General features: G+C 41.1%; 1 pseudogene; it reads right to left on the bottom strand.

Moving 5' to 3' along the window:
• Nucleotides 1-33,994: 33,994 nt before the first annotated feature.
• Nucleotides 33,995-34,768, bottom strand: LOC105818066 (annotated as a pseudogene).
• Between the last annotated feature and the right edge of the window lie 37,321 nt (nt 34,769-72,089).

The raw sequence follows: 72,089 nt of genomic DNA, 5'->3' as shown, positions 1-72,089 counted from the left end.
TTGGACTTACGTGGTAGCCTGGGACTTCCGGTGGGACAGTTCCAGAGAACAAGGTCGAAACAACGTTGCCTTTTATGACCCAGCTTCAGAATCACGTAATGTCGCTTCCACCACACTCTTTTGTAGCCACAAACCCACCCAGGATCAAGGGCTGCGGGACACAGACCCTACTTCTTGATGGCGCGGTGGCGAGATCATATTGCAGAAGAGGATCTGGGACGGGAGGTATTTCATTGCAGCTATCTTTAGAAAGTGGAGCTGCCACAGATTCTCATTCAAAACCTGATCTTGAGTCTTCTCAAGAGATTCTGATTCCAGGGTCTCAGTGCAAGATTACAAAAGCTTTTGGGGGTCCTGGAAATACAATATTTTAAACAAATATTTCAGATGTTTCTGATCCTGAGATGTACAACCCCACTGCCCCGGAACTCTGCTCGAGAGCTTGTTTAATGTCTCTTGGCAGCTGCATTCTGCAACTTAAATGCACAAGCCAGTTTGCTATAGCACTCACCCCAAGAAGGGAAAACATTGAGATATAATAAGCCAAAACGCCAGGGCTCCTAAATCTATAAAAATGAGCTATTACTATATAACGATATATACAGATAAGAAATGAATATACTTACATATACAATTTTAAAATAGTATTGGAGAAATATTAAAGAATAAGAAATCTTAGACCAAATTTTATGCTCCTACTAATGCAACAGTTCTCAATTTCTGCCTAATGAAATTGCTAGTATTCTCCTAGTCTAAATTATGAATTTATTTTAAATCCCTTCCCAGTGTCAGATTTTCTTGGGGTATACTTGAGCTATCTGTGATCACTGAGTAAGCTTTAAAAATCCCTCCAGTTGACATTTTTTAAGAGCTAGCAATCCCATCTCTCCTTTTAGATTTTGGGCTAACATTCGCTTTTCTCGCTCATTGTTTTCAGGTCTATATTCGCCCTCTTTCTTCCAGATAACGTCAAGACACCACACACTGATACGATCTTATCCATTAAAGGCACTAGGATTATCTTACTCCAGATTTGGGTTTTATTTCAACATTTTTACAAAGCCATCCCAAATCACTTGTAGGCCTTTGTGAGAAATTACAATGGTTTGCATCACTTTAAAAAAAAAAAAATTAAAAACCCTGTCACTCCCCTGAAAAGATTTCTTTCCAGAAATTGTCCTTGAATTGATTACATGCCCCCTCCACCATCAACCACCATTCTCAGTCTTGTAAACATAATCTAAATATAGCAGAGGAGTTTTTAAGTGAAGACCTAGAATGGTTTTCTCTCAGTTTGCTCAGGGCAGGGTGTTCTGGGCTGTGCTCAGACAAAAAACTGGATTGTTAAGGGACTCAGAGCTCGGCCCAAAGAGCTCCAAGACAAGATCTAAGACCAGCACAGCCCACAGGGCTCAGGCAAAAGGAGGAGCTGAGCTAATGGTTGTTAGGAGAGCCCAGGCAGAGACAGAAGAGAGTGACAACAAAACAGGGTAGCTGGGAAAGGCACAAGTGGGTCTTCTATGAGTAAGGTTTTAAGCTCAAGGCCTGCCACTCGGAAGGAAGTAGCTGGGAGTCCCCTGGGATGGTACAGAGTAACAAGCTTGCTGATGCTAGTGGTGCTTAGGGCGGTGTGAGTGGTGATGCTTGGGACCCGTTTCTGGAGGGCAACCTTGACCCAGGGCTCGCTGGGCCTCCCTGGGCTCCTCCACGCCTGCCGGCCAGACTCACGGCACAAGTGCTTCCTCTTCCTTCCCTTTGGCTGTCCAGAGTGCAGGAAAGGGAAGAAGCCATGAGCTCACAAGGGAGGGATCCCTCGTGTTCCGGAGAGTGGAGCACGGAGCCAGAGAGCATTCCCAAATCATCTGCAGGATCTGCCCTTTATGAAGTTAATTAGGATGTCAGTTGTTTATGATAATGATGGTAATCACGACTACTTTAGAGATTACTTAGAGCTCTGTGAGGAATACTTTCTGCAAACCTGTGTTGTTTTCCTTCTTATTGTTGCAGCCTTTCTCCTCGTTCCTCCCCCTCCTTGTCTAACAAAGTCGCATCCACCTGCTAGCCAGCTTCTCCTCTTCTTCCACTTCCTCCTTTCCTTCCCCTTTCCTGTTTAGAATCATTGAGTCCTAGAAAGTTAGGGTTGGAAGCTGACTCAAGACCACCTTGTCTAACCTCGCCATTTTACACCCGTATAAACTGCATCCAGAGAGAGGATGTGACAAACTATGGTCTCACAGTCGGCTTGTGACAGATCCAAGACAAATACCCAGGGCTCCTGGGGCCGCCTGATGTTCTATTTGTTGCTTCAAACAGCTGCGTCTTTTGTTTTTTGGTTTTGTTTTTGTTTTTTTCATTGCCTGCCTTCCTTCCTCCTCTTTCTGACTTCAGGAAAGATGAGTAGGCTCCTGAGAGCTCCCCAAACAAGAAAAGCTGTGTTTGTGGTGTGAAGAGCTTGCAAGTGTTGAGAACTAGGGGCCAGAAGCAGCCATCTGAAGCCCCCATAGACTCCCTGCCCAAACTTGTCCCAACAGGGACCCACACCTCCCCTCCCCTCCAGCACAGAGCACTGGAGGGGTCATTCTGACTTGAAAAGTGAAAATTGGTTGCTTGGTGGTGGCTCAGGCCAGGAGCCACTGAATCCCAACTGTCAGTTACTGACATTATTGCAAATAGCAACTTTGCGGCTGCAAATGAAGCTGCAAATGAAATGCTGGTTTCCAGGGGAGCGGCTCCAGCCGTGTGTGAATCGTCTGCAGGCATGCACACTGCAATGCTGGCACTTTCCTAATCATTTATTTTTCTTGGCTTTGCATAGGTCATGGTTAATGCTGAGGAGCTTCAGCGAACTCATCCCTACAGACTAAAATCAGAAATCCCAGCTTCTGCTGTTTCTTCTCTGCGTGGGGCATCATGTTATGATGATAGAATCCTAAAATGCTGGAACTGCAAGGAACCCCAGGGATCACCTTGTGCCCTATTTCGTTATATCACAGATGATGAAACTGAGACCCAGATAAATTACAGTCCACCCACAGTTAGTGACAAAGTTAGGAAGCAACCTAACTCAGGAAGCAGGAGGAGGGTGGGAAGGAGGAGATGGTATTTGTTGAGCTCCTACTGTGTGCCAGGTCGAAAACTTGCAATCCCTTTTCATTTTCAAGTGAGGGCTTTTAAAAGCAGGGGCGCTAGGGCTGCACGTGGTTGAAGCACTTGACCAGTGTCCCACGGTGCCAAGTGGAGGAGCCAGTGGGGAAGAGGCTCCAGCCAGCTCTTTTTGTTCCACAGCCTGGGGAAATCTTGGAAGTGCACTCTCGGAGGTCTGAAAACACTCAGAAATGGAAGAGAAAGTAAAACCTTCTGTGTGCGACATGAGCTTCACTCCACTTGCCCTGTCCAGCAACTACTTCTGTTTTCTTGCTCTGAATTGTCCTACACAACCTACTAAGGCATGTTTCCTGCACGCATTGCATAGAATGCTGGACAGAGCTTCCTGCAATCCCTTGTGTCTGTGCCTACTACCTCAGCGGTGCAATTCAACTCAGGGTTAGCATTACAGATGACTGTTTGCTTCTCCACCAGAAAGCTGCGCTGCTAAAGGAGGTGAGAAATTCACTCGGGCTTACCAAATAGGAAATGAGCCGGGAACTGTCTTTGTGGGCTGGGTCCACTCCAGAGACCTTTCCAAAGACATGAGAATTGTTACAACAGACATATTTTCATTTCTGCTGCCACTTCCTTGGCAAATAGGATTCTAAAAGTAATCCTATTTTTTAGGCCTTTTGACTCTATATTTATGGTTCAATATTAATTTTTGTTTATTCTAGTCATTATTACTCTTCAGCTTTCTGTGTCTCTATGTGTGTGTTGTATAGTTTATCAGAATCAACTAGTAATATTTGCTTATGTGATTATTTTGATAATTCTATCTTCCCCATCAAAACAGAAGCTGGGATAATGCCAAATTTTTTCACATTATACTCCAAGCCTCTAATACAATGCCTGATTACATAATAGATGCTCAGTAAATACAGAATGAATGAATGAAATAATGATTTTTTTTTACCTGTCAAAATGTGAAGACCAGAAAACTTTAAATTTTCCAATTGCTTTAGAATGATGAATACAATGTTTAGAACAAAGTGCTCTTATTTGGTGTTTAATTCCACAGTCTTCTTTTTAAAAGGTATATACCAGGCATCAGGGTTTAGTGGTGGAGGCCCTGGGTTCCAGATTCAGCGCTGCTGCTCTGGGTGTCCTGCGAAAAGCTGCTTTACCTCTCAGGCTCTCAGTTTCCCCACTTGTCAATGGAGGGTGTTGGAGTCAATGATCTCCTGATGCCCTTCTAGTCGCATACTCTTTGAATTTTATGAAAAACTATAAGCCATGTCAGATCAAGAGAGAATATCTGTATGACATAACTTCCTCAGACATAATGCACTTTTGTTTCTGGGTTGTACTGCCATGTGTGTGCCAAATGTGAAGAAAGACTTGGGGCCTTGCTTGTGTCTGAACTTCTTGACAGTGACTTCTTGTTACTGAGCGTGTTCCTGCCTTTAATCCTCATCCGTTGCCGTGGGTGGCAGGAAACACGGATTCCCCCACCATGTGTGCCATTCACAGCTGGTCCTGGCTCAGCCATCTCTGGGATGCTCCGGGTCTTTCTGGAGAGCCCCACGGAGTCAGGGGTGTTGTAACCAGCATGTCCTCTGACTCCCTTTCTCTGCACAGAAAGGCCGGAGTGAGCGAGAACGGGGATTGTGCACAAGTTAGGACATTGCTTCTCAAGGTGTCTTCCAGGCAGTGTTTGACCAGTGAGACGTCCATCAAAACGTCTGTCTTCAGTGAAGTCTTGGAAACGCTGCCTAATAAAGCCAGCCATTTCCTAGACATGCAGAATCCACTCAGCGTATTTGAGTATCTGAGTATTGACACAATAAACAAACCTCTTCGACTTTGTTTCCTAAGTATATTTGACCACAGACGCCGATTTTCCCCTCGTCATTCTCTTTTTTTTTTTTTTTTGAGACAGAGTCTCATTCTGTTGCCCTGGCTAGAGTGAGTGCCGTGGCGTCAGCCTAGCTCACAGCAACCTCAAACTCCTCGGCTCAAGTGATCCTACTGCCTCAACCTCCCAAGTAGCTGGGACTACAGGCATGAGCCACTGTGCCCAGCTGATTTTTTTTTTCTAGATATTTTTAGTTGTCCGGATAATTTCTTTCTATTTTTTTTGGTAGAGACGGGGTCTCACTCTTGCCCAGGCTGGTCTCGAACTCCTGAGCTCAAACAATCGCCCGCCTCGGCCTCCCAGAGTGCTAGGATTACAGGCGTTAGCCACTGCACCCGGACCCCTCATCATTCTTATTCACAGCTCACAAAATTTTTCCCTGTCACACATTTGTAGGAAACACAGATTCTGTAGGAAGGAAAATGGCCAATGCTAGCCAAGGGCAGATTTGCAAAGAAAATTAAGTGTGCTTAAAATGCACTGCTATTGTACTTTCTGTACTCCTCTCGGCTCTCCTTTTGGCTCCCTTTGAACATCAGACCCTTGGATTCTGCTCCTCACTGGCTCATTTCATTGGCATGAGAGTTGGATTAGGAGCGGTACATGTTAATTTATGCAGATAAATTTACATAAATTAGCATAATGTTCTGAGTTAACATACTGCTGATAAGTGAACAACACAGATCTGAGTGAGGGATTTTTGTTATCACCCAGGTGAACAGAATACCACATCAAGGGAAATTTAAGTCCCTATTTGTGAAAAATACTGCTGAAGAAGAGAAAGATAATACTAAACCAAAGACAAATAAGAACTTATATCTGAAAATGGTTTATTTTAGAATCAAGGATTAATTATTAGGAAACAATTTGGCATTTTCAATAGAGTACAAGAAGTCTTTATTTCTCTGACACATAATAAAAATTATTCTTAAGGAAAGACTAGTAAACAGTGAAATGAAAAGACAACAGGGTAGGATAAAAAAGGAGAGGGAAGAATATGGCAATGAAGCTAAAATCTTAACAGCAGATGAAGAAAAAAAATAGAAATGAACCTGCAGAAAAAATCATATAAGTGTCATAGAGAACAAATTGGAATTTTCCAAAAATATAGAGGCAAATGGCGTAAAATTACAATTAGAGAAATAATAAATAGTGAGAACAGAGAATATGAAATCAGCAAAGAGGTAATTATTATTCTTGAAGTAGAAAATAGAATAATTTAACTAGAAGCAATAATCAATGATATGTTAGAAGAAAATCTTCCTGAGATGAAGACGTGTGTATACACAGTGAAAGATTCAATGCACAATAAAAAATGTATATGCCTTATTTTTAAGAACCTAGAAAAAAATAATTAGTAAAATAACAACATATAGTCCTGCTTCTTAGATATAATCACTGTTAACATTTTGGTGTATGGTTTTAGCCTTTGCTGTTTTCACATTTTATAATACATGGCTATGCTTTTATTTAGAAAAGAATTTTTGAAAATTCTATTATGTGAAAAAGGATAAAAATAAAGGATTTTATTTATGCCTGGGCCACTGAAAAGGAGATTGGTGTTTTTCAGGGACGAGCATGGTGGTGATGGTGGTTGTGGGTTTAGGGTGGGAGATGCTTGAAAGACCAGGGGCCTCAGGGCTGGGAATCTTGGTCACCTGCCCCTCCTCACTTCAGATATTTCCTTTCTTCCTTCCAGCTTCCTTTGAAGTTTGGGGCTTTGTTTTAGAAAGTACTGATTCACAACCATTGCTCAGTTTTGATTATTAAAAAAAAAAAAAAAGAAAAAAAAAGAAAACACAAGGTAGTGGGATACTTGCCCAGTTGTGGGATTAAATTATTTATAGGCAGCTGTTGAAATGTCAGCATCCCGATTGTGCGTTTCCTTGGTTGTCTTCAGGAAAATCACTGATAACTCCATGTGTGGAGTGGTTCAGAAACCTACTTGTGTTAGGGTAGGAGGCAGAATAGACCCCAGGCTGCTTTCTATTCCACTAGCTTGTGTCTCTATGGTGCCGTTGGATGCACTTCTAGCCATTCCCTCCAGTGTTTTATCACAGCAATTAACATTGCTGTGTGGAAATAACAAGGCTGTAGGAAACCAAGGGAGAGAGGACTTAGGTACTAATGAGCATATCAATTACAATAACGATAAATTGGCTGTCATTCCAACCATTGATCTTTACATCACTCAGCTGTTAATTGCAAAGGAGAAGAAGGAAGGAAAAATCTCCTATAATCCCACCACCTGTTTAATTACCATTAACTTTCAGGTGTATGCCTTTTAGGCTTTATGCTGTGCATATTTTATACATGATTTTGATCATATGTTACAGTTTAAATTGTATATATTTATTGTATAACATTCCGCCTAGCTTTCTGATTTGAAAAGGAATAGGATGCTCATTGTAGACAAATTTGAAAAGAAAAAAAGCACAAAAAGAAGAAAATTTTAAACCTATCCAAATTCTCCTCATTTGGACATAGTATTAAAAACTTTTATCGCCTTTCCTGATTGTAGCAGTTTTTGAAACATATTGTAAAACTTCAAACAATACAAAAATACGTAAAGTAGAAAGTGAAATCCCTTGTTATCACACTCTCTCCAAAATAAGGGTTTTCTATATATTCATCCAGAATTTTTTTAAGCATAGACTATGTATGTATATATGTGTTTGTTTATTTCTTTTTACAAAATTGGATTATGGTATAGACAGTATCCTCTTCTCCCATCTTCTTTTTACATTGAACAACTTGATTTCTCAATACTATTATTATTTTAAAGTTTTCCAATTGATTCGTGTGTAGGTTCCTTTCCATTTTTCCCTTACAAACAAACGTGCAAGGAGTATCTTTTTACCTGTGTCTCTTCACTCTTGCATAAAAGTATCTCTGTAGGAACCACAGGGTCAATAGGCTCACCATTTTTAAAAGTTGGCAAAATTTACATATTAAATCTTAAATTTTATTGCCTTCTAAAGGGGATAGTCCAGTCCTACTCTCACCAACAGTGTATGAAATTTTCTGTTTGCAATATTGGATATTTTCGTTATGTGTTTTGAGATTTAAAAATCTTCATTTGAACTAATTGCCACATTCATCATCATTGGTCACTACTATACAATTAAACCCTTTCTTCTTGACTTCTGTGATATCATTCTCTTCTAATTTTTTCTTTCCCTTCGATCATTTATTGTCTTTTTCTTTTTTTATAGCTTTATTGAGGTATAAGTGATACACAAATAATTGCATATATTTAATATAGTATAAAATTGAATGAGTTTGGACATATGCATACACCCATGATATCGTCACTATAATTGAGTTAATGAACACATTCATCACCTCCCAAAGTTTCCTTGCAGCCCTTTGCTTTTGTATGTGTATGTGTGGTAAGAACATTTAACATGAGAACTACCTTCTTAACAAATTTCTAAGTGCACATTATGAATCCCACATTATCTGCTGGCACTGTGTTGTACGGCAGATCTGTAGAACTTACTCATCTTGCATAACTGTAGCTTTATACTCACTGAACTACAACACCCCACTTCTCCCTCCTCCCGTCTTCTGGCAACCACCATCCTATTTTCTGCTTCTATGAGTTTGACTATTTTAGATACCTCATAAAAAAAAAGGAATCTCATATTTGTCCTTGTGTAACTGACATTTTTCTTAGATTAATGTCTTCCAGATCCATCCATGTTGCCACAAGTAGTAGGATTTCCTTCTTTTTTTTAGGTCGAATAATATTCTATTGCTCGTATTTACCACATTGTCTTTATCTGTTTGTCTGTCCATGGCCACTTTAGTTGTTTCCAAATCTTGGCTATCGTGAATAATGTTGCAATGAACATGGGGGTGCAGATATTTCTTTGAGATCTGGATTTCAATTTTGGGGAGTAAATAGCCAGAAGTGGGATGGTTGTATTAAAAATCTAAAAACTGAAGAATCTTGCTATTATTTTAATTTTCATTTATTTGATGAACAGGAAGGCTATATATCTTTTATGATTATTGTCATTTTCACTTATTCTGTAAATTACTGTTGATACCCTCTTCCCATTTTCTTTTGGACTGTTTCTTATTTATTTATTTAGTTTTACTTACTCGTAGGAACATTTTATACATTGTAGATATCAACCTCAATATAAGTCTCAAACAGAAAATTTCCATTCAAGTTCCTTGACAATGAAAACACCAGCATATTGCTTTAGGAAGCATTTTATTTTGGTAGCAAAAAGACAGATATTTTTTATTTAGTAGGTCTCCCGGTGCAGTGTGCCAAATGTGTAAATAATTTAACCGTTGCTAACAAATGGCATAACAAAACAATACCAGATACCTTTTTAAATGATAAACAGACTTGACAAGAATTATGAGGTTGACAAATATGGCACAAGAAAACATATTTCCTGGAAAAATACATTTTCAAGAATGAACGTACTTTCCTGGAGAAAGCTCTGCAGAGCCCAATTTCCCCATAGCCACAGGACCCACCTGCATGTAGATGAACAACAGCATCCATAATTTAGGAATCATACCAAGTAAGAAGATACTTTCACTCTCCTTTTAAATTGTAACAAGATTAGTGATAGAAGGGGAAGAGAAGGCTCCCACGCTGCCTTCCCCCAGTTTCGAAGCATGAATGTGAGCTCAATTTTTTGTTAGGTGCAGATTTTGAGTTTCTAATTTAGAGCAAAAGTATTGGAAAAAAACTGAATGTATTATCTACCTATTTTCAAATGGACAAACTCACAGGTGGCATCACACGGGTAGTTTGTTAAGATCGTTTTCAACTCTATGTCAGCTGCCTTGAGGCACAGGAAACTTCCCTCCAGTGCTGGCAACAGGTTTGACTGCCAAACTTGGAAGCTGCAAATTCTTGTCTTTTATTTTGCCATCTTCATAGGCATTTTGGTGAGAGAGTTAGATTCATCCGGGGCTGCTGCGCAGAAGCCGTTTAAAGGGACAAGGGCAATGAAGCTTGCATGCGTGTCTGTGCATGGACTTTTCATTACAATCCAATACACATTCGTAAAAGCACACAAATACACAAATCAATTAATTTTCACAAACTGCATGTAGCCATTTAACCAGCACTTGGCTCAAGAAACAGAGCATTACCTGCAACCCAGAAATCTACCTTGTACCCCCCCACTCTCCTGACTTTTAACACCTCAAAGAGTTTTGTCTGTTTTTGATCTTTATGTAAGTAAAATTATATATCATATGTTCTTTTTTATGGCCTGACTTCTTTCACTCAAAGTTTAGTTTGTGAGATTCATCTATACTGCTGTATGTAATTACAGTTTGTTCATTCTCATTGCTTATAGTGTCCCATTGTATGAATGTACAACAATTTATTTATTCATTCTACTATTGTTAGGCATTTTATAAGTTTGCAGTTGTGAACTATTATGAATAGTGCTGCTATGAACATTCTGATAACTGTCTTTTGATGAAGTATTTATACCTAGGAGTGGAATCACTGGGTCATAGGAAATGCACATATTTCCCTTTAATATATAAAGCCAAAGAATGTTCCAAAGTGATTGTACAATTTTACACATCCACCAGCAGTGTATGAGAATTCTAGTTGCTCCATATCCTGTATTTTTTGTCTTTTTTATGTTAGGAATTCTGGTGGGTGTATAGCAGTGTGGCTTCAATTTGCATTCCCCTCATAATTAATGAAATTGAGAAACTGAAAATTTTTTTGGCTTATTGGGATATCCTTTTTATGAACTGTTGGTTCAAATATTTTGCCCTAGAAGTGATGTTTTAAGCAGAAGTTTTTCTACATAGTTCTTTGCCCTTTACAAAGAGCTTACACTGGTTTTCTAAACCAACCTCATAATAATCAAACATTTTGGTTACATATAATGCTTTGCCTCTCCCAAGCCAGAGCTGCAAGCATGCCCTTCCCCCATGCAGTGTGCTCCACAACCATCAGTTGTGAGTTTACCCACCCCCACCAGCCCCTCCCACCCAACCAGCACCTGATGAGTATTACTTCCATGCAAGCACCTCAGTGTTGATCAGTTAGTGCCAATTTGGTGGCAAGTGCATGTGGTGCTTGCTTTTCCATTCTTGTGATACTTCATTTTGAAGGATGGGCTCCAGCTCTCTCCAGGAGAATATAAGAGGTGCTAGTTCACCAGTGTCTTTTGTAGTTGAGTAGGCTTCTGTTTTGTATTATTTTTTTTTCTTCTTCTTCTCTTGGAACAAGGAAGTTTTGAGGTGGTAGTGGAACTTAAGTCTATGGGATGAAAATAGGAGATCTGGTCTACTTTGGGATGGTCCCTTTATTCTGCCCTTTCTGAACTTTCTGTTTGAACTTAATCTCTAGTCTGTGTGGAGCCATAGCCCCCCGCTGTACCTCTATTATAGCAATCCTCACTGTGCTGCTGAGCATGGGGGAGGGCGGTCCCTATTCCCCACTGTTCATGTCTCCACAGAAGAGGGAGTTCTCACCCCACTACACAGCAAAACGCATAGGAGGAATACACATAGTTTTTCTCCACCTATAGTTTTTCTCCACTCAGTCTTCAGCACAGGAGAAGGAGTCATGATAGACTGATTGATGTGTGTGCAAGAAGAAAATAGACATGCTTAGCTCAGCCCCTTCCTTTTATTTTGAGAGCCTGCCTGGCAGAGCGCACATTCTCTGCCTCTCCATGCCTTAAACTTAGGAGACCGTCCTCCATCCGGGCAGCCTCTGGTTGAAAATCTGTGGCTGTGGTTGGGTGTACTTGTGTCTAATTTAGAGGAGAAATATTGGGAAGATCATTGAAGACACAAATAGAAGCATTTCCCTTCAGCCTAGGCAACTAGACTTGGGGTTACCCTTTATCTTAAGGGAGGGCTGTCAAGGCAGAAACAGAAAAACAGAGCCAAATTTTTTACCTTTGTATTTCTAAAGCCAACATCCAGGATAGAAGACCAATATATTTGAAAGAATATGCAAAACTTTTCACACTCCCAGACTGGATAAAGGTGCTATGGGCTGGGTGAGGGACCAAACAGATAACAGCTGAGCCACTAATAAGAGACCATCCACCCTGTGTCCAAGTGAGCTCCACCTATCCCCGATAACGGAGTGGCGTGTGAGAGTTGCATAACGTGAAGATCTTCTCTTCCCATTCAGGTGAGAACTGCATATCCTGTATACCAGGGAACAGAAGGAATTTCCATCTTTTGCCATCCAGTGAGTAACTTTCACAGATAGCTGCCAGAACATTATCTATTGATCAGGAGTGACGTCCACCTACACCCTGACACTCTGTACAGCCATCGTCCACCTTGTAGTGTGGACAATCCTCCTAGAATGACCCAGAACTCTTGGAAGCTCTTTGGGATGGGGGCGATGGTGGTTTATACCAATAAAGGGATGATGATGGCGTAGAGGCAAAACTTTATATTCATAGTTAAAGTGGGGCTGAATTGGGCCAACCTAAGATTCACCCCTACTCATCCAAGGAATAAAATGTTCACCACACCTTGTTATGCATCTCTTGATCATCTAAGACAAGAGAATTGTGCACTTAGAAAGCTCTTGTTAAAATAAATCTTCGTTGGACTTAATAGAGTTTGTTTGAAATTTAATGATGTTCCGCCTATCTGGTCAACGGGCCACAACTTAGTACTGATCATGTTTCTGACACAGTTCTTAAGTCAACTCTGGCCAAGGCTAAAAGCAACAGATGTTTCTGTATCTTTGATTTTGGATACTGAGTTTTCAACATTACGGAAAACATAATTACTTTTTTAAAAGAAGAAACAAAACCAGGAAATCCTCCCCAAACACATCCGATATATTGATAGTTAGTGACATGTACTTTCAACTCCCAGATTAGGCACATTTTGAGAGGTTGAACGTTACGGACAGATCAGCATAGCCCAATAGGTAAGTTGTTAAGAACTCTGACTTTGATTTCGCAGATATAGACTGTGCTACTTAACTGCCTATAAGACCTTGAATAAGTTATTAACTTCTCTATCCCTCAGTGGGGATGATAAAGTTTCTATAACCTCGAGTTGTTCTGAAATTCAATGAGATAATGTCTGTTAAAGGGCTTAGAAAAGACTCTGGCACAGAAAAAGTAATCAATATATGTTAGTTACTATTTTGAATAGGTAAGCCTCGATATCACTAATTCAATTGAAGCTGTGATGGTTTTTTTGCTAGAAAGCTGGGAGAATTATCAACGATTAAATCATGTGGCTTCCTTTCAGAGGCTAGGAAAAAAGAGGGTGTGGTGAGCCCTTGGAAGACTGCCCTATGAACCAGAATCTCAGACTGCAAGACCAGGCTCCTCCCTCGAGGAGCACAGCTGGTCTGCACCGTGCCCGAGAGGCTCTGGCCAGGAGCAGCGGCCATTGCCCCAGAACCACCGCCATCTTGGGAAGCCCACCAGGAGAGGCGACATAGTCCATTGAGCACCCTGGCTGGTGACTGGAAAGAGATCAGTGACCTGTGGCCGAGAGGGAGCTTCTGGCAGGCAGCAGACTGCAGAAATAGCTTGAGTCATTTCAGGCTCATTAACACCATCTGCTGTGGCCATCTAGGTTTGATCAGCTGGAGAGGACTCCTAGGTTATTGACACCATGGGGATCTTTTAGGAAGTTATTTTCCTGCTGTTCAGTGATCACTGCTCTGTTGGAAGGACCTCCATGAAGTGATGCCCATTATTTTCCTCGGTTAGGAGCAGGTAGTCATTTATGTATTATGATTTGGGGCATTCCACAAGTATTCCCACCCCCAAAGCCCTCATTTTCCCCCCATTTCTTACTTACGGCCACTGTATCTGCTTCTACCTGCCCTGTATTTCATCACTTTAAGTGAAAGGATAAAAACTGGGACATAGTTCTCAGAGGTCACAGTCAAATACATTTCCATACTATTTCGTTACCTAGGAGTAAAGAAATACCTCTCATCTTCTTTCTTTATGCATGCTTTCTCTCTCCTAAGCCTTTGCTCATTTATTTATTCAAAAAAATACCACCTAGGTGCCCGCTATGGTTGGAATGTTTGTCTCCTCTGAAACTCATGTTAAAACCTAGTCCCCAGTGTAACAGTATTAAGTGGGACCTTTAGGATGTCATTGAGTCATGAGGATTCTGCATGAATGAATGAATTCATCTACTCATTAATTAATGGGTTAATGGGTTATCATGAAGTAGGTTAGTTATCATGAGAGTGGGTCCGTTATAAAAGCCAGTTTGGCTCTCGATGTGCTTCTCTTGCCCTGTGACGCCTCGCTCTATGTCATGACGCAGCAAGAAGGCCCTCACCAGAAGCCACGCAGATGTAGTCCACTGACTTTGGACTTCCCGGCCTCCAGAACTATAAGAAATAAATTTCTTTTTTTTTAAATAAATTATTCAGTCTAAAGTATTCTGTTATAGCAACAGAAAACAGATTAAGACAGTGACTACTACATGCTAGGCTCTGAGCTAGGTGTTGAAACTGTGGTGGTGAACAAGACAGACAAGGGCCCAGACTTTGAGAAAGGCAGTGTGAGTTAGTGGACACAAGTTGGGTCTGTAGGGCAAAACTGCATAGATTCAATCTTGGACGCTTCATTTGCTAGGTGATTGTCCTTGGGGTAAGTTATGTAACCATTGCAGAATGGTCCTGATTTGTGAAATGGGGATTATAATAGCATGCCTCTTATGAGACATTTTTTGAGTGAACACTTAAAAACCGGTATTGAGGCAGCCGCATGAAGAACTTGAAGAAGAACATTTTAATCAGAGGGAATAGCGAGTACAAATGTCACGTGATGAAAGCAAACTTAAAGGCCTCTGGTTACTGAAAGAAGGCCTTGTGTCTGCGTATACTGAAAAAGGGCAGAAGTAGTAGGGGGTAGGATTGGACGAGTAGGCAGGCGCCAGATCATGGTGACCTACAGGCCACATTGAGAACTTTGGATTTTATTCTATTTGATTAGGGTTCAACCTCTGCCTGCAGTGATTTATCCTCACCTGGCCCCTCACCTCTCACTTACTGAAATCCTAGTTATATTCAAACTCACTTGCAATATCTTTTACTTTCTAAAGTTTTTATTTCCCTACCCGTCAGCAAAGTTAGTTCCTACCTCCTTGATGCTCCGATGATCACATTAGTTGCATCCTTGTTTGTTTCCTTTATTCCTTGTGAGTGTGAGCCAGGGATTGAGCCCCATTCATTTTGGAATCACCTAGCAAAGTGTGTGGCCCAAAGGCACCATAAATATTCTTTGAGTGATTGACAGATAAATAAATGCAGGAAGGTATGAGTGAATAAATGAATGATGCGGTTCAGCTTGGGTCCTTCAGTCAGATTTGCTAATTGAAAATTCGGACCCAGAAGGAATAGTATACAGCCCAGGTAGATTTCTCTGGGAAGAAAAAGAGACACTGAAAGCACCAGGGAAAATGGGAGGACATAAGAGGGAGGAGGATTGGATGGAACTCCACGTTCTTTGGTAGAGGCCACACTTCTCCTCAGTTCGAACCCTAGCTATTATTATGCGAGCTTGGGAAAATTACTCAACAAGAATTACTCAGTAAAAATCACAGTGTTCCACTTATCCAGAAGTTAGATTTCCAACAACCTCAACCTCTTTAACTTGGACAACAGAAAAAACAAACAAAAACTCAAAAACCAAAGAAAAAGACGTCAGAGGAAAACAGCCTAAACTGAAAGAAGTGATTACAAAACCTACAGACCTCGCAGCAAGATCGCCTTCAAGTAATAGCTGATTTATTTCCTTTTCTTTCCCCCTTCCTTCCCTTTCTCTCATCCTTGTTCCCCAAATATTTATTGAGGTGTGTGTCAAACATAGAGCCAAGCTGGGCAGAAAGCAGGAAAGAGGACGGACATGTCCCATTTCTTAAGGAACTTTCTTTCTCCTTGGCTCCTGCCTTCCTGCCTTCCTGACCTATCTCCCTACCTCACATGCTTCTCTTCCTTTTTGTAGTAGAAAAAGTTAATGGATTCTGAAATCGAAGTTTCAGCATTCAAATCCTGTCTCTCCTGATTATTAATTTCTCTCTTCCTCAAATTGTGAAAGCTCTAAGTCAAAATCTGCTGCAGGTATAAGAAGTAATTATGAAAGCATAAAAGAGGACAACGCAGAATACTGAAGACTGGGATGGAGCTTTGGCTCTTGCATCTTGACCCATATACCCTTGGACAGGCCATGCAACTTCCCTGGCCCTTGGACCCTCCATCTGTAGGGGGCAAGGATGGTCCTTTTCAACATTCTATGGCTCTGGACGGAACCTTTTAAAGTGATAATTCGGCTAATAACCCTGGCTCCAGTGCTGTGGCATTTGATACAACTAGCAGACGCCACATCTGCCAGCCTGTTACAACACCTGCAGGGAAAGAGCTTTAAAGATTTTAAAGAAAAACAGGTCTTTTTCATTTCTCTGACGAAGAGATTGACTTTAAAGCCAGGAAGAGAGAACTATGTGCAGTTTGATGGGATTCAGAACATCAAAGACAGTTGAGTTGGTGTTTGGAACAATTTCTCAGGTCAAATCTAATTTTATCTGAGCTGATGTTTCCAAGCTCTGGTAATTGCTCTCAGCATAACCACCAATTCCTTGTTATAAGGCAGTCAGAGCAACTGCTGCAGGGGCCTCCAGAAGAGGGTCCAGCAGGTGGCTTTGGTCTTTGTTGCTGTTGGGGCTGGGGCACTGAGCTAGATTTCAATCTTGAGGGCTGTAGGCTGACGCAGCAGAGAGGACCGTGAATCTGGAGTCAGGATCTCTGCCTTCAAGTCTTGGTTCTACCGCAGATGCTCAGAGATTCTCCTTCCAAGGGCTTTCCCAGTTGGACTTGACAGTTTTGTATCCTGGCTTCCAGAAGACTTTGTGACAGAAGAGGAATGGAAAGGAGATTGGGTTGGGAACAGCAGGAGGCTATGGGGTTCTACAGATGGCAGAGTTGACAGATGGAAGCACAATATGGCACAGTGACTCTGTGTGCAGCCATTTCCCTGACTTGGAGAAAAGTATCAGCTTAAATGTTAGGAGTCACTGAGAACTGCAGGAGGCTCCCAGTGTTGGGGCAATATAGTTGGAGAGTAAAGGCCCTCTGTCTGCAGCAGACTGTCTTGTATTCAACAAGGGAAGTCGGGTAGAGAAGTACAAATAAGGACATAGCCAGACTCCAAGGCAACCCCTCCCTTGATGTTCTATTTTGAGTCTGGCAGACTTTAACCCCCAACCTCTTGCCACACACACAAAGGAGCAGGTCAGCTATTAACCAAGCACAGCAGAGTGGCCTCTAAATTATGGAAGATGTCCTAATCCTTTATCCGTATCTTCTTTCCCTTCCTAGGTAATGATGGCTTTTGACACCCGTTGTAAGTCTTCCCAGCCCGCACTCCTACCTCGAAAACCAACCTGGCAGACACCATTCCTACATCCCCTCCTCTGGTGCACATTCCAGATCCCACTTGAGAAACTCTGAGACTCTCATCTGGTCCCTTGCTTATTGAAGTGGAACTTCTACAAATATGCAGGAATGCCAAGGGGACATATTTTTTTTTTCTGGGATATACACTGAACTAGCTCTGGCTATATGCAGAATGTGTGCAAAAGCAATTATATTTGCACTAAGAAATATTTTGATATTAATTCCTTTTATCATTGAAGAAAAGACTTTTCATATATACTACCCTTAGGGTACAGATGGTATAGGGTGAACAAAAGAGTCAAATTCAGGGCTTTTGAACTTTTATTTTTATTTTTATTTCAGCATATTACGGGGGTACAAATGTTTAGGTTACGTATATTGGTCTTGCCCCACCCAAGTCAGAGCTTCAAGTGTATCCATCCCCTAGACAGTGCACACTGCACTTATTAGGTGTGTATATACCCATCCCCTTCTTCCCCCTCCCATCTCCCCGACGCCCGTTCAATGTTATTCCTATATGTGCACTTAGGTGTTGATCAGTCAAAACCAATTTGCTGGTGAGTACATGTGGTGTTTATTTTTCCATTCTTGGGATACTTCACTTAGTAGAATGGGTTCCAGCTCTATCCAGGAAAATGCAAGAGTTGCTATATCACCATTGTTTCTTATAGTTGAATAGTATTTCATGGTATACATATACCACGTTTTATTAATCCACTCATGTACTGATGGGCACTTGGGTTGTTTCCACATTTTTGCAATTGTGAATTGTGCTGCTATAAACATTCTGTGGAAAGCAATATGAAGATACCTAAAAGAGATACAAGTAGAACTACCATTTGATCCAGCAATCCCATTACTGGGCATCTACCCAAAAGAACAAAAGACATTCTATAAAAAAGACATCTGCACTAGAATGCTTTTGAACTTTTAATTAATCATTTATTTTTCTGGTAAATGTATTGCAGATATCACAATCTTGAATACCATAGATCTTCATTCAAAGAACCGGGTGCTTGAAAAGAAAAAAAGTAAGTGTTTCGAATCCCAGAAATTTTGATTAGAAGATCAGGAGGGGGTAGCCTGGAGAAAGAGGACAAACAGGGATACCAAGAGGACATGGTAGAAGAGCTAAATTCTGCCCCAAAGGGAGTAAGAACAGCTGAGTTATAGGAGAGAAGGTAGAAGTTTCAAAACATTCAAGCTTCAGAGAGGTCTAAATGCCAGAAGAAAACCTGGGGTGGAGTAATGACAACCCAGCGGCTATAGCAGTGTCCTGGAGGGTAGGGGCAGACATCCAAGGCGTGGGAATACCAGCTACAGCTCAGCCACAGCCAGCGCTAAGACGTGCCCTGCTCCGGCCAGGCAGATACGTGCCCCAACCTCCAACCCATCTCACAAACTAGAGTTATTTTCATGTCTGGAGAGATGAAGAGGGATGAGGGGAAACCCTAAAATTAATGGAGCATTTACCTAAATGAGATTAACTTTTAAACAGTGGTGAATAAATTGTCTTGAATCAGTAAGGTCACATTTTCTACCATCAATGAGGATGGGGTTTTGAGACCTAACCCAAGTCATTATATAAATAAAGTTTTGCCTTTCCATCCCTGATTTTTTAAATTATGATATTTATTCCTGCCTTCATGCCATTAGTGGGGACATTCAGATTCTGCTAGGCTCTATGGATTTGCATATCACAGCTCTGGGATGCTACGACCATCCTCATGAGGGAAGTTGGTTGAAGATTCCTGGCAGATTTGAGGCTGTTCTTCAGAAGCCAGAGTTGTACATTCACTATTTCCCCTTTTATTACTACCTTTGTTCCTGTTAACATTATTATTAATACTATTAATAGTTACTATTTTTTATTGAAAATCTATTTTCCAGTCATTGTGCTAACTGCTATACTTAGGTGATTTTATATAGGCTGCATTACGCCTGGTTGAAGTTGATGTTATCATCTCAAGTTTATAAATGAATAAGCTGAGGGTCATAGAGGGTAAGTAAATTGCTTTAGGTTTATACAACTAGTTGGTGACAAATGTGAGATTGAAACTCAATCTTTCTGATTCTAAATCTTTTTCAAAAATGACCCAGTTATACTGAGTGGAATAACATCCATGTACAATGGCCAGAATTGTCTGAAGGACTCTCCCCAAATCCTTTCAATTATTAGAAATGTAATGAATATTACCATTGACTTTGGCTGCCAATCATCTGTATTTCTTTCTGTGTTTGAGAGATTTCTCACTTTTGGGTTTTGCCAGAAACTATTTGCCACAGCTTTAGGCGAACACCAGCAAATATCATTTGGTATGTGCTGATATTCAAAGGTGAAAGTGTCAGCAGCTTCATGGATCTCCCTCCCCAATCCTCTCACAGAACGGAAGCCCTGCTGGATGCACTGTGGGGCTATGCACCAGGAGAGGGACCTCACCTCCCTTTACACTCTCATTTTATAGGGCAAGGGTGAGAGTGATTTTGTGGGCAGCAAATAATAAGCATTATGGACTTGGGAGCCAAATCTAGTGTTAGTTGGGCCAGCCGTTCCTGCAAGTGGTGGGGAATGCCAGCTGGCTAGCACCTGGAGACCTGGGGGCAGGTTGGGATCACGTGCAAAGTCTCCTCAGAGGGAGAAGGAGAGACCCTAGTCTGGGCTAGTTTATTGCAAGACAACCTGAGTTTCATGGGTCCTTCATTAGATAATGCTGCTTATTCCTCCAAAGTCCGTGGGTTCATCAGACCAAGTCTTTCCACCAGGGGAAATGATGGGTCCATATATAAAACGTAAAGAGAGAAAGGATTCTTCACCCATTCACTTCCTGGTACTAAAAATTTTTATCTAGCCTTACATAAAATCTCTAACCTAGTTCTTATTCCTTCAGGTGATTTCAATTCAAGCAATGAGACCTACTCATTTCTAGCTCGTGGACAGCCCAGATTCAGATGAAGCCTGTCATGCACATTCTCCTAGCTGCCGGCTCAACCCAGGAAAGCAGAGGCATTCCCTGAGGCAGGTGGAGAGTGAGGATTAAGCTGGCCAAGAGGGAAGCCATGGGCCCTTTTTCCTCCATCCTCAAAACCTAGGGTTCACCTTAGCCCTTCAGCCCAAACTCCACTCTCTGCCATGTCCCCGTGAGAGTACAAAAGACAGAATCCAAAAGGAATTATAGGGACCCAAGGGCACCGCCAGCCACCAGCTATGATCCGCCATCTCAAGTTCCAGTTTGGGCTATTGCACTCCCCACTCTAGCCTGAGTGCCCGGGAGCTCTGCCAGGACACAGAGACACAGAATCATGGTTATTATTTCAGTGGGATTTTCTCACTGGATGTCCCTGTGCAGTCAGCAGGGGTTGTCCAACTGATACGTTGGATGTTTCCATAGGGTCAAAGGAACAGCAGCCACGATGCAGTTGCAGCAGTTTGTGCTCCGGTAACTGGCAACCTGGGTAATGCTTGGGGTGTTCCCCTGCTCATCAGAGCATGTGGTGGCAACATTTCTACCATCTTGGGTTGGTTTTGCCCATTCTTGGATTCCTCTGTGTCTGTCTTTCTTCACTTAGCATTATGTTTTTGAAATTTGACCAAGCTGTTTTGTGTACCAGAATCTTGTTCCTTTTTATTACTGAGTAGTATTCTATTGTATGATCATACAATAAATCGTTTATTCATTCTCCCATTAATGGAAGTATGGTTTGTTTTCCAGTTTGGGACAACTCTGAATAAGACTGATGTGAACATTCTAGTATAAGTGTTTTTTGTGGGCCTATGCTTTTATTTCTGAGGGGTACGTAACTAAAAATTGAATTGCTGAGTCATCAGTTAGATGTATGTTTCATTTTAATAAGCTCCTTTTCTGCTAAATTTTTCCAGATCAGTATTGTTTCTGTGGCTTGTGGAGAGCTGTCATGCTATTGGCATCATTGTCACTATTGCTAATCATCCACTTTTAGTGAGCATCACAAAATGTCAGGTATTCTGCTAAGGGTAGGGGATTCAGAGGTGAAAAGGACCTGGATTTGTTCAGGAGGCTATTAATATTGAGACAGAGGAACAACACATCTCCGTGCAGAGATGTTAAAATTTACAAGTGACCATATGCTGGGGGTCTGGCAAACGGAGAAAGGATGCCATTAAGTTCAGAGGAAGGAACAGTCTGTGAGGCCTGGTGCATCTGTGTAAGGTTTGCCAAAGACCTGGAACTGGAGCCGTGCCTTGAAGAATGATTCAATTTTATAAAGGGGATGTTAAGTGGGTTATTGAACATCAACTGCATGGAATAGTATATGTTAATTAAAATTATAATTAGAAAAACTGTGTAATAACTTGGAAGAAATAATAGTATACTCTTAAGTGAAAATGACAGAATAAAACTCTCTGTTATAATTATGACTATGCCAACTATGCTTATGAATGTGGGATGGAAGGAAAGCTGGAAAGTAAAAACAAACGACGTATTTTTGTGGTGCAGTTCTGGGTGAATTTTCATTTTCTTTTTCTTTCTTTTTCTTTGGTACAATAACATTTTTAAAGCAATAAGCGTTGGGAAGGAGATGAATATTCTTGGCCAGAAAAGCAACGTTGTCACAGAATTAAGAATGTGAAAGTTGTTTGTTTGTATGCTAGAATTTCTACACTTGAGTCTGTTGAATCGCTGTGCTCAGACAGTGCTACCAAACCGGAAGCCAGGACTGTTTTGACTGAATGTGCCAGACAGGCCCAACTTAGGCAAGCAGCCCACCCCTTGCTTTAGAGAAGAACATAACAGCGGCTTCCTACGTCCTTCCTGCCTGAAGGGTGCAGGAGGAGGAGAGGGACTTTCGGACTCATGGGTGGGAAGTGTTGGCGGATGGGTCTTGGTGGGAGGGTGTTTGGGGGGGTGGAGGAAATGCAGTCAGAAGTGACCACGCTTGCTCTGGTGGTTTTAGCAGCAATAGTCACACATTTTGTCCAGCAACACTTACCCAGTGCACTTTTTCCAGAAACACTGACGTGTGGGAAGCTGCTATCAGAGCCAAGGGAAAACTTCCCCTTCACCCTCTGAAGGTTTGCTGAAAATCATCTGACAAAAGGCCTATTGGTAGGAGAAAAGGCATACAAATTTGTTAACATGTACAGGAGAAAAGTGACAGAGTGATTACCCTACCATGCAGTGTGGTACGATGGTTACATACCCTCCTTCCCAGGTGAAAGGGTGATGGGGAAGTGTGCATGATTTTAGGGGAATTTCTAGGGGAGTTCAATGGGCTTGAAGAACATGCAATGGTCTGGGACAAAGAGTAGACGATGGTTTGTGACAAAAGTCTGTCCAGATGTGTTGATAGACTTTAGTCTTCCTTCCTATCATAGGAGTTTAGTCAGTGAAAATTAAGGGAAGGAACCAGATGTCATTGTTTTCTTCTTTGATGGGTCCAGACTTTAGGCAGATGAGGGCACTTAAGAGAACTGCTTCATCCTGTGCTTTGAGAGAGACGATGTGTGTGTGTCGGGGGGTCAGAGAGACCTTCAGGAGGCTTCTTCTGCTCAGCATGTCAAAGTGCTATATTTTGGGGTATCCATTTCTGAGTCCCAACATTGCCTATGCAGCAGCCAACGAAGCTGTTTTCACTTTTACTTTAATTTACCCAAACCTGGCCAACACAGACGTGGTGAGTGTTCCTCTCCTAGCATCCCTTGGCACAGCCACAGTGGGGCAGTCGATGAGACCCAGGGAGAGTACCCAGCATGAGAGCAGCTCCCACGGGGGCGCCTGCTGCAATCCAGGTCAAAGAGGTACAAGACTTCTTTCCAAATGAATTATTGGCTCGAGCAGGCTGAGAGGCACCCTCATTTTTCTTACAGAGAGCAACCTTGGAAAGGTCTCTTGGGGGCTGGGAGGGAATGGAAACTCAAGGGGTGTCAAGCACTTGAGCTGCCTTAGTTTTAGTTTTCCTGGCTCACACATTTGATAATGCCTTGAAAGCAGTAACCATCAGGGCTTTCTCGGTTCCCTGCTTTTGACTCCAGGCATCCCCAACCTGCGGGTCTGTGTGTGTTCTGTTCTCATTTCAGCATCAATTCTCAGCTCTTATTTGTCTGAGCCCAATGACACTCTGAATTGCCTTCCCGAATCCCAGTGGAGTACGACTGAAACCATTTTGTAATAGACAGTATCTTTGTGTAGATGTGTTTTTAAATGCACCAGGATTTTTTTTTTAATCCGGTGTGGTAAGACACATAGACACTGAAATAACCGTCATGAAGGAAGAAATTTTTTTCTTTTTTAAAAAAATTTTATATGTTTAGGGGGTACAAGTACAGTTTTGTTATGTGTAGTGGTGATATATTGCATAGTGGTGAAGTCTGAGCTTTTTGTGTAAACATTGCCCAGGTAGTATACGTAGTACTCATTAGGTGATTTCTCATCCCACAGCCTCTGCCAGCCCTCTCTCCTTCCCACTCTTCCAAGTCTCCAATGTCTATCATTCCACTCTCTACGTCCATGTGTACACATTATTTAGCTTCCACTTATAAGAGACAACATGCAGTATTTGCCTTTCTGTTTCTGAGTTATTTTACTTAAAATAATGGCCTCCAGTTCCATTCATGTGGCTGCAAAAGACAGGATTTTATTCTTTTTTATGGCTTAATAGTATTCCATGGTGTGTGTGTGTGTGTGTGTGTGTGTGTGTGTGTGTGAGTGTATCACATTTTTCTTATACAATCGTCCATTGATGAACACTTAGGTTGATTCCATATCTTTGCTATTGTGCATAGTGCTGCGATGAACACACGAGTGCAGGTTATCTTTTTGATATAATGATTTCTTTTCCTTTGGGGTAGATACTCAGTAGTGGGATTGCTGGATGGAATGGTTGTTCTATTTTTAATTCTTTGGGAAATCTCCATACTGTTTTTCGTAGTTTGCATTATTAATCATTTACATTCCCACAAACAGTGTATAAGCGTTCCCTTTTCTCTGCATCCTCACCAACATCTAATGTTTTTTAACTTTTTAATAATGGTCATTCTGGTATAAGATGGTATTTCATGGTGGTTTTAATTTCCTTCTCTGATGATTAGCGATGTTGGGCATTTTTTAATACATGTGTTGGTTATTTGTATGTCTTCTTTTGAAAAACATCTGTTCATGTCGTTTGTCCACTTTTTAATGAAATTATTTGATTTTTTTGTTGTTGAGCTGTTTGAGTTCCTTGTACATTCTGGATATTAGTCCTCTTGTGGATGCATAGTTTGTGAATATTTTGTCCCATTCTATAGGTTGTGTATTTACTCTGTTGATTATTTCTTTTGCTGTGCAGAAGCTTTTTATTTTAATTTAGTTCCATTTGTCTATTTTTGTTGTTGTTGTTGCAATTGCTTTTGAGGTTTTAGTCATAAATACTTTGCCCAGGTCAATGTCCAGAGAGTTTTTCCTAGTTTTTTTTCTAAAATTTTTTTCTAAAATTATTATAGTTTCAACTTTTACATTTAAGTCTTTAATCCGTCCTGAGTTAATTTTTGTATATGGTGAGTGATATGGATCCAGGTCCATTCTTCTGCATATGTATATCCAACTTTCCCAGCATTGAATAAGGTGTCCTTTCCCCAGTGTATGTTTTTGTATACTTGATCAAAAATCAGTTGGTTGTAGGTCTGGGGGTTTATTTCTATATTCTCTATTCTGTTCAATTGATTTATGTGTACATTTTTATACCAGTACCATGCTATTTTGGTTACTACAGACTTGTAGTATAATTTTAAGTCAGGTAATGTGATGCTTCCAATTTTGCTGTTTTGCCTAGGATTGCTTTTGCTATTCAGGCTCTTTTTTTTTTTTTTTGTTCCATATGAATTTCAGGATTGTTTTTTCTGAATTCTGTGGAAAATGATAATTGTATTTTGATAAGAATTGCATTGATACTGTAGATTGCTTTGGGCAATATGGTCATTTTAATATTAATTCTTCCAATACATGAACATGGGATATTTTTCCATTTGTTTGTGTCATCTACAATTTCTTTCATTAGTGTTTTACAGTTCTCCTTATACAGAACTCTCACCTCCTGGTTAAATTTATTCCTTGGTGGTTTTTTTTTTTTTTGGTAGCTATTATAAATGGGACTGAGTTCTTCATTTGATTATAAGCTAGTTCATTATTGGTGTGTAGAAATGCTACTGATTTCTATTTGTTGATTTTGTATCCTTAAGCTTTAATGAATTCACTTATCACTAAGAATAGTGTCTTGTTCCAGTTCTTAGGAGGAATGCTTTCAACTTTTCCATGTTCAGTATGATGTTGACTGTGGGTTTGTCATATATGTCTTTTACTATTTTGAGGTATGTTTCTTTCTATGTCTAGTTTGTTGAGGGCTTTTATCTTGAAAGGATCTGAATTTTATCAAATACTGTTTCTACATCTGTTGAGATCATCATATGGTTTTTGTTTTTAATTCTGTTTATGTGGCAGATCATGTTTATTGATTTACATTTGTTGCATCCCTGGAATAAAACCCACTTGACTGTGGTGTGTCATCTTTTTGATGTGCTGTTGGATTTTGTTTTCTAATATTTTATTGAGGATTTTTCTATCCATGTTCATCAGCAATGTTGGTCTGCAGTTTTCCTTTTTGTTGCATCCTTGCCTGGCTTTGGTATCATGGTGATATTGGCTTTGTAGAATGAGTTAGGGAAGATTTTCTCCTCCTTGATATTTTGGGGAACAGTTTCAGTAGGATTAGTACCAGTTCTTTGTATTTCTGGTAGAATTTGGTTATGAATCCATCTGGCCCTGGCCTCTTTTTGTTGGGAGATTTTTCATTACCGATAACCACTACTTGTTACTGCTCTGTTCAGGATTTCTATTTCTTCCTGGTTCATTCTTGGGAGGCCATATGATTTCAGAAATTTATCCATTTTTCTAGGCTTTCTAGTTTGTGAACTTAGAGATGTTCAAAGGGGTCTTAGATAATCTTTTTTATTTCTGTGGTATCAGTTGTAATGTCTCCTTTTTCTTTTCTGATTGTTTTTATTTGAATCATATCTCTTCTTTCTGTAGTTTGTATAGCTAGCTAGCTAGCTAGTTTGTTTATTTCAATGACTTCCTCAAATAGATTTTCCAAACATTTTACTTTTTCTTCTCTCTCAGGAATACCTATGACTTATAAGTTTTGTCATTTTACAGAATCCCGTACTTCTCAAAGGCTTTGTTCACTTTTCAAAAATTCTTTTTTTAAAAATTTTTGTCTGACTGGTTTAATTTGAAAGATCTGTCTTTAGGCTCTGAAATTCTTTCTTCTGCTTGGTGGGGTTTATTATTAACACTTTCCACTGTATTTTGTAATTCTTTCAATGAATCTTTCATTCCCAGATGTTCCGTTTGTGTTTTTAGTAAATTTTTCATTCATATCCTGAATTATTTTTCTGATTTATTTGTGTACTGGATCAGAGACCAAACTGGGTGTGTCATTATATAAAGATAAAAAGTAACAGCTGCTCCAGTTGAGAAGGAATCAGTGAACGAACTGTGGAAGTATGAAGAATCAAACTGAAAGCACACCCCCAAAAGGGAACACCAGCTCTCTAGCAATGGATATCAACCAAAGTCAGAACACTAAAATTACAGAAGAATTTCAAATATGGATTGTAAGAAAACTCAATGATATGCAAGATAAAATGGATACCCAACACAAAGAAACCACACACACACCAAAAAATTCAGGAATTGGAAGAAAAATTCAGTAGAAAAACTGAAATATTGAAGAAAAATTGAACAGAACTTCTGGAAATGAAGAATTTATTCAAGGAACCACAAAAAACAGTGGAAAGCCCAAAGACTAGGGTCAATCAAACAGAAGAAAGAATCTTAGGGATTGAAGATAACACCTTTCAATTAAATAAGTCAGTTACAGAGATAGAGCAGAGAAATAAGAGAAAAGAGCAAAGCCTACAAGAAATGTGGGGTTAAGTGAAGAGACCTAACATGAGAATTATAGGCATCCCTGAGGTAAAGAAGAAAATACACAAGGGTTGGGTAAACTATTTGAGGATATAATGAAGAAAAATTTCCCTGGCCTTGCTAAAAATCTAGATATCCAGGTACAAGAAGCTCAAAGGATTCCTGGGAGATTCAGTACAAACAGAAAGACACCATGACACATAGTCATCAGACTGGCCAAAATAAATACACAAGAAGCCCTCCTACAAGCTGTAAGGCAAAAGAAGCAGGTAACCTACAAAGGAAAAGCCATAAGACTAACTGCAGACTTCTCAGCTGAGACCTCACAAGCTAGAAGAGACTGGAACCCCATTCTCACTCTTCTCAAACAGAATAATGCCTAGCCTAGAATCTTGTACCCTGAAAAACTAAGTTTCTTATATGAAGGAGAAATAAAGACTTTCTCAAGCAAAGACTGAGGGAATTCATCAAGATAAGACCTGCCCTCCAGAAAGTACTCAGAAAAGTGTTACACACAGATCAGCATAAATACTCACCAGTGTAAAATGTTTTCAAATTTTTCCTGAATTTCATTGTGTTTCTTTAAAAGCAATATTTTGAATTATTTATCTGCTGTTTCAGAGTTTTTATTTTGGTTGGCATCCATTGCTAGAGGGCTAGTATGACTCCTTGTATGTGTTAAAACAGTCTGTTTATACTGCTAGAGTTCTTACACTGTTTCCTTCTCATATGGAGAAGCTGTCACTTCTTATTTTTGAATTTACTTTTGTTTGGATGGGGATTTTTAAATTTTATTCCCCACCCCCACCCCTAGGATGTGCTTGTATCATATGTTGCGTTTGTTCATTTAGCCTTGATTTGGGTACTTTCAGGGAGCCAAGGTTCTGTACGTGTTCCTTGGTTACAGACAGCCTTTGCACAGTGGCTTTCTCAAATGCTGGTTTCAGTAGTGATGCAGTGGATGCAAGAGCAGGTTCACTACCTTCTGTGGGGCGTGATGACTGAGGTTACAGGAAGCTTATCTAATTTCCCAGCACTGTGTACTCACATCAGCAGATTTTGTACTGGGTTGTGCAGTTTAACCTCCAGGCCAGTAGGTGGTGCTTATGGGTAAGAGCTGGCTGCAGCAGAAACAGATGGCTATACCCTGATCTTTGCTTACTGGGAGAAGCTCTCTGGTACTTCAGGCAGTGGGCTGCTTTGTGGGGTGCGCAGTGCCCTGAACTGCTGGCTCAGACACCCTGAGGGCCAAACAAAGTTGGGCAGAGCTGAACCTCTAAGCCCACTGTTGGGTACCCCAGTGATGGACACAAGCATTGGCCCTGGCCGGGGTGTTTGGGGGAGCTCCTGGTGCTAAGGTGTCTGCAGGGGGTGGCAGGAACTCCAAGGCCTGGGCAGGCAAGAATGTGACCCACTCCCTGTCATGCCCTTGTCCTGACACTTGGGACCCTCAGATCAAACAGACACCACCATCTATCTCCAGGCTGCAATTTAGCTGAATGCCTTGAAAGATGCCTGCCCTGTGGCTCACTGTAGAGATGTCCTCAACCCCAAACACATAGATGGTGAGGTCTCTTGCTGTCCATTGCAGGAAAGCTGACGTTCCATGTGGAAGGCAAAGGGGCTCCACGTTTCATGCAAGCCCAAGCCCTGTGGCCACACTGCCAGTGGGACGCAGCTGACATTACTAGCCCTAGGATGGCTATCCTCTGACTTGTGTTGGCCTCTTGCAGTAGTAGCCATGGCTGTGTCCTCAGCAGTGGGTGGGGGGAGGAGAAGTCCCCCTCTCCGCTCTCTCTGTCTGTGCCCCAGCACTGAGACCACCTGGTTGCTAAGATGGATCCACACTCCTCCCTCGCAGAGCCAACCACAGTACCCGCATCTGTGCTGGAAGTGGCACTGTTTATACTCCACCCACAGCGGGGAGCTCTCAGGTACAGGAAAGCATGTGCTCTGATTTCCTGTATCCCAAGACATTCCCCCTTGGTGCATGGCACTCTCCCTTCCATTAGGAGTAGCACTCCCTGAGGGCTAGACCACTGGGAACCCTGAAGCTCCCCTGGGTTCAGCCATCCCTATGTGGCTGCTACAATCCAAGCAGGTGCTGGGGAATGTCTGCAGGGGCTTCAGTGAGTGGGGACACAGGGGTTGAGGTTCCTCGAGCAGGACAGAGTCGCCCAGTTGGTGCATCCCAAGTACGGCGCTCACCATGGCAGTTTGAGTCTGGAAGAGACTCTGCACGAGCTGGTAGTCCGGTGCAATGCCTCCCAAGAAGTCCCCCAAATTGCTGCCCACACCAGTGTTTGTGTTTACAAGGGCAGAAAAGCTGCCCCACAGTTAGGATACCAGCAGCCTGCCACAGGGAGGAGGAGAGCCCAAACACTCCCACCTACCCTTTTGACAAAATACCAAGTCCCTCGCATTCTTCATCAATCTCTGCCAGCCTCCGGCTTCCTCCTTTTTCTGTGCCCTTGCTTCTATCCACATGTACTCCCCTAGACTCACGCACTCGCCCCTTGACGCTTTACTCAAGTTATGAATATTCACTCTAACTTTGATTCTTCTTTCTGAGGATAACTGGCATTCGATGTCTCTAGTCAGCCAACTAGAAAAAAATACTGAAAGAAGATGTTTTTATCCTCACAGACCCCTCGACACAGGAGGCACAGCACACAGGACCACAGGAGGAGCACCAGCGTCAGACAGGAGACAGAGGGAGCGAAAGAAAAGTACGTGCAAGAGCCTTCACTGTGATCTCCATGGGAAAGAACAGGTGAGGCGGTGTAAACAGGCGTAGGATTGGCTAGTGTAAATAATTTTGGCAGACTCTGAGGAATAGGGGCTGTCCCTTATCCAGCATCCAGCCCCTCAATGGGGTGACTAGGGCAGGGGGATGGTGGCTTGGAATGTAAAAACTTGGTGAAGGAGGTAGTTGAGGGGTACAGGGCTCTGGGTGTGTTACTCTGCATATGAAAGTCATACTTGCAGGAGAATTGTTCACTATTTTAGGAATTGCCTAGCCCTGGGAGGGGCAGTCCCTCTGGGATCAGCAAGTCCCCAGATGTCAAAACAGCAGACTAAAAAGGCATGCTTACTACGGACTGTCAGACACATTTTTTATTTTATTTACTAACTATTGAACAACCTCACATCCTAGTTCTGTAGCCTATGACTATAAGTTACCAAGGGGATCAAAACTAACAAAAAGGCAAAGGTCCAAAGAGTAAAGACAATTTCAAGCCATCACAGAACATCAGTGGTAACCTGGACAGAGGAAGGGGCCATCAGAGGGCAGCCTCGCAGTGTATGGAGAGAGACGAAGGCTGGCAGTGCTGGCTGCAGGCTGTGGACCAAAGGGCTACGAAACAGCAGCCTCTTCCCTGCTATCAGTTCAGATAGTTGTCCTCTAGACGATGGGGCCTGGGTCCCAACACTATTCCCTCAATCACTGGCCTCAGCACCGTTTGCTCTCAGAGTCAATCCCTTCAAGATAAGGGCTGCTTGATGTAATATAATTGAGCAAGACGGGCTTGGTGAGTTTCTTTCCAGCCCTACAACTCACTACCTGAGTGTCTTTGATGTTTAGTAACCTCTATGCACCTATCTCTTAAGCTGTAAAATGGGAATAATAATATCTCTATTGCAAGGTTGCAATCAGAATTCAGTAAAATGAAGCATGCCAAATGCCTGGCAAGAGCCTAACACACAAGGTCAGAGCTCAATAAAGTTGGTTTCTTTCCCCTAACTTTGGTATGGTAGTGACATGTCTGTAGGCTGGCCTCTTTCCTCCAGGAAGTCCTCCAATGCACGAAGCTGCAGAAAGCAGAGGTTGGTTCTTAAAACAAGACTCAAGGTCCTTGGGGCTACTACCTGACTCAAGTCAAGGTTTGGGGGAATCACTTTATAAAATCATTTTATCCACTGAGGCTCCCGTGGTGAGACTCATAATGACTTGGAAATCGAAATTCAAGGTATTTGTTGACACTCCAATTCCACAGAGCAAACAATAAGCTTTTGAAAACCGTCTCGTGCCATGGACACCCAGTGGAGAATAGACTGGTGTGTGGCTATCTTTTCTTTATCTAGAGAAGGATTCTGCTCCTTGGCTACAGAAAAATGCCAATGGGAAAGAAATCAAAGAAGCATGAATATTTTCAAGCTCTTTTGCCACAGCCAACGTTGGATAGCTAAGGGGAATAAATGTTTTCTGTTGTTGTTTAAATAGACTTTATCTTTTTAGAGCAGTTTTAGATTCAAGCAGAATTGGCCAGAGAGAGTTTTCAAAGACCCCTGTCCCACACACTCACAGCCCCGCCCCCCCCATCGACATCCTACATCACAGTGGTACATTTGCTGCAGGAAACCTACATTGACATATCATCACCCAAAGTCCATAGTTGACGTTAGGGCTCACTATTGGTGTTGCACATTCTATGAGCTTTCATAAATGTATAACAGCATGTATCTAACATTATAGTATTAAAGTAAATCAAAATAATTCACCTCCAAATGTATTTCTTTGACATATCTTATGATGGCTGTCAGAACACCAGCAAACAGAAGTAGCCCTGCAAAATTGTCTTTTTTGTGGGGGAAATTTGCATCTGTAAAATATCTGCATTGATGCAGCCAGGCCTTCCCCTGTCCAGACCTAAGAAAGATTATCTTAGAGTCTAACACTTTTAAAGTCTGTTATTTCTGAGGGCTACTACCTGTGAGGTTTCATCTACACAACAAGACCGCCTTTGCTGGCCAAGCCTCCTCTCCTCTGTCTTGCCACAACCTGTCTTGTCACTGTAACCTGATTTTCCACCATAACCTGTTTTTGGCCATGCTCTGGGACCACATTCTTTATGTCACCTCAAGATGGTATATAAGCTTCTGCACCCCGTTGGGGACTGTGATGCTTCCTGTGTACACGCTAGTAAATTTTGTATGCCTTTTCTCCAGTTAATCTGCTTTCTGTGAGTTGATTTTTCAGGGATCCTTCAGAGGGTGAAGGGGAAGTTTCCCCTTGGCCTGACGATTTCATACAGAATGTTCTCACTGCCCTAACCTCTGTGCTCTGCTTATTCATCCCTCCCTTCCCTCAACCCATGGCAATCACTGATATCTTTACTGTATTTGTGGTTTTGCCTTTTCCTGAATGTCATATAGTTGGAATCATACACTATGTAACCTTTCAGATTAGCTTCTTTCACTTAGTAAGATGAATTTGAGTAATATGCATCTTACCAAGTAATAAGCATGTCTTTTTAATGACTTGATAGCTCATTTCTTTTTGGTGTGGAATAATATTCCATTGTCTGGATGCACTACAGTTTATTTATCCATTCCCCTACCGAAAGGCATCTTGGTTGCTTCCAAGTTTTGGCAATGGTGAATCTACTATAAACATCTGTGGGTTGTCGGTTTTCAATAGAGTACACTGGCACAGATAGAGTTTGGACTAGGAATCAGATCCCAGAGCTGGCTGTGAGAACTTGGGCAAGTCCTCAACCCTACTGTCCTTGGTTTCCTCAACCTGTGTTTCCAAATGCCTTTGTTCCCCACTGCCTGCTGTGGCTGTGTTCTAGAATGCCGATGCTTCCCAGAGGAGCTCAGTGGGACCTGGGGTTGTGTGAAAACTGGCAGGCAGACAGGAAGCAGAGCATCGCAGGAACCAGGAAGGAGTGGGGGGTAGGCCAGGAGAAGATGCTGTCACAAGCAGCACCGAGCCCACCACCATGCCAGCTGGAGAGGAGCAAGGAAAAATGAGAGCAAGTGGAGAATCAGGATTGGAAAGAATCTCAGAGCAGCAGAGGCGCTGATCATCCCTCCCTGGCAGGGGCAAGCAGACACCAAACAAAGACAGGACTGGGAACTAATCTGGGCAGGTCCTGGGACGTGAGGCTTGCAGAGATGATGTACACCTGTGTTTGGCAGCATGAAAAGATATTAATGACGTAACCTGAGAGAAAAAGGGAAGTTTTAAAACAGAAACCATATTATGATTGTATAAATATATGTAAGATTAAAATCACACAGATATTCTTCCTACATCATGGGTTTCATTATGGGAGTTATATGTAAAACGATCTCCACCAAGGACTTTTTTCTCTTCCTTTTCTCCCTTCCTCCCTCCCTCCTCCTTTCCTTCCTATATTCCTTTCTTCCTTCCTCCTTTCTTGACTTCCTCCTTCCCTCCTTTTCTTCCATAAGTATATACTGAATTCCTAGCCTCTCCCCCTACTGGTTTGGCCTGTGAAGTGAGCAGAGTAGATAAATTCCCTGCCCTGTTGGGTAGCCTGTTAGGACTTCCTTTCCTTATAGCATTTTTTTTTTCCAGGAGGTGAAAAAATTTTATTTCAAAGTTGTCTTTAAAACTGCAAAGACACTATTTTCTTCATATAAAAACATTAGTACAGATACTTACACTTTCTATACAATGATTGTCCCTCTCAAAGAAAAATGTGCACCCCATTATATAGTGTCACTTAAGTTGTTTTGAAAAGAACTCACATGTGGACTGAGCCCCAAAATATACCATTCAGCCACTCTGCATCTTTTTGTTCAGAGCATATATTGTTGCCATCCATATTTGTTCCTACATTCTTACATATTTGATAATGCTTATATAGACTGGTTTATCACTTAATGTTTTATTGGTTCATCAGCCTTTTCTGCAGGCTGAGCAGGCTGTGCCTTTCTCTGCGGTCTTTCTTCAAGACCTTCCAGGAATGAAGACACATAGTCATCATCATAGACTATAAATTCCAAGTCTTTACCAATAGTTCCAATGGAAACATTCTTTGTATTAATAGTTAGGTCCTGCTCTATAGGAAGTGTCTCTCTCAAAGCCCGCAGACCATGTTTAACCAGTTCGTTCAAATTGCACTCTATAAACCCAAACACATGTCTCTCCAAGTCAGTACAAGCTGAAAATGGGCTCCAATGGACATAGCTCTGCAGTCAAAGGAGCAGATGGACAGGTTTGCAAAATGTGGGGACCCATCTCATCACAACCAGCAATAAGCAGCCTGTTACCGTATGGTCCATGGCCATATCATTGTGTTGGTATCTTGGTCTTGCTTCCAATTAGAGATACAAGAGAAGACACATGAAGGGGTCTGTCAAATGCAAATTTGGAATCCAAACACTCCCAGTGCATAAAATTACGTTAACAGTCTAGCATCAGCAGTAAGCCTTGCAGTCGAGATACCAATATGGTTGTCCACATGAAGAATTGTTTTTTGATGAGCTGTAAACTCTGACTGTGCCTTCTTCAATGCAACCAACACTGAATGTGTTTTCAATTTCAGAACGACCGTGGCCGAACCTTGTTTAACAGCTTCCATTACATGTTTAATTTGACGAATCCTCAGGGCACCAGATAGTGACATGATTGTCATACGGATTGAGAAACATGACTCCTGTGAAGCTACAAATCAAGGAGCCCTCTCCTTGACACCATTTAATACTATCTGACATTCCACACTATGCTATTTGACTATTTGTTTGCTGTATTTCCCTTCTAGAATGCAAGCTCCATGAGAACAACTCCTAGGAGCTAGAATGAACACAAGTGTGTCCTCATTCAACAAGCTGCCTCTCTTCACCTTCCTTAGGGGGTAGGAGGAATGGACTCAGCCTGAAATTATGGAGCACCCACTCTTTCTCAGCCCCTTGGAAGGGTAGGATGAACTATATTGTGAGTGAAATTGCAAAGCCAAGAATAGTAGATAGGGCTCTGTAGAGAACCCTGAGTGTGTGGGGACTGAAGAGCAAGCACTTTGTGTGTTTTGGTCCATTTTTATTCACAAATTTATATTTTCAGCTTGCAACAAAAGTAGACTTATAATCATGAAAATACATTTATTATTAAAACTGTCACAAGAAAAATTAATATTTTTTTGTCAGTTTAAACCTTTCCAGTCCCTAGCCACTTTATTTTTTATTGAAACTATTGTTTTTATGAATCTTTTTTTTTTTTGCTGTCAAATATTACACACAGGAAGAAATGTGCAAAAAGAAAATATGGATAGCTCAAGAATTTATCACAAAGCAAATACCCAAACACCCACATACCCATCATTTAGGTCAGGAAATAGAACATCCTTAGCATTCCAGAAGCTCTGCTCTCACTACCCACCCCTCTCTCTAAAGGTACTGTTCTCCTGATTTCAGGATCATCATTTTTGTGTGTGTGTGGCATACATATAATCAAAACATGCATACCTACATGCTGTATTTTAGTCATTTCTTAAACTTTATATAAATGAACTATACCATATGTATTTTGTTGTTGTTTCTGACTTCTTTCATTCAACAATATGTTTGCACATAGCTTTGCATGTGTTTTCATTGTGAGTTGCATGTAGGTATGCTTCGTTTATTTTCAGTGCTATATAATATTTCCGTGTTTGGATATATTGCAATTTATTTATCCTTCTGTGCTGCTGATGCACATTTGGGTTGTTTCCAGTTTGGGGTTATTACAAATAGTATTGTTATGAGCATTCTTACACATGATTCCTGATGCACAGGTAAACACATTTCTCATAGGCATACAATTAGAAATGGAATTGCTATATTATAGGAATTGCTATTAATGGAATTGCTATATTATAGGAAATGCAAATCTTCAACTTTAGCAGGCAAAGTCAGTTTTCCAAACTGGCTGCACCAATTTATATGGCCCCTGGGAGTATATGGGCATTACAGTTGCTGCAGATTCTTACATACCTGGTAAAGTCAGCCTTTTACACTTTAGCCATAGTTCTCATGGGTGTGCAGTTGCTTTGCATTGTGTTTTTAATTCACATTTCTATGAGGTCGAATAGTTTTTCATGTTTATCGGCCATTTAGATATCTTCTTTTGTACCTATTTAAGTGCCTGTTCAAAACTCTTGCCCATTTTTCTATAGACTGCCTGCTTTTTTTTATTGACTTATAACAGTTCTTTATATTTTAGATGCAAGTCCTTCCATGGCTCCATATGTGGCAAGTCTATTCTTCTAGTCTTTGAGTTACCTTTTTGTTTTCTTAATGGTTCCTTTTAATAATCAGAAGTTTTTAATTCTTAAAGATAGTCCAGGTTAACATTTTCCTTTACAGTTAGAATTTGTGTGTGTGTCACTGTGTATGTGATATTTAAAAGCCACTTACCACAAGACTATGAAGATATTACTCTTTAGACACTTGATTGAGTTACTTTTGGCATTTAACATACTCTGAATCTAACTGAAATTGATTTGGGGTATTGGGGTATGGTGTGTGAAGTAAATGCCAAAAGTTGTTTTTTTCCTTTTCGATATTCTGCATATAAATGTTTAATTGTTCCAACACAATTTGCTGAAAAGAACACCCCTACTTCCTCCTTTTGGAGTCACATGTCTCATACACCACCTGTGCATACATGCGTGATACTATTTCAGGTCTCTATTTCATTGCTCTATTTGTCTATCTTTATTTTAATTCATATAGTCTAGTAACTATTCTTGATCCCAGGTAGAACCAGCCTCCTACCTTGTTCATCTCTGAGAGTGCCTTAACTCTCTTTGTCATTTGCTTTTCCATATAAAGTTTAGGATCAGTTTTCAATTTTCACAAAAAGTATTAAATATATTAAATCTATTAATCAATCTAATAAAGATTGACACCTTCAGTTTCAAATTTTCATGGGATAGCCCTTCATTTATTTGGGTCTTTAATTTCTCTTTTTACATTTTCTATAAAGAAGTTCTATACACCTTTCATTACAACATCCTTAGTCTGGTTTCTTAGTATTTGATATTTGATATTTTCAGTGCTAATGTAAGGTGTTCATATTTTTAAATTTTTCCTTTTATAGCTGGTATAATTTCTAATCTCAAGGGTAAAACTCTCAATAATTCATCATTAAGAATCAAGCTTGCTGTAGGCACATATATGATGTATATATTAACATATATAGGTGCATATATATATATGATATATACCTTTTATCATAACCAGCAATAAGTAGGTTAAAGAAGTGCCTTTCCATTCCTAACTTGCTAAGGCTTTCTTTTTTTTAATTTACCGAATGTAGAATTTCACCAAATGACTTTCCTACATCAGTCGTTTTTCTTGTATTCTATTAATGTGGTGTATTACACTGGTTTTTGAATGTTTAATTAAACCATGCATTTCTGAAATAAATTCAACTTAATCATAATACACTGTCCTTTTTATATATTTCTGGATTTAGCTTCTTGACATTTTCTTTAGAATTTTTGCCTACTTGCTCACAAATGATTATATTCTTTTCTCATAATGACCTCGTCAGGTGTTTGTGTTAAGATATTCTGACTTCGTAAAACAAACTGGGGAGTAGTCTATCTTTTAATCTGAGGAAAGGTTTGTGTAAAGTTGACGTTTTCCAGTGAAGCTATTGGTGACTGGAACTGTATTTCTGGAAATGTTTTAAATTGTAGTTTCAATTTTTGTAAGAGTTATTAGACTATTCAAATTTTCTATTTCTTCTTGTGTCACTTTTGATAAATTGTATGATTCTGGATCCATTTCATCTAAAAGTTTGAGTTTTTTGACAGAAAGATGTTCATAATTTTCTCTTATTTCCTTTCTAACGTCTGCATGACCTTTAGTGATGTGCCTATTTCATTTCTGACATTGGATATTTAGGCCTTCTTTCTTTTTTTCTTGATCACTCACACTAGGCATATATCAGTTTTACTAGTCTCCCCTCTCCCACTGAAAAAAACACGGTTTTATTGATCCTTTCTTTTGTAGGCTGTTTTCTATGTAATCACTTTAAGCTTGATATTTATTTTTCTCTTCTACTTTGTTTATATTTGGTTAACTGTGTTTTTATTTCTCAAATATCTTTAACTGTGTACATCCATTAGTATTTTTGTGCATGTTTATGTGCATGTAGTGAAATGCACATAATATAAAATTGGCCATTAATGACATTTAGTACATTCGTAATGTTGTGCAACCATTACCACTCTCTAGTTCCAGAGTATATTCATAATCCCCCCTAAAGTCTGTACCCATTAAGCAACCACTCTGCATTCCCTCTTCCTCCCAGTCCCTGGCAACCATTAATCAGCTATCTGTAGATATAGATTTGCTTATTTTGGACACTTCATATAAATGGAGTCATACAACGTGTGCCCTTTCGTGTCTGATTTCTTTCACTAACATGATATTTCAAGGTCCATCCATGTTGTCGCACGTATCTGTATGTACTTCCTTTTTATGACTGAATAACATTCCATTATATAGCTGTACCACAATTTATCTACTCATTCATTGCTTGATGGGCACGTGGGCTGTTTCTACATTTTAGCTATTGTGAAAAGTGTTGCCATGAATATTACATACAAGTTTTTTCTTGTACACCTGTTTTCCATTGTTTCAAGTATATAACCGGGAGTAGACTTGCTAGATCATATAGTGCTCCTGTGTCAAAGCAAACATATTGAGGAACTGCCTAACTGTTTTCCACAATGGCTGCATCATTCATCTCATGAGTTATTTTAAAAATTAAAAGATATATATTTTTAGAGTCATTTTATGTTTACAAAAATATACCCCTCACCTCTGTACACAGTTTCCCTTTTATTAACATCCTTGATTAATGTGGTATATTTGTTATAATTGATAAGTCAACATGGATACACTATTAACTACAGTCCAGAGTTCCCACTAGGGTTGACTTTTTGTGTTGTATTACACATTCTGTGGGTTTTGACAAACGTATAATGACAGATATGCACAATTAGAATATCAAACAGAACAGTTTCACTGCTCTCAAAATTCCCTGGGCTCCACCTCATTGGCTAGTTTTTATAGGTCATATCCTTATTATCATTTGGTACAACTTATTTTTTCAATTTTTAGTGCAATTTCTTCTTTTCTCTGCAGGTTACATAGAAATTCAGCTCTTCGTTTTCTGCCATTTGGGAAATTTTTAAATATCACCATTGATTTCTAGCATTTTTGAATTTGATTAGAGAACATATTTTGTGTCATTTCAAGCCTGTGAATTTTATGAAATTTGATTTTGGGCCAACGTATGATAATTTTTTCATAAATGTTTTTTGTGTAGTTGAATAAAATTATAACCTTCAGGTATTGAGGGGAATATTGTTTATATCTCTGTTATGTCAGGTTTTCTAATTGTGTTACTGTAATCTTTTCTATAACTTCATTGATTTTTGATCTGCTTTTCTAATAGTTATTGAGAAGGGTATATTAAAATCTTCCACCATGTTCATGAATTTCTCTATTTATCTTTTGGTTCTATCAATTTATCTTTATGTATTTTGAGACTATATAATTAAGTACATGCAAATTTTTAATTCTTATATTTATTTTTTTGAATTCAACCTTTTTGTCATTATACAGTATTTCTTTTTATCTTCAGTAATACATTTGCCTTAAAGTCTATCTTGTCTCTTATAAGTATAATTACACTATCCTTTTTAAAAATTATGTTTTGTATAATATCTTTTTCCACCCTTTTATATTCAATCTTTTTGTATCCTTATATTTTAAATACATCTCTTATAAGGAGAGTATCTTTTGAATTTTTTAACCCAGTCTGACAACTATTGTATTTTAACTGATGTAATTAGTCTATGAGGTTTATTGTAATTGCTAATATATTTTTGTTTAAATATTTAAACTGGCTGGGCATTACCATGCTACCACTCATGCCTGTAATCTCAGCATTTTGGGAGGCTGAGACAAGAGGATCGCTTGAGGCCAGGAGTTCAAGAGCAGCTTGACTACATAGCAAGACCCTGTCTTTAAAAAAAAAACAAAGTTAAAAATTAGCCAGATGTGGTGGTGCACACTTGTAGTCCCAGCTACTTGAGAGACTGAGGTAGGAGGATCACTTGAGCTCAGGAGATTGAGGTTACAATGAGCTATGATAACACCGCTGTGCTCTAGCCTGAGCAACAAAGTGAGACCCTGTCTCAAAAAATATTTAAACCATGTTTCTATTTGTTTTCAATTTTTCCCACCTCTACTGTATTCCCTTTCTCTTCTTTCCTTGCTTTTTAGGGACTTTATTATTCTATTTTTAGATATACAAGTTTTGATTATTCTTTTATCATTTACCCAATTTTCACTTTTGAATTTTAAAATCTAATTAGCACTTTATATCTGTTCCAAGAAAATGTAAGCAACTTAGAACAATTTAACTCAATTTTCCCCCTTTTCACCTTATAAACAATTTTTGTTGTACTTTTAAATTTTATATGTATTTTAAATACAGATTATTTATTGTTATTATGCTACATAGTTGATCCTTAAATAACATGAGTTTCAATTGCACAGGTCCACTTATACATGGACTTTTTTCTACGTCTTCCACCCCTGAGACAGCAAGACCAGCCCCTCCTCTTATTTCTCCTCCTTAGCCTCCTCAATGTGAAGATGGTGAGGATGAAGACTTTTATGGTTATCTACTTCCACTTAATGAATGGCAAATATATTTCCTCTTTTTTATGATTTTCTTAATATTTTCTTTTCTCTAGCTTACTTTATTGTAAGAATACAGTATATAATACATATAACAAACAAAATATGTGTTGATTACCTATTTATGTTATTGGTAAGGCTTCCAGTCAATAGAGGGCTATTAGTATTATGTTTTGAAGGAGTCACAATTTATACACAGATTTTTGACTGTGTGTGGGGTTAGTGCCTCTGAGCCCCTCATTATCCAAAGGCAACTGTACCTCTAATATTTGTTGCCCATGGAATATTTCTGTGTTTTTGATTTCTTCGTGAATTTATGAAATGTTACCTGTACTCATTATTCTAAAGAGTATCACTTAATATTTCCTTCAGTGCAATTCCTCTATTAATAAAATTATTTGTCATTGTCTGAAACTATTTTTACTTCCTGTGCATTCTTGAAGGCTATTTTTCTTGAAATGTAGGCTTTTCTTGAAATCTGGCTTGGCTTTGAAAGCCAAAACTCTGCTCGATATTTTTCTTGCACTTTAAATTCATCATCCAGTGTTTCCTAGTTTCCATTATTCCCCTTGAGAAGTCAGCTGTTAGCAAATTAATGCTCCATTAGATCTAGTTGTGGGACTTCTTAATGCTGTTTACCAATTACTTCTGGTTCCATGGTTTAGTTGCACTTTTTAGACACCTGAGGTTGGGAGCGGGCATGTGATTAATTCCGGCAATGAATTGTGAGTAGGAGTGAGGTGTGCCACTTTCAAGTTGCGGCATTTAATTGTTGATGTGAGAACCCTCCAAAACTCTCCTGTGCTTCTGGCATGGGGACTAGCAACATTACAGCTGGTGGCTGTTCCATTATGTTAGTTCATGTCATCCAGGAAGTAGAGGCTTTGACAGAGAGGAGCAAGAGTTGTGGAGGTGGGTTGGTAACAACTGTGCAAGGTACAGGAGGGAGAAGCAGAAGTGGTTGAAGGGGAGGAAAAGCAGAATCAGGCAAGGAGGTCTCTCAGATCCCTGCACATGTGACAGAATCTCAGTCAACCCGATGGGGAGCTCTAAGACAACGCTGTTCTTTAGAGGAGCATCATGTTGGGCAGAAATGGCCAGGCCTTTCACTCCCACTTTGTTCAGTCATTAGCTGAAAGATGCTTGGAAAAAGTGTAGCCTTGGCTCAAATGCTGTTGTAGATCTCGAAGGCGCTTCAGCTGGAGGCTGAATTGGTTGCACTCCTCAATGGCAAGTTCCTTCTTGAAGAGAAAGCCAAGTGGCGCACTTCTATTGTGGCCATACTCATCAACCTGGATTCCTGGGTGACTATGATGAACATTGTCTCTTTGTACTCCTGGGACTATGCAATAGGTATGTAATGTGAACCAGAAACTTACCTTTATTATTTAAAGTTATTGTGACTTTGAGTTGTCAATCTAGCTTATTTTGCTTGATAAGCAATATATTTCTCTCCTTCTAACTTGTTTAAAAATTTTCTGTTTTTGGTTTTCAGCAGTTTTTATTATTATGTATTTAGATCTAAACCTCTTTTCGTTTATCCTTCATGAACTTCATAGTGCTATTTGAATCTTTCCCATTTTCTCTTATTAAGCATTGCTTCCCCATGGCCCCCTTTCTCCCCTTGGGTGCCTCTGCTTATCACTATCCTTACATATATCTTATCTTCTATTTTATATTTTCTATCCTTTTATCCTCCAAGGTTCATTCTGGATATTGTCTTCTGACCTATATTTTAGCTCACTCATTCTCTTTAGCTGTGCCTAATCTACTGTTAGATCTATCCACTGAATTCTTAATGCCACTTCTTATTTTCATTCTAGAATTTTTACTTAATTCTTTTATTTGATAGTTTTTAATTCTTTGCCGAAATTCTCAATCTTGTCTTTTATTGTTATAATAAGCATGTTCATTTTAATGTCTGTGCCTAATAATGTTTGCCATTTTATTCTTTTTTATTTCAGCATATTATGGAGGTACAAATGTTTTATGCTATTTTTTTCTCTTGTGCTGTTTTATTGTGTGGTAGATCCCGCATTTGAAAAATTCTTCGTAAAAATAATTTATATTTGCACCTGCCAAGTACTTGGTAACATTAATTATGTGGGATTACCAGATATATAGATGACTTAAGATGCACTTCATTCCCTGAAAGGATCTGTCTACTTCTAGTTCACTCTGATACCTAGGATTCTGTGCTTTGAAGTCTCAACCAAAAGTGAGGGAGGTCAAAAAGAGTCCAGCTTAGTGGACCCTGAACTCCAATTTTTGCCCCATAACCCCTCTCAGCCACCCCCTAAGGAATCAGAAATTACACATAACTAAAAAGTAACCGCAAATTCTAGGCTCAGTTTCCTGGGCTCTGTCTTCACCGGCATCACAGCCAGAAACTTTCTACTTTCTTGGTGGCCTTCCTTTGTAAGTCAGTTTCCTGGGAGATTGAATTTCAAGAAGGAACCTTTGTAATGCAGTTTTTATTTTAATTCTTTTTATTTTTTCTTATTTCAGCATATTACGGGGGTACAAATGTTTAGGTTATGTGTATTGCCTTTGCCCCTGTAATGTAGTTTTTGTTGTCATGAAATGTCATAAGAACATAACTATCCTATAATGCATATATATGTATATATATGTTATATGCATATGTGTATATAATATGTCATATACATAACTTTTCACCATAAGTGAAAGCCCAAAATTCAATTGCATCAACTGTAGGTTAATGGAAAACAATATTTTAAAATCAATCTATATGTTCACAATACCGTATTTTTCTATACTGTACAGTACTCACTGTGCACTGAAATGAGAAAGTCCCAAATGATTTCAAGGCTTTCACTCCCTACTGTATCCTTTCTCCAATAAAAACAATAACTTTTGGGAGGCCAAGGCAGGAGGATTGCTTTAGACCAGCAGTTTGAGACTAGCTTGTACAACATAGCGAGACTCCATCTCTATAAAAATATTAAAAATTAGCTGAATGTGGTGGCATGTGTCTATAGTCTCAGCTACTCTGGAGGCTGAGGTGGGAGGATTGCTTGAGCCTGGGAATTTGAGGCTTCAGTGAGGTATGATCATGCCACTGTACCTGCACTCCAGCCTGGTCAACAGAGCAAGACCTTGTCTCAAAAAAAAAAAAAAAAAAAAAAAAAAAAGGATAACTTTAGCCTTCCAAATGAGGGCTGGCCAGAACATGAAAGCCTAAACACAATAACATGTTCCAAATTCATGTTAGTATAGAGTGTGTCATTTTGGTGTGTTCGTGTGTATGTCTTGAATTAAAATCCAAGGATTACTGTATTTGTAGTTGTAGAACATACAATCTTCTCTAGCTACTTTAAGCAGAAAGGAATTTATTAAGAATATTTAGTGACTTAGAAAATCTTTGGAAAGGCTAGTGGAACAGGCTTTAGATTAAGTTTCTAGAAACTGTTATAAATGAGAACCAAGGAACTGCACCAAGTTACCTGTGCTGTTTGGAAGGATGTTGTTGTTATCTTCTTCTATTAATATTAAGTGGATGATCTACACCCACCTCTTAACTCAGTTTCAAGTCAAAGTCTCACTTCAATGCATCTGATTGGGGCAAATTCAATTTAAGTTTCTTGTTATTATTGTGGTTGATTTTATATTATTGTCCCTTTGAATTCAACACACTTTAGTCAACTGCTTTGGGAACAATGTAAAAAGTCACCACATATTCTTATACTTGGCCTTAGAATTACCCTGGGCTCAAGAAGTCTCCTAGGCTTCCTACTGATGTCATACCTTCCTTTTGTCAGCTGCCATCACTGCCGGTATCAGTGGTGTTACACATTGACTCTTCCTGCTAAGCCCAGCCCTGTTCGGATTGATGATCTCATTTTAAACTGCCCATTTGAGTCTTCAGATAGAGTTTCCTGCGATGGTGCATAAGTTCCATGCACCAAAACCCTGGAAAAGTCTCCTCTGTCACATATGACCCACCCAGAACTTTGAAGTACTCCGCAAAACAGTCCCACAGGCTCCTCTCATAGAGGGAGGGGGAGGCACTGTATTAATTTGTTCATAAATGAGAGCACTCTGGCAAAAGAAAGCTCCCAAATTAAGTGAATAGCTTCCCGAGGATTTGTGCAATATGGTGGTACTCACATTGTATCCGCTGGCGGAAGAGAGAACAAGAGCTGGAGAGAGGCATATGGATACAAAAGAGGAAAGAAGAGTCAAAACCTCAGGTAACGTACCAAGACCAACATAGCGGCTTTTAGACTTCTGAGCCCCCTAACACACTCTACTTACAGGCAGCAAAATAAAGGGCATTGTGATGTTTCTTGGTGCCCGCAAGCCATTGGTCATTTCAATGAATGTGGTGCATGTGGGCGGAGGCACTGTTAGACACCCCGTGTTTTCACCATTGTACCTCGTTTCTTTTGATCATTTGCTGTTCCATGTGCTATGTTTAGCACTTTTACATTTCCACTCGTGCCTGTGATCTTTTGAAGATCTAAGCACATGAAACTCTGTAAAGGTCAAAGAAATTTCATTAAATATTATCTTCAATTTGTAGACCTTTTTTCATTTGATAATGATTTTGTTTTTAAAAAGGAAGAAAAGCTGTCTTTGATTTCCTAACTTTGAAAGCCTCTTTCAAATGCATTTTTCACATGTGCACAGATATTTATATAAATGTCAGACTACGTGACTTTGAACGTTTCATGTTTATGGATCCCACTGTGTACATTCATGCGTGTGTGCCTGTGTATATACATACACATATATTATGAACAGTTATTGCAAAGTAGACATTGTTTTCAGTAACATGGACCCTAAAAGGACAAGAGTAGTAAATATCTAGGGCAGTGAATCTCAACTGGATGTGACTTTGCTCCCTAGGGGACATTTGGTGATGTCTGCAGACATTTTTGGTTGTCACAACTGGCGTTGGGCGCTATTGGCAGGTAGGAAACAGAAATCAGGGATGGGGATGCCACCAAACATGCTACAACGCACGGGACAGCTCCCCATGACAAAGTCAGCCAGCCCAAAGTGTCGGTAGTCCTGAGGTAGAGAAACAGGCATATTATTACTGAAACAAATGTCTGTTGGACACCTATAATATGCAAGACTCCATTTTAGCCATGGGTCAGATATAAGCGTAATTCAAACATTTATTAATATGCTCTCAATTTATTTACAGTATAGTAAGGGAGTGCATCAGGCAAGGTCCCAATAAAAATCATTTGGTAGACACAGAGTAAGATATGCTGAAGAACTGTTTTCAAAGGAATGAATATAGGAGGCATAAGCAATAGCGTGGTCACCTGGGCCCTACAGAACCAGGTGTGTGGTGGATACTGGAAGTGGGAAGGGGAGAGGGTCTCACAGTGCCAGCCACCTTGGAAGGAGCGGCCTTCAGTTGAGAGACATAGCCACCTTGAGGTGACCTCTCAGGGAGTGCATGTTCCAACCTCCCTCCGACCATGAGACTCCTCAGGGGCGAAGTCCAACGGCAGCCGGAGAGCATGGGGTCTGCCGGGGTCTGCACGCAGCTCAGTGCGCTACTGCGGAGTGGGGGACGCAGAAGAATGAAAAGTGGAAGGGGCTGGGTGGGGGGAGGGGAGGCGAACCAAGGGTATGTAGACACGGAGTTCTCACGCTTCACAAGACAGCTCTCCTTCGAGGCGGAAATTGGTGAGCGCCTGAGGGAGGCCCAGATCAAGAGCGCTCAGCTTTCAGAGGCGTGAGGGATTCTTTCCAGCGTGAGTGAGCGCAGGGAACGCTCGCTAAAGGATGCGGCATTTAAGAGGACAGCCCTGAGGAGTGAGGAGAGTAACCTACTGGTCAGCCTCTTCCTGTTTTGAAAGGTCACCTTCTTCCCTTGCATATGGGGAGTGAGGAGGGTGTCGTGCCCTGGCCGCCCAAGGCCTGCCATCGCTCTGCTGCCCACGGCTCCCGGCTCCCTGTCTGGCACCTGACCATTTTGTCGGGAAGCGGTTCCTGTTTAGGGCGCTTCTCCCTGTGCGTGGCCACCCACAGAAGGGCACACTGGGCAGGTCCCACCTCCCTTTCTTAGTCTGTTCCTTTGCTGTTCATAACAACACTGTGTGTGTGTGTGTGTGTGTGTGTGTGTGTGTGTGTGTGTGTGTGTGCGCGCGCGCGTATGAACTGCTCTGGAGGAGCAAAAGGAAATCACAGTATAGGGGCACGGGTATTTAAGACTCTACACCTGATGTGACTTTCACCTAGTCACAATGTGACACCCATACAGGGAACGCCCTTATGGGCTCCCCACTTCCTAGGCATGCTCTCCCATTTTGGGGTCTGCTCCTCATCGGGAAGCCTCTCTCTCTGCCCTCCTTCCTGTGACCCCTTACTCGTTTCAGCAAGACTCTGCTTTCTTACGGAGACTGATCTCAACCGGGTAGCCACCTCCCTCCCCTCCAGCAGGCAGAAGAGTTAGCCAGCTCTGAGTTAGTCCTTTTAAGACAATGTATTTCCCCGGGACAGCCAACGGTGGGTTTGGCATCCCCAATCCCTCAGAGCTCTCCAGGGCTGGCCTGGACACTCCCACCCTGTCCCCTTGAGGTCTCCATCCCATAGTGAGCTGCAGCCAATCCCCACACCCTATTCGCTGCTTATCGGAGAGCGGTGGTATCTCCTTTCAGCCCCTCGCCCAACACACATGAACTCCCCTCCACCCCACAGACATGAGTATCTCCCCATAACAAATATTAATTACGAGAGATTTTACAGTCTAAACCCATAAAATGGAAGAGAAATATTTTTCTCACATCCCCATAGTTTTCAAAGCCTCCTCCTACGTGTAATTAATACCTCATGTAATTTACCCCTGAACAACGGAAGCACGCCCTCCCTCTCAAACCGGGACCCTCGGGCCTGCTGAAAATAAGAAATGGGCCCATTTTCCAGCTTTATGCCTCTTAAGAACTGTTCTCATAACTACCCAAAGACCTAGCAGAGGCTTTGTAATTACTTTTTGAAAGAGTTAGATTAAATTCTTAGCCAAGGGCCATTCTCTTCCCCAGAGTTGCTGAAGAAAGAGAAAAAGGATGGTTTTGTTTTTCCAGTAATACGAGATTCTAAATTGAGAGATATGAATCGCACTGGAAGGACAGATTTCAAGGTGGAGAGAGCAGTGTGAACACAGCGCAGAGGCTGGAAATAGTGGACGTGACCTATAATTCAAACTGACTTGTCTGAAAAAGGGAAAGCCATGGTGTGTATATATTGGGGGCATAAAATTAAACATAATATTTACTCATTTTTTTTTATTTTTAAAAGTCATATGTAGCCGATTTAAAGAAGGATTCCAACTCACTAGAAGAGAAACACAAATCATTTTTTCCTGTTTCTACCATTATTTGCATTATATTCCCCCTCCCGCTGACTCGACAGTGGGTTCCCTTCATGACCCCACGGTCGAATTCCGTCACTCTTTGATCACGTTAGTTACAAGATGAGCCTTACACCCTTTCTCTTAGATTCACTGTTGCTCATTTTGAATTATTAATTTCACAACCACTTTAAAGCCCCCCTCACCAATCCCTGGCACCAGGGGCTACACTTGTGGCTCGTAGCTTGAAATACAGAGGTGGCACATTCCATACTGCTGGTGGGTCCCAAAGGAGGGAGAGGGTGACACATGTCCCTTGCTGACTCAGCACAGTCACTTCTTTCTGTTGCCTTTTGTTTCTTTTCTGACACTGAGTAGCCAGTAGCCATCGGTTCTCCCTGTGTGTTGCCTTTCTGAGAAACAGAGCTGTCAGCATCCAAGAATGCTAGTTATTTCAGGAAGGGTACTTGTTGGCGTTTTGGGGAGCCCCAGGGGGCATCTCCCTGCCCATTACTCTGTGTTTGTCAGTTTCAATGTCCTCCTCCTCCTCCGAGTACTCACTCCAGGCTGGCTACTCCACCCCATCTTGCTTCTGGGCCCCCCACACCAGGCCAGCAACCTTGTAGGCTGAAGTAGCTTCAAGATATCTGGAGCTGTGCACCCTCGAGCCTTCTCAGGAAACACACATCTTTGCCACATGAAATAGGGATGAGTTCCGGCTCCCCCTCTGAGATACACCCCATCTCAGCCATACTCTCTCTCTTCTACCCCATCGACATGTCCTAGCAGGAATCAGATCTGCCCATCCATGAGCTTGTCCCCGTTCAGACAAGAGATCTTCTAGTTCCCAACTTAGTGGAGGGAGAAGAGGGTCAGGAACTTCCCACTTCATGGTCAATTCCTTCGGTGGCTCCTCTTCAGTTTTGGGGAGAAAAGAGATCTACTTTTCATAAACATGACATTCTTTCAAATACCACCTCCTCTCTCTCTCCGCCTTCCTTTTACACCACAGTGGTGTGTGGGGAGTAGGTGGGCAGTGCTGGATTTTCTGAGTGGCATCATTTTGCACACCCTGAAGGAAGAAGACTGCACAGCTAGAGATCCTCTCAGGCGAGAATGGAGAGTATGTAGCAACTGAGTAGCTGTTATGGACAGAGTTCTGTGTCCTCCCAAATTCATCTGTTAAAAACTTAGCTCCCACGTGGTGCTACGAGGAGGTAGGGCCTTTGGGAGGTAAATAGTGTTAGAAGAGGTCATGAGAGTGGGGCTCCCACAATGGGATTAGTGCCCTTGTAAGACGAGGAAGAGACACCGGAGCTTTCTCTCTCGATGCGTGTGCACAAAGAAGAGGACGTGTGAGCACACTGAGAGGGAAGCCGTCTGCAAGCCAGGAGGAGGAATTTCACCAAGGTCCAAACCTGCCGCTAGCACCATGATCTGGGACTTCCAGCCTCCAGAACTGTGAGACGTAAATGTCTGTTGTTTAAGCCACCCAGTCTGCGGTATTTTGTTATAGCAGCCTGAGCGGACTAAGACAGTAACCAATTCCAGTATTTGGCAACTAACAACATCTTATTACTGTTGTGGCCACTTTCCAAGATGGATGGACCCCTTGCCCAAAACTTGGGTTTAGATGTTGAAGCTGATGTCACCACAATACTCACCAAGAGAATATGAAAAGGTTTATTACTTACACAATTGAGGTCTCCGGGAGAGCAGGGTGGGGTCTCAAGCGGGTCCAAAACGATGTGCGAGATTGAGGAAAGGAGACCGGCCAGGGTTTTCATGGTGGTGGGGGTGTAGGGCCAACGTGAGAGCTCCTATGCAGGGGCAGGAGCTTGTAGGGTTTGAATCTCCTGCTGGTGCAAGAAAGAAGCACCCACGTCTTCTTATCTGTTTTCCCAGACGTGGAGCGCGAGGAGTAGAGGGAGGGACGTGGCTTCAGAGCTGTCAGCAGTCAAACACTAAAAAAGGAGACCAACTCTTTATTCTAGTTACATAGATATCAGAGAAGACAAAGATGATGCCATTCTTCAAAGTGGTCACTGTGGAAGGCTGGACCAGGTTCTGCAAGAAGCAAAAACCGAGATGGGATTAAATGTGCAAGGTCTTTTAGGAAAAATGCCTATAGAAGGAAAAATAGCGAGAGGGCCAGGCAAGCTGGGAGAGCTATCAGACCACGATGCAAGTTTGACCTTGAGTAAGGACAGAGGAAGAGAAGGTTTGATGGAAACATCCTAGACTGTTGTGTAGCCTAAACATGGTTCAGCAAAGTCTTGGGATACCTTTGAGCCAAAACCAGTCATCAGAGGAGTCCCCGCTTAGACTGTCTCTCCCTAATGTCCCTGCTGCACCTACTTCTGAACTGGGAGCAACCTGTGGGAGGCCTGGCTTCTGTGTGAGCAGGAGAGTGGATTTCACAGCTCAGCAGCTGGGCCCCTGGTCAATGATCCTCGGTAGCTGGAAAACTGTGAGGCACACACATTCTTGTGGCCACCACACACGCCTCATCCAAAGGATTGCTTTCATTGCTAAAAATATTTTGGAGTTCCTTTCCAGGGAAACTTCTTCCCAGGATAGTATAGAAGCAAAGAAATGGCAAAAGAGTTTCATGGCTTTTAAAATGATTTTTTACCCTTGACCAGAAACTGCATATCCAGCCTGACTACCTATCTCTGTACTTATTAGGACTGGCTCTGTGTGGCTTTCACTATTTCAGAGGGAAAAAAAATGAATCTGAGCTCAAATGATAAAAGTTGCCATGATTAATGGTATTTCAAGGAATATGCTGCAAGATCTAGAGGCAATTCCAAGAAGCAATTCTAGATATATTCTAAACAATAGTAACATTATAGGAATAAATGTACGACTTTCCAAAGGGACTTCATTCTCTTTAGCTATAGAATTTCTAAAATGATATTAAAAAATAAAAGTAGCTCTAGTTTATGAATCCATTCCTCTCAGCACGTGCATAAGCATATGGGTATGTGTGGAGATTATTCCCTAGGAAGCTGATAAACAGGCCCCTTTTAAGTCTCCGTCCCTAATTTTGTACTTGTACTTTTATATTCTTTTTATCAAAGGAAATGTCTCAAATTTTATAACCGTTAGGGCTCACAAAACCTTCCCCCACCCCGAGTATTTGTAGCTGCGTGTGCGCATTCATGTGTGTCTGTGGCTGCCCCTCTCCCATCCTTAAACTTAGGTACATATGGTTCTCCATATGGCAACGCTTCCCTTCACTCGTGTTTTTAAATGTCTTTGCATTGTTGAATGCAAATATGTTAAAGGGAATATCTGGAGAAAATGCCTGGTTAGACAAGCCTCTGAAGCAGAGAGAAGGATGAAGGAAGGAGAGTTTCTTTCCCTCCCAGGGATTCAAGCTTGAAGTTTCAACTGCAGCCAAGTTTTGGGGAAAGGACCTCTTTCTTCCAACCACTAGAGGGCATCAGCGTGCAGACAATTGCTGGATTTGAGCAGGTGCTGAACTCCAGGAAGTAAGGAGGATGGTGACTCTCACATTCCTGTAGCCTCCAAGTCCCTTTCCTTTTCAAAATACATCTTTCTCTAATCAGGATGTTTCTTCCTGGCTCCAAATCATCCTAGTAACTCCTCCCTACATCTCACTCCCTGAGAAGGCCACCCACACTTCTCCTCCAGATGCTTTGCCAGTGTGACTATCTCCTCTGAAGAAGGTTACAGGACTACCACTGCCTTCAGAGCATAGACCAGGGAGACATGTGAGCCGTGAAATGAATTCTGGACTCTCCCAGCAGACCTGGATTTAGGCCTAGGATCTTTCATTGGCTGTGTGTTCTTGAGAAAATCACTTTACCTCTCTGAACTGAGGTGTGCTTATCTGTCAAATGGAAGGCAGAGTCCTCTAAAGTTTTATGCGTCTATACGAGAAGAACTGGACCCCACTAAACATCCTTATTTGAAGAAAAAAGCCTAGTTCTTTCTTATCATTCACTAAGTAAGCAATAAAAATGAGAGGTTGAAAGCTTTCATTCTAAAATTTTCAAACCAGTTGCTTTCATATTGTTTATTAACTTCTGATGAATAAAATTCCAATTTCCAAACTAAAGACCTCTTTGCATTTCCAGTCCAGCACATAGGAGCTTGGAAGTTGTCTCTTCCATTCACACAACAAGAAAAAAAGCTGAACAGACAGAAACAACAACTCTTCTTAGATCAATCAGACAATTGAGGTCAAAGGGCAAGCTGCTGACCCCAGAGTGGATGAGACAGGGGAGTACAGAGAATCACAACTGACTGGTGCAAAGCCCACCAGCAGGAAACCCTGTGGAACCAGTACCAGGTTCCTTTTACCCAGGACATCATGTCTGGCTTGCACAAAAAATGACAAGGCATACTAAAAGGCAAAAAACTCTGTTTAGAGAGAAAGAGCAAATCTCAGAACCAGACTCAAGTATGACAGAGATGCTGGAGTTAGACTGGGAATTTAAAGTAACTAGGATTAACATGCTAAGGGTGCTAATGGGAAAAGTGGATGACATGCAGGAACAGTAGAGATGGAAATGCTAAGAAAGAATCTAAAGGAAATGCTAGAAATCAAAAACACTGAAATAGAAATGAAAACTGTCTTTGACAGGCTCATTGGTAGACTGGACTCAACTGAGGAAGGAAACAAGGAGCTTGAAGAAATGTCAATAGAAACGTCCAAACCTGAGATGCAAAGCAAGAAATGAATGAGAAAGGACAGAATACCCAAAGACGGTGGAGCAGTCATAAATGGTGTAACGTATGTGTAATGGGAGTACCGCGTAAGGACTCCCACCCGCATCTGCTAATGTGCCACCAAACCGCCATCACCCACGTCAGCCATGCCACCCCACCCCGCAGCACCCTGACAATGAACTGGGAAACCATGTTTTTGCCTGTAACTACTAATGTTGCCAAACTTTGTTAAATTATTTCTGTTTTAAAAAATGAAAGACTTCACAAGGGACAGGTGAGCACTCGAGGCAGGGGCAAAGAGGATTACCTGGTCTCTCTGCAACCTCATAGTCCTCATTAAATTGTGCTTGAAGCCACTTCTACCCTCTCAGGTTTTCTGCCTGAATTCCCTACTTCTCAAAAGGCAGCTCACTCAAGCCCCTGGGCTGTGGCTGGTGAGACCTCAGAGCTGTTGTTTCTTCATGGTGTTAATTTGGAGGCCTGATCCCGTTTCTAATGGAGCTTTCTTTGTATCGAGCTAGAGAGAGATTGGACCAGGTTGGAGTAGCACGTGAGGACAGAGCCTCATTCTGTCCCTCTAAGAAAACAGTCTTGAGGTTTCCTGACTGTACTCATTTCTCCCGTTTCATCCCTTTCTCTTCATTCTAATTACCTTTATTACAAATGTCCTAAATGTCATAGAGAGCTCGCCACATCCCATTCACATTCCTACCCTCCCCCTGTTTTACTTACACCCTGCTTAAGACTCTTCAGTACCATCCTTCTTGAAAGTGACCTTCAAAGCCATTTGTGACCTAGTAGAATAATCTGCTACACTCCCTGACCCTTTCCATTCATGCCACCTGCTGAGTTCCTGCAGCACAAGCTATTTGTAGTTACCTAAAACCCTAGACATTGTCTTGCTTTCCTGTCTGTACATATTCTGTTCCCTAGGCCTGGGAGATCTCTCTCCACGCTTTGAACTGAGTAATCAACATCATGCTTTAAGATTTGGCTCAACGGTCACCTCCACCAGGAAGTCTTCCATGAGAAACCAGTCCAGGTTGCATGCCTCTCCCAGGTCCTCCCCGTACCGGGGCATACCTGGTCATATGTTATGTCAGGACATACGGCTACGTCACTTATGCCTTGGCTATGTCACTTGCCCTGGACTATAAGGGCTTCCCTGGTAGCCTTCAAGTGCTTGGAGGGCAGGGATTGTATTCCTTTTTCGAAACCCTTCTTCTAGTATAGTGTATGGAGCAAGGTTTGTTACATGAATCAAAGTATAAAAGAGTTGATAACATCTAAAATCTCAAAAATAAGTTGTGGGGAAAAAAATAAATGTGGATCATAAGGGAGAAGAAAAGCAAAGGTAGAAGAAAAAACTGGGAAAGATAAAAAGATGAGAAAATTCTAGGCATTGCTTTAAACATAAAAACTGGATGAATGTTACAGTCCTGCTTCTGACAATTAAGACAATACAGTTTAAGAAATGCTGTTCTACACCCACATTATGCTGGTCTCATTCTTCTGATGTCGTTGTACCACAGTTTGGGGTTATGTCCACATCCAGTGTTGCATCGGTGAGGAAGGTGCTTGGTTGCGAATAACAGAAAACACTCTGAACAGAGGCTTTCAGGCAGTCGGGCTGATGTATTTGCTTTATGTCATCATCATAGACACCAGCAATTTTTATTTTTCTGTTTCCCATTTTTGGCCGGTGTTCTTTTTCTTATGATCTCAAGACAGCTGCTACATCTCTGGTGTTGTATCTACGTTTCAAGCAAGAAAGAGGAAGGAAGAAGAGACATAAGAAAGAGAAAGGAAAATAAAAGCTTTTCCAGAAACCCTTAGGGTATGCCTCATTAGTAGCCACCTCTAACTGCAAGACAATCTGGCATTGCACAGGCTTTTAGACAGATGGACACATGGTTACCTGGGCAAAATTGGGGTGTTGGTAGTAAGGAAGAAAAGAATGTAGAAATTGTCAGAGTAACCAACAGTGTCTGGCACAGGTGTTTGTATTATCATTACTACGTGAATAATGATAATTGCTTTACCAGTAGCAGATAATGAATATTTGCTTTCTTGTACATCTTTGTCTGGAGTCAATGCTTGCCTCATTATTTTTTATTTTTTTAGTGTTTTTTTGTTTTTTTTTTGTTGTTGTTGTTGTTTGTTTCTTGAACTTGTGGCTAACTTTTTTCATAAATACTAAAAGCTCTGTATCTGTGAATATAAGTTCCATGTGTTTAAATCTGTCATATATTCTATCATCTCAAACCTATGAGAGCTTCTATCCTTCTGCTCCAGCATAAACTAGTTGTTCCCTAGGCTGCTGCCGGACTGCCAGCTGGGACTGCTCCTTGCCACCATCTTGGGAGTGCCCGGTAGCCTCTCCTCTGCTTTCCTGAGTCTTCTGCCTTTCTTTTTCTTGAATTCCTACCAAAATCAAGTTGGATCACATCCTTCCATTGTTTTCTGGAAGGTAAAAAAAAAAAAAGCTAGTTTTTTTTAGACTTTTGCATTTCTACCCTAACACTTAATTGAAAACTTGGCTTTCTGGGTTAAAAAACATTGCTCTCAGATCTCTGCACCATTTCTTTCTAGCTCCTGCTCTTCTGAAGTCTAATGCTATTCTGATTACTGACCCTTTGTTTGTGACCCATTTCTCACTTTGTCTTCTATGTTTCTAGGATCTGTATTAGGCAGGGTTCTCCAGAGAAACAGGACCAAGAGGATATTTCAAAAGATATGTATAAAAGGAGATTTATTATGGGAAGTGACTCACTCTATTATGAAGGCTGAGCAGTCCTTCACAAAGCCAGGCTGGAGAGCCAGTGGCATAATTTAGAAACAGCTTGGAGGCCGGAACACCGGGAGCTCTAGCGTCCCAGGGCAGGAGAAGGTGGACATCCCTGCTCCAGGGGAGAAAGAGAGTTCGCTCTTCCTCTGCCTTTTTGCTCTATCAGGCCCTCCAGGGATTGGGCGATGCCTACCGACGTCAGTGACGGTGGCTCTTCCTTGCTCAGTCTACTGATCCAAATGCTTCTCTCTTCCAGAAACACCCTCACAGATACACCCAGAAATAATATTTTACCAGCTATCTGGGCATCCCTTAGCCCAGTCAAGTTAACACACAAAACTAAGCATCACAGGATCCTCTCCTCCCAGTGTTCTGAAATTTTACTATTGTGTGTATTGACATGAGCATTTTATCATGCACTGTGCCGGGCACCTGGTAAATACTTTTAACAGGAACCTCTTATCACATTTGTAATTTTCAAAAGCTATTTCTTGTTCTCTGGTTGATCCCCCCTTTTGTAAACAGCATCCATCCTATACTTACTTCACAAACGCACTGTATTTTCTTACTAAAATCATTCAGGCACTAAGTAATTAATTGAAAGCTACGTAGATGAAAGTGATTGTCTTCATTATATGGCAAAACAGTAGCCATCTAGTTGCTACCTTTGGGGACCCCAATGTCAGTGTAGGGAGGTCTTTTCTTTGGATGTGTGTAGAAAAATTTAGCTCCTCCAGCCAAGCACTCAGACTTCTGAAGCTTGCATAAGAAATTCTCATCATTCAATAGACAGACCTAATTATTCTGTTTTCAGTCCTATGTCTCACCCTGGTCCTACTCTATGCTTAATGTATCTTAGTTTAAAGGCCTTCTGGCTCAATGTTTTAAAGCATTCGCCTCTTGCTTTATATTGGCAGTAGGTCCCTGACTATGAGATAGTGGTGGGCAGAGCAGAGAGTATGGGATCTGACTGCTTCCTGCATAGGCTTTCAAGTAACCCTTTGGTTATCTGCTCTACTGACCTCTGGCTTTGGTATTGGCCATCTTCAACTCCTAAAGCTTTCCAGGGCTCAGCCAGGCACAGTGGTTTGCTTCCTATCAGTTTCCCCCTCTCCTGTAGGTGAGCTTGACCCATTGCGGAGTCGCTTAACATTCACCCATTCACCTTCCTTCTCTTTAGCTGCTATCGTTTGGGTTGCAGAATCCACTGGTTTCACCAAAGACGGAATTTAGGTTTCAGTTTCTCTTGGTTGTTTTGGAATGATTTTCAGAAGAGACAGAAACCAAAACATCTTTTCTATGTGATTTTTAAAACTGGAAGCCTCATTTTGTTTTGATAAAAGTTACAATTCATAGCTAATATCTAACTGACACAAACTTTCATCTGTAGAATAATGTTGCATCAAAATATATAAAAACAACATAGTTTATATTCATGGAGAAATTGACAGAATTAGAATGGTGGTAGGAAAATTATTATACCTAAGTCTTTTACGGATTGACAGCAAAAAATAAAAAGGCCGAAGGTATGAATTTTGTAATTAATTAGTTTGATTGAAAAGATATGTTTCAGGCTGGGCGCTGTAGCTCACGCCTGTAATCCTAGCTCTCTGGGAGGCCGAGGCGGGCGATTGTTTGAGCTCAGGAGTTAGAAACCAGCCTGAGCAAGAGTGAGACCCCGTCTCTACTAAAAATAGAAAGAAATTAATTGGACAACTAAAAATATATAGAAATTAGCCGGGCATGGTGGCGCATGCTTGTAGTCCCAGCTACTTGGGAGGCTGAGGCAGGAGGATCGCTTGAGCCCAGGAGTTTGAGGTTGCTGTGAGCTAGGCTGACGCCACGGCACTCACTCTAGCCCAGGCAAAAGAGTGAGACTCTGTCTCAAAAAAAAAAAAAAAATATGTTTCAAACTCTATATTTCACAAAGAATGAAAAAGAACAGAGTACAAAGCCCAGTAATATATCCAAAACATATGAGAATGTGTTTCATGATGCAGCTGGCATTTCAGATCAGTAGGTAAAGAGCAGATTATTTAACAAATGGTGTTGGGAAAACTGGCAAATGATTTGGAAATAAAGAGAAAGAAACTAATAATTTCCACCTTTTACTTATTGCTGCCAATTCTTGGCAGAGAGCTTGACGACTGGGGCTTTTCCCAAAGAGTCCTTGTTCCCAGCCCTTTTACGTGCTACCAGAGGCTACTCTCTAGGAATTCCAGAGAATAATCAGCATTAAGCTACTTGGCTTCTTTTGGTGATTTAAATGGCCGCACTGTTTTGAAAGCCAAGCAGTCTTCATGCTTCACCTCTTAGTTCACTGCACTGCATGCCTTACTAGCATGAAACTGAATATCGGCTTCTTTCACCATGGGGTTAGAGAGGGTGAGCACTTGGGCTGACATGGTCAGGAATACCTCCACCACTGACAAAGGTGACTGTCTAGAGTCACACCTTCATGAAGCCCTCTGATGCTGGCTGAGCACTCTGATGGGGCTCCCCTTTCAGCTTTCCCATTACCTCTGAGCATACCCAGCTCTGGAAAGATTTCTGAATTCTTTCTGCACACACTCTCCCCCACATCCAGGAGGGATGCTCAAAATATTTAACAACTATTATGTCATTGTCTCATTGGCACCAACAAATTAGAATGCTGAAGTATTAGTCTGTCAAGGAACTAGGTGTAATTAACCAGTTTACACCTGTGCCTAGCAGGTGAACATTAGCCCTCCCCCTACTAAAGATAGTCTCCCTACAATTATCTTAAGAGTCTTCCCCAGAAATTTCACGTTGCTTGAGGTGTTATATTCCCTCTTAACATTTTACCGCCTTTATCTCTTTTAGCTCATTTAATTTTTCAGGAGGTCCTGGAGTTATTTGGCCAAACTGTGTAAGGATTTCAAAGGTCACTGTCAGTTTTTCCTCAGAACACGAAGACTACCCTTCCCTTCCCTGGCACGCTGTCTGCCTGATAAATAATTTTCCTGGTTTGATTTGCCATGAAAGTCTCTTGAGCAAGTACATTTCCTGAGTGGAACATAAGTGGGGACAGATGCATCCATTGGCAGACTAGAGAGTGATATGATTAAGTGTCATGGTCTGAATGTTTGTGTTCCTCCAAAATTATTCATTGAAATCTAATCCCCCTGTGTTGATATTAAGGGGTGGGACCTTTGAGAAGTGACTATTTCATGAGGGTGGAGCCCTCGTGAATGGGAGCCGTGTCCTTATAAAAAAGGCCTGTTTGCCCCTTGCACCATGTAGGGACACACAAAAGGTACCAACTATGAGGAACAGGCCCTTGTCAGACAAAATCTGCTGGCACCTTGATTTTGGACTTCCCAGCTTCCCAAACTGTAAGAAATAAATGTCTGTGTTTATGAATTACCCAGTCTAAGGTATTTTGTTATAGCAACCCAAATGGACTAAGACGCTAAACATGCCCCAAACGGCTTCCTCACTATCTTTCCCTTGCTTTTCCTATGATGGAGGTCTCTCCTGGTGAACAAGACTTTCTCTCTTCTCAGGTACTCAAAATTTTCTTCCATTTGATTTTTCTTTATACTTTAAACTAAGAAGCAGCTAGGTCTTCTATTTTCCAAGGGTTGAAGAGCTAAGAGGATAAAAGTGTGGAGGATCCCAAAGGAGATTTAGGATCCAACACTGGAAGTGGCCCAAATCCTTTCTACCCACATTTCTCTGGCCATGACTCAATAGCATATCCTCCCACCACTGCCAGGAAGGCTGGGAATGGAATTTGGCTTGTGGTCAGAAGGAAGAAATGGCTTTTGTGGACATCTAGCTACTCTCTGCCTCACTTTATCATCCTCATCCTGTAGGGTATGGTGATGTTCTAAATTGGTGGCCAATAGGTAATATTTTTTATTTTTAGGTACAAGGGCATTTTTATTGCCATGTTTTTCTCTTTGGATAGTTCTTAAACCTTGGTGTGCATTAAAATTATCTGGAGGGGTTTATTAAATTACAGATTTCTGGTACCACCTCTAGGAATTCTGATTCAGTTGGTCCAAGTGGGATCAGGGCATCTGTGTTTTTAACAAGCAATCAAATTGATTCCGACTCAGGGGAATCTGCAACTCACAGAAACACTGCTTTAGCAGTTCAAAGTTATTAAAACAAGCCAGATGAAATTGATCTCTTCAGAGAGAAATTTTTTTGAGGATAAGAAAAGTGGAAACAGGAGGCTGGATTTTGCTCAAAGGGCTAGAAATCAAATGGAGAAAAGACCTTGTCTACATCCTTGAGGGAAACAACAGGTAAACATGTTTGGGTGCAGCCTGACACAGGCACCACCGTGGCTTACCGTTATGATGTTTATAATTTAGTTTTAAGTATATCCTCCATTCTAAGACACACAATGTCTTAGAATTTGTTTCAGATTTTAGCTTATCTGATACCTCAATGTATGGTGCAGTAAAATTATATTTAAAAATATTTTCTCCCCAGAGATACACAAAATAATAGTGTGTCTTAAAACCTTTGCATCCTAGATTCATGAAGTACTACTTCAGCATAAGTAGTATTAGTTATATGCATGCTTGATTTTACCATAGTTGTGCTCAATTGCTTTAATCAAGAATTCACACCACGGGAGTGGTGAGCTAGCATTCTAATTAGAAAGCCCACCTGCCAGAGAGGGATATTAGAAGGCTTCAGTTATCTTCATCTCTGATCAACATCTTTGATCCATACTAATTAGCATCACAAATGCTAGAAATAGATTTTCATTGGTGAAATAATGGTGTTCAAGAACTGCAAATTTGCTAAAAATGTTTTAGAGAGCCTTCCCGACTTTGCATAAATGATATATAAATGCCTAGGAAACATTTTAGTTTGTGCCCTTTCGATGCACCATGCATCTGGAATGGTCCATAAATGGCCATAATTTCGGAGGATTCTGGTTGCCTGCTGTCAACTATAAAGTTAACTAAATTCTGCTTCTGGATTGTTGTGTCTGCTTCAAGTGAGCCCGTGGTGCAAGGTTGCCAGAGAGCAGGACTTCGCTGAGCTTGCCAGAGAGGCTATACGAACTGTCTTTGCGCCTTCCTGTTAATTAATGTTTTTGTCTAATAAACATCTCCTATCAGATTCTTGTTGAAGACTTTCTTCATTAGACCCTGGAGGGCAAGTCTGTGGAAGATTAGCCACCTCTCACCTACATCCCCCTGTTGGAGGCCACCAAAAGCTTCCTGGGATAACTCAATGTTTGTACATGACCACCTCATTTTAGAACAGTTCACAGCATCTGGGGAGGGGTCTGCTTCAGCAGCAGTGGCAGTTACTGGAGGCCCTGCCCATGTCCATTCCTTTAGACTTCAAACGTCAGTGGGCAAGAATCATGGACTCTAGCTTTATCCATGATAGCAATGGGGAGCAGAGCCCTTGAAGACAACTGTGTGTGTGTGTGTGTGTGTGTTGAGAAAGAGAAAGTGGGAGACCTGGTCTGCAGTTCTAGCAGCAGGTGATACCATGCTTTTGTAGTAACAAGGAGCTCTGGTGTTGGGGACACCAGCAGCAACAGGACCTTAGTCAACTGGCACCCAGGTCATGGTTGTGGAGTTGCCAAGATCAAGAAGGCACCATCTAATGTACCGCTCCAGCACAGAGGCAAGAATCGTCATAATTGGCTCTTTAGACATGAATTAGCTCATCTTGGGAATTCTTCATCCCAGTAGGATGGGAAAACATTAGACGCAGCATTGGTTGGATGGGTGAGGAAATGTGAGACCAGACTTCCTGATAATTTCGGTTAGGGTTTTATTGAGTTGTAGTGTTGGACACTAAGGTAGAATGATGTTATCCGAGACACATGCTGGTCAGTGGGGCTGTGTATGGACTGTAGTAAACCAACTCAAGCCGATTTAATTGTTTGATGAGGGAGAGAGAATTTAGTAGCCTCTAATAGTGAAAGGCAGGGTGGGAGGGGGATTATGCTGTCTGATCTGGTCCTTACAAAGTCATGGGGCAGTAATAAAACCAAGTCTCAGATCAAATTCCACCAAATGTACAGGGATTGTTATTAAGAAGATGCAAACAGTCACAAGCTTTCTGTGGTGTTTTGGTTTTTTTCACACCTTTAAATACCCCTACTGGCACTTTGTTTGAGAGGCTTACGGTGCAATTATGTTCTTAAGGCTATCCTTGGAGTAGGATTCAAGGCAGTAGGAGCTTCCATAATGGACGTGTGAACTGCCAGGCTTGACTGTTTTATATCATATCCATATAGGCGAAAGGGTCCTGTTAACCACTCCTAATCAGTCATAAACCTTCAATACTACTGATCAAATCTACTTCAATCACAACTTATTCTAACATTCCTTACCCTGATGAACCAACCTGAAGGTGCTTTTTTCTCTCAGGACATTTCATATGCTAATCGACCAAGTTCAAGATGTGGGTTTATATTAGTTTGTTCTCACACATAGCACACTGGTCATATTGAAGGATTTGAAAGTAAATTACCACAAACATAACACCTCAATGATATATTTATGATACATACAAATGATGAGCTACTGAGAACAACGTTATAGAAAAATATGTTTGTTGATTCTGAATGATGTTCGTAATATGTGGATAAAAATCAAGGAAGGTTATAAACATATATATTATATTAGCCTCCATTCCCTTTTTGTAATTTTTATATAAAAAGTTGGAAATGTATTTGTCAAAATGTTGAAAAGTTTGAAAGTGCATTGGCCAAAATGTTAACAATGGTTATCTTTGGATTATGTGTGATTTTATTTTTATATCTTTCCTTTTGAATTACCTGTACTTTCTAAGTTGTCTGATGTGAACATGGGTTAGTCAGGAAGAAAAGTTAACTTATAAAAGTTAAAAGAAACACTAATGACCTTCATGTCCTCATCTCAGTCTCTTTCCTATTTTGTCTCTCAGTAGCATTTAACACACAGTGCTCTCTCATTTAAAAAAGAAATCTTTTAAAAAAAGTTTTAACAGCCTTATTGAGGTATAATTTACCTACCATAAAATATACCCATTTTAAGTGTACAAGTCAGTGAGTTTTAGTAAAGTCATAGAGTATGTAACTGTCACCATAACTCAGATGTAGAACATTTCCATCACCTAAAAATGTTTCCCCATGACCACGTGCAGTGAATCCCCACTCCCACCTCGACCCAGGTAACCACCGATTTTAAGTCTACGTAGATTTGTCTTCTCTGTATATTTCTTATATATGGAGTCATACAATACATGGCCTTTTGTATTTGACTTCTTGCACTTACCATAAAGCTTTCAAGGTTCAACAACGTTGTAACCTGTGTCAGTAGTTCGTACCTTTTTGTTACCAAATAGCATTTCAGTATATGAATATATCGCATTTTGTTTCTCTATTTACCAGTCCATGAATATCTGTGTTATTTCCACTTTTTGGCTATTATAAATAATGCTGCTGTGAACACATTCCTACATGTTTTTGTGGGGGCATATCTTTTTCTCTTGACTGGACAGTTAGGAGTGCAACTGATGAGTCTCATTGGTAAGTTTATATTTAACTTTTAAAAAACTGTCACACTATTTTCCAAGTGATCCTGTCATTATACATTCCCACCAGCACTGCATTAGGGTTTCAGCTTCTCCACAGCCTCCCAACACTTGGTATGATCGATGCATTGGGTTTTAGCTCTTCTGGTCAGTGTATAATACTTGTATCTCATTGTGTTTTTAATTGTATTGCCCTAACGCTCACTCGTGCCGAGCATCTTTCCATGTCTTCATTAACTATTCATTTATCTTCTATAATGAAATGTCTGTTTAATTCTCTTGGTCATTTTTGATTGGGTTGTCCGCTTTATTATTGAGTTATAGGAGTTCTTTATGTTTTGAATATAAATTCTTTTCAGATATGTAATTTGTAAATATTTTCCCTATTTGGTGATTTTTTTTTAAAAAAAATTCTTAACAGTGTCTTTTCCAACAGAAGTTTTCCATTTTGATGACATTCAATGTATTAATTCTTTTTCTGTTATGGATTGTTCTATCGATGCCATATTTAGGAAAACTTTGCTTCACACAAAGTCATAAGATTTTGTCTTATATTTTGTTTCTAGGGCTTTTATAGTTCTGGCTCTTACATTTAGGACTGTAATCTACTATGAGTTGATTTTTGCATATGATGTGAGTTAAGGATATAAGTTTATCTTTTTAAAAAATTATTGATATCCAATTGTCCCAGCACATTTGTTGAAAGAAGCATCCTGTTTTTAAAAAAAATGATAAAACACACATAACATAAAATCTATAATTTTAGCCATTTTAAGTGAACAGTCCAGTGGTATTAAGTGCATTCACATTGTTGTGCAACCATAAGCACCATCCATCTCTAGAACTTTTTTCATCCTCCAAAACTGAACCTCTGTAGCTGTTAACCAGTAACTCCCCATTGCACCTTCTCCCAGCCCCTGGAAACCACCAGTTGACTTTCTGTCTTAGGCTGAATTGACCCCCACCACAAGTTCACATGCTGATGTCTCAACTTCCTGTACTTCAGAATAAAACCATATTTGAAAATAAAGTCTTCAAAGAGCTGATTAAGTTAAAAATGAGGCTTTTAAGGTGGAGTCCTAATCCAGTATGACTGGTGTCCTTACAAGAAGAGGAAGAAGAGACACCAAGGATGCTCATGCAGAGAGGAAAATTCCAGGGGAGGACACAGCAACAAGGTGGCCATCTGCAAGCCAAGAAGAGACCTCAGCAGAAACCAAACCTGCAAACACCTTGATCTTGGATTTCCAGCACCCAAACCTTTGAGAAAATCACCCAGTCTGTGCTCTTTTGTCATGGCAGCCCTAGCAAGCTAATACAGTCTCTAAGAATTTGACTACTCTAGGTATTTCTCGTAACTGGAATCATACAGTATTTGTCCTTTTGTGACTGGCTTGTTTCACTTGGCATAATATCTTCAAGGTTCATTCGTGTGGTAGCATGTGTCAGAATTTCCTTCCTTTTTAACATGGAATAATATTCCATTTTACTTGTGATATTGTGAAATATACATTTGGTTTTCTTCTGTTTCCTGACATACAGCTCCCCAAACCCTTGGAATCTCTGGAGAGAGTGATGAGTGTCTTTTGTGTGCTGAAGAGATCACTGGTGGCTGGGTGCCCCTAGATATCTTTAGGATGGGGGCTCATCACTGGAAAAATCAAGACATATAGGGAGGGGAGGAAGGAGGGGATGAAGATTAAGTTGATTACCAATGGCCAAAGATTTAATCAATCATGATTATGTAATGAAAGTTCCATAAAAATCCAAAGGGACAGAGTTCAGAGAGCTTCCAGATAACTGAACACATGGAGGTTCCTGGAGGGTGGTGCATCCAGAGAGGACATGGATACTCTACACCCCTTCCCAGGTGCCTTGCCCTATACATCTCTTCCATCTGGTTGTTCGTCTATATTCTTTACAATATCCTTTATAATAAATGGGTAAGCATAAGTAAATTGTTTCTCTAAGTTCTGTGAGCTGCCCTAACAAATTAAACAAACCCAGGGAGAGGATTGTGTAAGCTCCTAATTTATAGCCAGCTGATTAGAAGTATAGGTGCCACCTACCACTTGAGACTGGTATCTGGAATGGGGGCAGTCTTGTGGGACTGAGCCCGCAACCTGTGGAATCTGACACTGTCTCCAGGTGGACCGTGTCTGAACTGAATTGAATTAGAGGAACCCGGCTGGTATCCGCTGCAGAATTGCTTGGTGGGTGGGGAAACAAACCCCCCTACATCTGGTGTCCAGAGTGTTATGTTGAGAGACTGGGTAAGAGAGCAGGAAAAGTACTTTGTTTTTGTTTTTGTTTATTCTATCTGATACGAAATGTATGATTCACATCATGTCTATTCATTCATCTGTCAATGGATGCTTGCATGGCTTCCAACTTTGGGCTATTATGAATAATGCTACTATGAATATGGTTGCAAAAATATCTGCTCAAGTCCCTGCTTTTAATTTTGGGGGGAATATATCCAGAAACGGAATTGCTGGATCATATGGTAATTCTATTTTTAATTTTTTGAGGACCTCTCTGTTGTCTTCTATAGTGACCACACCATTTCATGTTCCCACCAGCAGTGCACAGGGGTTCCACTTTCTACACATCTTTGCCAATACTTTCTATTTTTAAAAATAATAGCCATCCTGATGGATGTGATGATAAAACCATCCTTTTTGACTCCCTCCTGCTTCAAACTTTTTTTTAACATGGCTTCCAGGATTCCACATGGCCACATGCTTCCTCCCACCAGCTAACCATTCATGCTCAGTCTCTTCTGCCATATTCTCCTCTTCGTCCTGATCTAGCACTTTGGACCTCTCCTACCCTCTTATAGAGAATACCATAAATTTTAAAATTAAAATTTATGATTTAATTCTATATGCAGCCTGAATTTACCTGAATTAAATTCTCTTAGTCCTAATCTCTTCCTTAAACCCAAGATTTGAATATACAACGGCCAATCAACATTTCTATTTTCATATCTAATAGGCTTCTCAGACTCAAAATGTCCAAAGCCCATTCTTTGTTCCCACCTATGCTCTGTGGATCCTGTTGTGTTTCACACCTTGGATTATCAGTCACTCATTTCTTCTTCTCACACCCTCACCCAATGCGACAGAAAATCCTACCAACATACTTATTCAAAATACGTTCTGAATCCGACCACTTCCCATATTCCACGTCCTTGCTATCCTGGTCCAGGCTGCATTAATGTCTCGTGAGGACAATTGTAATGTCTTCCTTATTGGGGTCCCTGCTGCTAGTCTCCTCGTGCCTCCCAACAGCCAGCTCTCCCCACACGGAAGCCAGTGCAGTCTTTGAGAACATTCTCCCTGCTCTCAACCCGCCAGTGGCTTCCCTTGACCCAACAGCATCTGAAGTCCTTACCAGAGTCCCCCAAGGGATCCTCGCTCTGGCTCCTTCTCTGGTCTTGTTTCCTACCATCCTGTATGTGGCACTGTGGCTACACTGGCCTCCTTGTTGTTCCCTGAACATATCAGGACCTGGGTGCTTGCACTTCCTCTTCCTAATGTGCTCTTTGCTAAATGTTTCATGGCCTTACCCCTCCCTTCAATCAGGTCTCTGCACAAACTGCATTTCCTCAAAGCGGCTTTTCCTGGTCATCTCTTCTGAATAGGCCCCCTGCCCTCTCATACGTTGCCACGCTACTCCTGCTTCATTTCCATCCCAGCTCTTCTCTTAACCGAGCGGACACTGTGTAATTCTTTGTCTATTTATTTTCTCCCAATCCTGTCCCATGACCGCACAGGCATTGTCTCTTTTTGTTTATGTCTCTATCCCCAGAACCTAGAACAGGGTTTGGCCCCAGAAGATTTTATATTTATCTTTTAAAATATAATTTAAAAGTTTCTGAAACTCCCAAATAATTTATTCTATGATCCAGTGGCTGCCTTTCATTGTTTACTAGGAAAAATCTACACTCCCTATTTGATGGAGAACTTTTGCTTTCTGGTTACACATTCAACGGTAGTCAAACACAATGTCATATAAATCCAGTGTCCTGACATCCTGACCTCCTTTTTCTGTCAATGCTTAAGAAAGCTCTGTGAAACATCACTTTACCCTGGGCTTCCCCATTCCGCTTTAACTCATCACAAGACAGCCCTGGTTTCCAGGCCTCTGCTCCAGTATCCGATCTCAGGCACAGCATCTGTGCCCTGCAGTGAGAGATGGAGAAATCCCAGGAGTGTGGCTAAATTGGGATACTGGCTTCATTATTATGCTTCCCCAGTAACTCCTAAGCATGGCTTGTGAGACTCCTTTCAGGATGATTAAAAGAAAGAACGAAACTAATGAGAAGATCACACACTTCATTTGTAGCAAACATTTCAGGCAGTTTTCTTCCAAGATGTTTTAAAGAAAACCCAGGGCGGGGGGATGAAATGGGTCTCTACATTGTGGTACCCCCAAGTCAGAAAATGCGAGAGGCCGTATGTATTAAAAAGAGTATAGGCTGTCCAGCAGAGCTGAAACCTACAGATAGTGTGAGGCAGCTGATTGTGTGTGTGTGTGTGTGTGTGTGTGTGTGTGTGTGTGTGTGTTGGGTGGAGAGCTGATGTTGTAGAATCATGAGAATAAGGGTAGGTAGTGGTCAGATGGCAAAGCACATGTAAGAATTTTGGACATTTCCTGAGGGCAGTGGAGAATCATTGAGGGGTTCTAAATAAGGGCCTGATTTAATGAAACTTAATTTTGGAATGATCTTCCCAGCCGCAGGATGTAAAAGGAGGCAGAGGGCCCCCCAGAGATGTCAAGACCAGTGATGCAGCTAGTGCAGCAGTTCCAGGGGGACACGCAGCGGCAATGTGGACAGAAAGAGAGATATTACAGTGGGAGAAATGGTTTTTTTTTCTGTAATTTGAAGGTGGAGAAAACCATCTTTAAAGGATTTTAATCTCTTGAGACTAGCACAATTTTCTTCCTTGGGGAGATGGGCAAAAAATGGAGAATTATAGCCTGAGTGACCTCTACACATTCTGAAAATGTTCCCAGGGAGACCAAGATCCACTCTGTGCAGACGAAAGGAGCTTTCCCTTCTCCTTAGGTTCTGAAGATACAGGCAGGCTGATGTGGTCCCATTAGGGACATGACCTACTAAAAGAGCTTTCCAACATGAAAAGGAAAGTCAAATTTTACCAACCAGGTAAAAGTAACCCCCGTTCTCATCAGCCTCCCTCAACAGTAGTGATGTGGGCAGTGAACCAGGGAGAGGTGCACGCCAGGAGAATCCTTTACAACTCTGCCAAGCAGGGCAGTGAACCCACCTGGAAGTCATGAAGTGTTAGCTGCAGACAGGTCGCATGTACTGTGAGGAGCTTGGCCACGAACCCTCAGCAGCGCCTCCTGCAGAAGCGCCATGCCAGCCCATGCTTCTCCGGGGTCAGACAGGGACCTCGCCTGAATCTCCTCTGAGCTGTGATTTCTTGCTGACCACTCTTTCCTAGTGTATACCTGCTGGAATAATCTGTCCCAAACCCACACATTGCAGACTACAAAGTTTTATTTTTTTTTTTTAAGCAGAACTTCATACCAGAGAGCCAGTCCTACATGATGATTCTCCATCTGCCAACTCCTCTCCCCAAACCTTGAACAGATTCATTCTCCACCCTTCTCTGCTCCACCCTGTGTTCTCTGCCACCCCGGCCTCTCTTTCCAGATGGTTTCTGCTTGGGTTTGGCTAATGGGAATATTGGCAGATTGGAAAGTGCAGCAGAGAGGTCAGGCTCTGTCTTCCTTCCTCCCAGCTCTGGCACGTGCTCTTTGTCCTCCCTGCATGACTGTTACTCCCACCGGTGGCCCCTCATCCACTGTTCCAACTCCCAAGCGTCCACGGACACTCTTTCCTCCCTATGCTTCAGCCCTAGTGAAGGCTAACAGCTTCCCACTGTTGCTGGTCTCTGGGTAACTCCTCATCCCTTATCTGTTCCCTGAACTTAGCCTCCCTCTCTCTGCAAGTGGTGTTTTCATGTATTTCTCCCCATTTAAACCATCTACTGTGAATCCTGTTTCCTGCTGGGACTCTGATGGGCAGAAATACAACGAAACTAATCTCGTGAGTAAATGTCATTACTAATCTCTGAGTAAATCTCGTGCATTGTCTGTATAGGTCGTGGTGCCAGCCGTCATGTTGAACATCAGTGACATGAAAATTACAGGACAGTACTCTAACTCATGTTAAGATTTGCATGCTTTCTTATAGCCACTCACCTATAAAGGTTTGTTCTAATCCCTTAAAAACACTCACATGCATGCTTTGTAATTCCACAGCAATTTTGCACCTTTTCCAAAGCTAAAAGGGCTGGCCTCGGAGTAGTTTTCATAACTTCTCCTTTGAATCTGAAGTATTTTCCTCAATACTGTCTCAAGTTTAACAACCATGGTCAGGATTTAGTTTTGGTCTGTTCTAGGGTGGGGATTTAATTTGAGATGACATAGAGGCTGTACCTCTAACTGAACTGTTCAGAACAGTTCCCTTAAATGTAACTCAAATCCTACCTGGGGACCCCCCACATCTGAGCAAATGAGCAAAGTGTCTGTTTCGCTCCTGCTTCAACAGGACACAGACCCTTGACCAGTTTCCACATGAAATCTCGTCAACCCTAACATTTCTTGAGTTCTACAGACTTAACTAAAGGAGTACTATCCCAGCAGGTGCAGCCTCCTACTTCTTGGAAAATAAGCAAATATGCTTTCCATGCCAACTACCTATGTCCTCATGTACCATTCATCCCTAGTTACAGGACAGAGAAGCTGTAAATACACAACTGGAACACAGGTCTCCTACTCTCCATAAGCCACTCTTCCCAGGAGACTATTCTCTCTCGGGTGGAAGCCAGTAGTGCCCAGCGTGCGAAGCGCATAGACAAGCATGATGGTGCCTGGACTAAGAACAGGAGCTGCTATTCTCCCCCGTAGACATTGTCCTTATCTAGTATCCAGACTAGATCAATAACAACCACACCTTCTTCATGATTCTTTCTTCAGGGAAAGTCCGGATCCTCATCTGGAAGACCTTTCCCAAAACTTTCTCAAAGAGCTTGTTCAACACTTGGTTTTTACAGAAGGGATATTCACTAGCTAGTTCGGCTTTGCAGTGATGTTGCTTTGCTGTGAATCTCTCAGCATTACGTAATTCCACCATCAAACTTAAACCTCGTGTCTCTGTCTCTTTACTCGCAATTGAATTAAGCTGCTCAACATCAACGTATTGCTCCTTTCTTTTGCCCACTTTCATTCCCAATCATAAAGTAGATATGGTATAAATTATGATTCTGTGCAGTTATGTGATAATGTCTATGTCCCTAAAAGATGTGTGTACATAAATTATACATACACACATATATACATTATATGTATGTTTTAAATTGTCTATTTGATTTATTATTAATAGCTAGTCTGGAGGTAAAATAAATTCTTAGAAAGAAATAAAATATAAATGCTTTCAATTATCTGAAGGAATATTGGCTCAGATGATAAAATTGTATTTAATATTCAGGAGTCAGACGACATCACTTTAAAATGCTACTTTGATGTATGCATGATATATGAAATGACATATATTTTTTAAAATTAAAAATTTATTTTAATTTATTGTTGAGATTTATGTCTTCTCTACTGGATTCTAATTTAGTCTGTGATACAACTTGATGCCTTATTTTTTGTATTTATTACAGAATCTAGCATAATTCTTTGCACATAATAGATGCTCATGAAACTTGTTTTGACCGAATGGATAACAAATGAATAAATTTGAGATCCAATGTCCTGCTGTATCCCTGCTATTCTCCTACCAAGTTTGTTGATGTACTGTTTCTGTCCCTCCATCCACCTTCCCTCATACTGTAGGGAATTCTTATAATTTTCTATCACCTTGGCAACCATTTGGAATACAGGTTTAACTTTCTCATACCAGAAGCGGGGCTCTTGGCACAGTTTCCAGTTCCATGCCACACCTGAATAGCCCAAGCTGGTGGCCAGAGATAAGAACTTAGCAGCATCTCTCTACCTAGCAGACTGGGCTCCCTGCTTTCCCACCACTTCAGGAGTTTGTCCAAGAACTTAAAGTGACTCACACTTCATTCCCACATATAACTAGTTGCCACATGCTTTTCTCTCTCTCTGCCCGACTCTTCATTTCTTTTTCATATGACCTGGGGACAGAGGATTGTCCTCCTGACTCATGGAGCCCTCCCGGCACAGCATCTAGAAGTAAAACCCTTTGAACTTGTTCCCTACTATGGTGGTGCATTGAATTTGCACCTTCCATCTGAAGAACGTGGGGCTGCCCTGGGCTGGGATTTCCCCGGGTGCCAGGGAAAACACAAGGTCAGGCTCCCAATGTCAGAGAGATGGTCAGGCAGGCATAAGCTGGACACGGGTCAGACAAGGGCTGCAGGGTGTCTTCCAGTATAAATAAATTTCTTGTGTGAGGGACCACCTGGTCGCCGGTCGGACAACTAAGCATTAGGCCATCCACCAGCTAAAGGAAGTATCTGTGAAAGGCACAGCATAAGCACGCATGTCAAGCTTCCCAGTAGGGCGGGCTTGCCAGCTGCTCTGATACCAGAACTCAAATTTATCAGGGGGCTCTCAAAACATATACACATGGAAATTTATCTGAACTAGGTCTTGTTCTCATGGTTCTAGAAACAGTTGGCTGTGATGACAAATGTACCCAGCTCATATAGTCAATAAGTAAGGTGATGTTAGGTCCTCTATCAAATAAACCATAAAACCTCTGTGGACTAATACAAAAGAAGTTTATTTCACACTCACATGAAATCCAATATGAGTCATCCTAATTAACAGGTGATTCTTTTCGGTATAGTGACACCCAGGTTCCTTCCATGTTGTGACTCACCCATCTTCAAGATGTGACTTCCGAGGTTACA

Source organism: Propithecus coquereli, unplaced genomic scaffold (assembly GCF_000956105.1).
Source record: "Propithecus coquereli isolate 6110/MARCELLA unplaced genomic scaffold, Pcoq_1.0 Scaffold435, whole genome shotgun sequence".
Lineage (NCBI taxonomy): Eukaryota > Metazoa > Chordata > Mammalia > Primates > Indriidae > Propithecus > Propithecus coquereli.
This window is presented reverse-complemented; position numbering and strand designations above follow the sequence as displayed.